This window comes from Falco biarmicus, chromosome 4, assembly GCF_023638135.1.
Source record: "Falco biarmicus isolate bFalBia1 chromosome 4, bFalBia1.pri, whole genome shotgun sequence".
NCBI lineage: Eukaryota > Metazoa > Chordata > Aves > Falconiformes > Falconidae > Falco > Falco biarmicus.
The window spans coordinates 15,797,866-15,869,270 of record NC_079291.1 but is presented as its reverse complement, the minus strand read 5'-3'; the positions used below and the strand labels follow the sequence as shown (position 1 = coordinate 15,869,270).

At 43.9% G+C, this 71,405-nt stretch overlaps 2 protein-coding genes across 2 annotated transcripts in view; both read left to right on the top strand.

Annotated features, from left to right (window-relative positions):
• The window catches only part of TMEM158 (transmembrane protein 158), a 3,043-nt gene extending 213 nt beyond the window's left edge, over positions 1-2,830 (top strand). Inside the window, exon 1 of the mRNA XM_056338726.1 lies at positions 1-2,830. This exon is cut by the window's left edge and continues 213 nt beyond it. Within this exon, the coding sequence (XP_056194701.1) occupies positions 101-997 (897 nt within the window). The 5' untranslated portion in view covers positions 1-100 and the 3' untranslated portion in view covers positions 998-2,830.
• A 40,351-nt stretch (positions 2,831-43,181) lies between these two features.
• CDCP1 (CUB domain containing protein 1) lies at positions 43,182-71,108 on the top strand. Its single transcript, XM_056338527.1, has 9 exons — positions 43,182-43,316; positions 56,346-56,549; positions 57,861-58,217; positions 59,549-59,917; positions 63,443-63,670; positions 64,349-64,729; positions 65,215-65,580; positions 66,894-66,975; positions 68,167-71,108. The coding sequence occupies exons 1-9, from the start codon at positions 43,241-43,243 to the stop codon at positions 68,603-68,605; spliced, it is 2,502 nt and encodes an 833-aa protein (XP_056194502.1). The 5' UTR covers positions 43,182-43,240; the 3' UTR covers positions 68,606-71,108.
• Positions 71,109-71,405: the final 297 nt, after the last annotated feature.

Here is a 71,405-nt window from a genome sequence, read left to right as displayed (position 1 = left end):
CTCGGCGAGAGCAGTGTGCCTCCCTTCCCAGATGGCAGCCGGCAGCGCCATGCAGCCTCCCGTTCCTCCTCCTCCTCCTCTCCGGCTCTAAGTTAATGCCATGCTGCCGCTGCTCCTCCCGGCACTGCTGGCCGCCTGCCTGCCGCCCTGCCAGGGCTGGAGCCCCTCGGCGGCTGCCGGCGGGCAGGACGAGCAGGAGCAAGAGCTCTTCTTGCCGCCTGTCAACTCCTCCTCCCGCTCCCTGGCCAGCCTCGAGATGGACCTCGACGGGGCAGCAAGCAAGGAGGACGGCAGCACCGCCAGCCCGGGCACGCCGGCTGCCCCTGGCCAGGAGCCTTTCCCTTCCGCTCCCACCTCCTCCGGGCAGCAGCAGCAGCAGCAGCAGCGTCCCCAGCCGCAGGGGCAGCCGCAGCCCGCCGAGGACCCGCACTGCAATATCAGCGTGCAGCGGCAGATGGTGAGCTCGCTGCTGGTGCGCTGGAGCCGCCCGCTGGGCATCCAGTGCGACCTCCTGCTCTTCTCCACCAACAGCCACGGGCGTGCCTTCTTCTCCGCCGCCTTCCACCGCGTGGGGCCGCCGCTGGTCATCGAGCACCTGGGGCTGGCGGCCGGCGGCGCCCAGCAGGACTTGCGCCTCTGCGTGGGCTGCAGCTGGGTGCGGGGCCGCCGGGTCGGGCGCCTGCGGGGCGCCGCGCCGCAGGCCGCCGCCTCCGCGCTCTCCTACCCGCCGCCGGCGGAGCCCGGCCAGTACTGGCTGCAGGGGGAGCCGCTCAATTTCTGCTGCCTGGATTTCAGCCTGGAGGAGCTGAAGGGCGAGCCGGGCTGGCGGATGAACCGCAAGCCCATCGAGTCCACCTTGGTGGCTTGTTTCATGACTCTGGTCATCATCGTGTGGAGCGTGGCCGCCCTCATCTGGCCGGTGCCCATCATCGCCGGCTTCCTGCCCAACGGCATGGAGCAGCGCCGCAGCACCGCCGCCGCCGCCGCCGCCAAGTAGCCTCTCCCGGTGGCACCCCCCGGTCCCTTCTCCTCGTCGTGCGGGGCGAGGGGCGCGGGCGGCCGCCCCCCGCCGGGCCGGGCTCTGTCGTGGTTCTTGTTCGTGTCACAGGGGCGCGGCGGGCGGGCGCGGGGGGCGCGCGGCCCCTCAGAGCCCGGCCCGCCCTGAGGGGAGCAGCTCCGCCGCGGGCCACCAGGCCTGCGTGCTCGTTTTGTACCTTTAATACCCGTTTTAAACGAACCTTTTAGTAAAAAAGAAAAAAAAAAAGGAAAAAAAGAGAAAGTCCTTCCCCCATCAACGCAGGAAATAGAAGACCTTCCCATTCAACCGCAGTTGTCGTAGTCGGAGTAGCTTTTTTTGTATATGAATACTGTTTGAGTGGGGTTTTTTCTTTATTTACAGAAAGGGAAGTGTCGTTTTGGCAGGATGGCAAACTGAAGCAGTATATATATTGTTATTGCTGAAGCTGAACTTTAACGAATCTTTTACACTGTATTTCCCAGTTGAGATAGTGTGTATTTATTATTGTAGCTCGGCGTTACTTGGCTTTTAATACAGAGGTTTTCCTTCTGGAGCCACCGTATCCTTTTGTCGGTCTGTTTCTGCCAGGGTGGAACGGAGGGCTTGGCAGGCCTCCCCGCCTGCAAACCCACCGCCAAGCTCCTCTTTCCCCGCGGGATGGTGTTACCAGGGCTCTTGGTAGAAAAAAGGGGAATACCAAACCCTTTCTGAATGGTGCTTGCCCTGTCCGTACAGCGATTTGGGTCTATGTACCTGCAGCACCAAGGTTGGGTGGGATGGGATGGGGAACGTGTCCGTGCCAGAGATCCTCCAAGCTGATTTACTCCGCACAGCTCCACAGACTGTGGCTTTCTCCTCTGAGGTTGGGTTGGTTTGGTCCTGGGAAGATGAGGCCTGCTCTTTGAGACATGTTAAAAGCAAGTCTGTTGACTTCCACTGAGTGCATTCCTCCAAAACAGCTCGGATGCAGTGTATTTGTTGGAGGCATGGTAATACCATACCTCTTGTTTCACTTACCAGTCCACAGGATTGCTCCCAGAAAGCCTGTGGGGTGGAGAGAAGGCAGGAGCTGCTGGTCCAGAACTAGATGACGGCTGCTGTTGTGCGAGCATGCAGAGAAGAAAGATTTGCAAGATTTCTTCTTTCTTGTTCGAGCAAACAGTTGCATAGCCTGAAGTATCGCTTGTTGTATACTTCCAGCTGTTTAACTTTGTAAGAAGTTGTTTCATTTGCCTTAGACATAGTTAGTCCAGCTGAAGTTTCTGAAACAAAAATGTCAGCTAAGTGGGAAAGATTTGCAATTGGAATTCTCATTCCTTTGTGAACATCAATGTATTTAATTTGTTAGGAACACATGAACTCACCCGGGGTGTAATTTGGTGTTATTTGTAATGTTGTTTTCTTCCCTATGGTTTGGTGGAAATGACTGGATGAAAAGTCTGGAAGGATTAAATTCTTAGGATTCCTATTTTTTTAAATGGAGAACAAAATAAAATAAATGCGTGCTCTGTGTGTGTGCTAACTGGGAAAAAAAATGCAGACGGGAAAAGATTGAAAAATGGCAGAAATAAATCAAGATTTTAAAATGTTCCATGTTACTGGGCTACCTCTACACCCACTGTTTCGTCTGTTGATCTTAATGGGCATGTCACTTGGGTAAACACTGCAGTAGTGTTAGTTTTCAGAGTAGGGGATCCAGTCACTGTGAGAAATGTTCATTTGACCTGTTGATCCAAAGGGCACCTTCCCCTGTACGCTTAGTTTACAAAGTCCAACTTTTCTTTCCTTGATGTGAAAAACATAGTGTCATGTCTGCTGTGTGCACAGACATGAGATATGCTGGAGAGCAGGTATTTGCCTACAATGCCCTGGGTGACAGAGAAGCCTCTTCAAACTGAAAGGCAAGGCTAGCAAGAGGACATGAAGCTAATGTTAACACCCTCCCAAAAGAGAAATGTTCTACCTACGGAATAAACCTCCAAAGAGTTGCCACTGTAGGAAAGAATTTCCTCTGTTAAATGAAGATGCCCTTAGAGAGTTTCTTCATTTGAATGAGATACATTTAGGCAGGGAGTTAACAACTTTTGTTGGAAGTTTTGCTGGGTTTGTAATGCACGATGCGTAGTACTCACTGTGATCCAGGGAGCCTGTGTTTACAAGGTTGGAAATCTCTTTTTTTGCTTCTCCTAGTTTCACCAGTGGCGTGCTGTTGTTTTTTTCTGAATTGCATCAACAGAACCAAGAAAACGGTGTTACTGGCTGAAACAGGCACCTTCAGTATATTAAAAGTTTATTGTTTGCAGTTCTTGCAGACACCTAGCAGGTGGTACACCAAAACTGGTGCAAAATGGTTTGTGTCATCTATCTTCTACCAATATCAGCTTGTATGCAAACCTTGTGAACAGGCAGTGCGACACTCAGAATACTTTGCTGCTTCACTTAAAAAAACATGATAGGGGAGAGGGATTTGCTTGTAGTTCTTCCATAAATATGCTTGCAAGTGGAGCTACTATTAAAAATCTACCAAAATGTAAAATGTTTAAAGCAACAAGGGATGACATCAAACAAACAAGCAAACAAACCCCAAAGGCAAGTCTTGTCCAGAATATAAAAACCCGTAACATTTTCAGGGAGTACTAATCTCAGGCACCCTGTGCAAAGAGCACTTCTGAGTTGGGGAAGGTGTTTCCTTAGACCACAGTAACCATCGGGGTAAACATTTTCCTTTTGCAGAGAGAGCACAGTCCATGTTTCTGTGCCTTAAAGAGGAACTTAAAGCACAGTGGAGGGCACAGAGATTACTTGATGTACAGGATTTAGCCTGGACCTAACTCCCTGAACCTTCAGGTTTCAGTGAGGTGGCAGCAGCTTTCTCCTGTATGGAACAGAGAATGGAAACACATTATGCAGACTGTGAGCTTTCTTCAGTCGCTATTACATCTCACATCAATAACGCTGCTCCCATAGCTGTGGCTGCTACTATGATTCTGTCATGGTTTAACCCCGGCCGGCAACCAAGCACCACGCAGCCACTTGCTCACTCCCCCCTCACCCAGAGGGATGGGGAAGAGAATCAGAAAGGAATGTAAAACTTGAGGGTTGAGATAAGAACAATTTAATAATCTAAATAAAATAAAAATATAAGAACAACAGTAATAACAATAATAATAATAATAATAACGATTAGGATGGAACGATGGGGTAAAATTCAAAGAAAGGGAGAAGGAAGGGGAAAAAAACCCAAGTGATGCACAATACAACTGCTCACCACTCGCTGACCGATGCCCAGCCGGTCCCCGAGCAACGATTCCCCCCCAGCCAACCCTCCAAGTTTCTATACCCAGCATGATGTCCCATGGTATGGAATACCTCTTTGGCTGGTTCAGGTCAGCTGACCTGGCTGTGTCCCTTCCCAGTCTCTTGTGCCCCCCCAGCATTCTGGCTGACAAGGCCCAAGAAACTAAAGTCCTTGACTTGGTATAAACATTACCCAGGAGCAACTAAAAACATCAGTGTGGTTATCAACATTGTTCTCACATCATAGCCAAAACAGCACTTTACTAGCTACTAAGAAGAAAATTAACTCCATCCCAGCTGAAACCAGGACAGACTCTTAAGTAACGGATAATTTTGAATGACAAAAGGTACACACAGCTTTTGCCCACATCCATGGGAATTTCGTCTAAATCAAACCCAGAAGAGTCAAGCCCAGGGCAATGTGCACGATACATCTACACACCAGCTACTTTTACATGCCAACTTTAGACACCAAAGTGTCTATTTATTTTCTTTGTCACTGGCAGTGGAGCTTTGTTGTCTTTTTACTGGGGATGATTCTAAGCCATTTTTATTCATTTGCATTTATTTTTAAAACCAGTTAGTAGCAGGGGCAGCATGAGAGCAGGTTAGTCACCATATATAATCCTTCACATACTCAGGGAGGGCATATATATGCATACACACACATACATCTATACATGAGGACTTACTGTGTAGAACAGAAACTCCAAACAAAAGAGAGAGAAAGGATGGTGAGAAACAAATAATATTGAACAAGTAATACAGTTTTCCTTCACTGTTTGTTGGATCATGTTTCCTGGTAAGTTATCCTGACTTTATTTAGGTACATGTGTTTGTTGGAAAGCAAGGGATACCTAGAAACAGGTAGTTTCTTGATTTGCTTTTCATGTAATTCAACTATATTACAGATATATGTATCTATATATACTTTCATTCCAGGAGGCAGAAACTCTCTCCAGAGAGATAGTCAGCGTTAGAAGGTACTAGACTTGTATGCTAGTGTTAGACTGGTACATTTTTTGCTGTATATTCAGACCTCAGAATTGAATCTCTCTCCCTCACATATTTTCTTAGTTATGTTCTTTAGATGTATTAAAGGCAGAAGTAGACAGATGAATATGCAGTTTTAGCATGGACACAGTTTTGCTGTTACTTGGTGCGATATTGATTCCCATAATAAAAATATAGAAATGTAGTCCAGTATAATAATAATTACATCTTATGTAGGCATACTGTGGTTCAATCAGTAATCAAGTGCATTTTTCTATGTCAGGAGGTACGTGGATATTTGGGGCAAAACAGCCATACTTGGATGAATGTGAGAGCTGATACTTATTTAGGGCTTAGTTTGCCAGTGCTTTTGATGATTAATATGACTGCAAGAGCAGTACTATTTGTGCAGTGAATATTACTCAATATGAGTAAGGGCTACTGAACCAGGCCCTAAAAAAAACTAATTAAAAGCCTTAGTTGACTGAGTAAGTATTATTCATCGTGACCTTCTCTTGCTGAATAAAAGTATCTCCAGCGCTGATGTTACGTGATCCCAGGTGCTGAACAAAGGCCCAATGAAATTGAATAGTTAATGGAAGCGTTGTATGACTGAAGATCAAAAATCTATTTTAAAGATATATATCTAGCTATAAGAGTAGGTATTACATTCTTGTTCCTCTCTGGTTTTTATACACGTGGTTTGTCAATCCAAAGACAGGATTTCTCAGTCCAATGTAGGGCCTTGCTAGTTTTGAAAGTAACTTATTTCTGAAGCTAGTGTGAAAATGCCAGTTATTTTCCAAGGAATTTTATGGAATAAAAGCATTTTCTTCAGCATATTTCAGGAAAAGCCCTTGATTTTTCAAAAAAACTTTTGTAATAGTTTTGTGACTATGTGTAAATATCAAATCCCAAACATATTCAGATTTCAAAACAAAAAATCTTTTTAATCAGTAACTGATTTTTAAAAACATATTTTTAAACAAAAACATTGGTTTCCATTTTTTCCCTCAAAAGTAGAACATTTCAATGAAATGTTCACTAGAAGCGCATTTAAGTGTCTTACCTTTGTGGGGGAAAAAAATCTCTTCAGTGATTTAGAATTGGTAACAGCTTGTGACAGATAAGGTTCTACACTTCTTGTCCCATCTTCATGATAGTTCTGGTTAAATAATTGTCCAAAACAACTATAAATAAAATTTAAAAAAATAATTAAAAAATAATAAAAAGAAAAAGTAGCTTAACCCATTTGTTTTGTTTCTATTCTATTATGCCAAGGGAGAAAGCAGCCTGGCATAAAATTTGGGATATCAAAGATCTTTACTGGAAGTGTCTGGATGGTGTTTAATTAGATTTGTGGCCAGACTAAGTCTTACCATCCAAACATCTTACAACTTTGTACAAAGTTTGGATTCATAACTGAGTGTAGCAGTTTGATCATTTATATGACAATCAGAATGTCTGTATCTGCAAGCTGGGAAAGCCAGGATCTAAAACCTTATCTTTCATTTTAGCTTTCCTACTATCTCAATAGGTTAAAAATGTCAGAGCAAAACTGGAAGATCCAAATATCCTATGAAACTCTGTGTGTTTCTGTGTGCTTGATCTGTTCTTAGCTTTTGTAGAAGAACATCTGATTAATGAGAGATGATTTTGAGATCAGTGCCATTCTAAGGAAGTGAATTCATGGGGAGTGTGAAGTTAAAGTATATTTTTGTTCCTTGTAAGGTGAGACTTGCTAGAAGCGGTGGGACCTTACCTTGCTGGTGTCATTCTGGGTGTTGCTAAGCAACATGGAGTGGTTAAAATGGAGATACAGAAGAAAAGCATAGAGGAATAAAGGAAACAAAAGACATTGAAAGAACATAAAAGGGAGTAAATGTGCCAGCACATTCTGCAAAGAAGTTGTGAAATATCAAGTGGGAAAAAGACAGAGATGGAGGTCATAGAGAAATAAGAAAGCTGACACAAGATGAATTAGGTACTTGATTCTGTACTTCATATACTATGAAATTTTGCCATGCTTTGTTTGAATAACTGATTGCAGGTTTGGCCCCAAATGGCAACAGATAATAACAGCCTCAAAAGAAATGAGAGGCTCAAGAAAAATTAGGAATGGGACCACCATACCATAAATAAAAAGGAAAATAAATCACTCTACATCTTGCCGGAAACCAAACAACAAAATGACAAGATACTCTCTTGCATATACTATCTACTCAAATTTTGCTTCAGATGTTTTCTGAGGTTGTAAGGAAAACATGCTAAAAGTTGTTTTTATGTAATGGATATGGTTCTTCCATCATATCTTGCTTTGATTCATGTCAAATAAATATTTCTCATTGTCCAGCACAAGAATGTTCATCATAGCTGTATTAAAAGCTTTTCACCCAAACTGAAGTAGTGCTGGTGTGACTGTATTTCCCAGGCTGGGCTGCTGCTGTTGACCAGACTACGTGCTGGTATGCTGTTTGTAGCTTTCTGATATTTATTGCCAATACTTTCTCACTCACATATTTTAAAGGCTACTTATGTAATCTTCCTTTTTTGTCCATATATTTCATTGTCTCCAAAGCTTCACCCCATTTGTCTTCTGTCATTGAAAATTAATTATTCCTAAGATTTGTTCTTTCTTACTATCCCCCTCTTCCCTCCTTGCTTTGCATAGCATGTTTTTATCTTGACAATTTCTTCCCTCAGATTTCTCACCTGTCTTTCCTACAAGTACGTCTTATCAAGCTATAAAAAACTACTCCAGGAAACTGTGCTATCAGTTTCTTCTGCTTTTTCACTCTGCTTCCCACCCATTCAGACCGTACCTCTCATGCCTTTGGTCTGTGACACCTGCAAGGCAAAAGATGAACAGGAACCCTTGTGTTGAGGGCAAAACCCATGTGCGAAGTTGTCTCTCCCACCAGTCCTGTGGTCACAGGACTTCTTGCACACTTCTGCTCCAGAAATTGAGCAGGGCCTTTAAGTTGCTGTGTCTTCTGCTAACCAAGATGTGGACCCATTTGAAGAGCTTGCTTCCTCCTTAATTCCTCAAAGTCCTGTCTCTGAATAACCCTCTACTTGTGCACCTGCCCGAAACCATATCTCAACAATTGTGGGAGCCCTCACATGCCACCTTTCCCACGTGTCCTGGATTGAAATGTCAGGATGCATCTCACCCTGCCTTCTGCTCTAACTGAAGGTAGATGTCTCACACCTTGAGGAAGCTCTGCACAGCCAGAGGAGCAGCGATCTCACTAACGGACGGACCAGGGTTTGAAGTTACAGCTCAGGTATGCAACTACAGGCTCAAAACCATTACTTTTCAATTAAATACTGGATTCTGCAGAAATTGAAGGCCCTTGCCTGGATGATGGCACATGGAAAAGATGTATGAGCAGAGGACCTGGCAGATTTTCCAAGTGCTGATCTAGTAGCATGCTGGTTTTACTGGTAAATGGCTGAGCGGCCAGGCCACCTCACTGCAGCCCTTTTATAACACGGTAAATGTGCACAGCTTACACTGGAGTTTGTGAGGCTCAGGCCTTCTGAAAACATGTCTGCCTGTGTCTGTCTAGCTGTGGAGGAAATATTTACTCTTCTCATACTGGTAGTGAAAGGATTAATGAGCTAAATCCCATATGGCACTTTGAGCATGTGAAGCGCAATAAAAATGTGAAACAGGAACATGATTTTATTCCTTCTTTGTTATTTTTTTGCACTTAAGGACATGGTTTGAGCCTTGTGTTGTTAAATTAAGGTATTCCACACAATTTTGTCCACAATTTAGCCAGGCAATAGCTGTACTCTGGAAATTCTTTTCCCAGTGAAAGGTGCTGCTGTGAGCTGATGTATTAAAAACAAATCATTACTAAGTGATGAATGTTACTAGAAGAGATTCTCATTAATCCAGAAGTATATGGAAGAATCCCCCAGGGTGTAAGAAACACTTTCTAGGAGGTGAATATATGAAAAAATTGGTGTGGAGGTAGCTGGTGCAGATTTAATCATGGGGCTATTTAATTTCTTTTCTTGCACTGTGTGTTTCATCACATTTTCTCTGGGGAATGTGAGCTCTGCCTAATTATGCCAGCAATGTAGTTTCTCCTAAATGGAAACTGGAAATTACTTTCTTCAGGCAATACTTACTATGAATTCTTGAGATTTTTTTCATTTCCTCCAGGACATGTAAAGCACCTAATGATGCAGGGTCGCAACATTTTCTTAATCCAGAGAAACCCACTTTTGGGGCATGATGTTTACATGCAACACCCCATCCCTTCCCCAAGATGGGGATTTCCCGTGGTACCCCAATCCCCACTATCTATTTGTAGGATCATTTAAGGGCTAGGAGCATGAAGACAGATGTCTTATGCCTCTGTGCTCTACCTTGACCACATATGACTTTCCCTCTGCCCTGAAAGCACAATTATGGTAGACATTACTGTGGATAAAAGTATACAGCAGGCCCACACAAGCAGCAGTTTCTCACAAAAGCTAATAGAGCTGTACTGGTAGCAGTTTCTGGAGAGGACCACTGCCAGCAGACCTCTCATTCCTCTTGCCCTCAGTTGACTGCAGTTCATGCCCATGGAGTGCTCCACAGCTCCACAGTTGTGTAGTTCTTATAGGTCTGTTGGGGACAGCTAAGGAAAACCACATTCACAATCTAGAAAATTAATGAGGCTTTAGCCTGAAAGCCATTTTGAGCAGGAAAGATCTTTAACTGAGCTATTCAGGAGTGTCTGTGCACTATATGAGCCGTGTACTGATGTCTTGAACGTATACTTCAGAGTTTTGTAGGGCTTTGTGGTTTACTTTATTCTTTTTTTTCACAGTTTGACCAGCAATTTTTGTAGATACTACCTGGGAATGCTCCTTTTCCCTGTAATGTAATTCCATAGGCTTTGCTCTAGCTACCGTGATGTGAGAGTGCATTGCCCATGACAAAACTCACCCTCCAAAATGTCACTTAGATATCTCCAGTTCTGAATTAGAGATTCATATCCTCTGCCTGTGAGACTGCAATCGTAACACTTACAGACACCAGTCCATTCTGGGTTAAGACAGAAGAAGGCAACTCTTATTTTCCTTCTACATCTGGAATGTTTCATGCCTGGGACAATTTTCAGTTCCCTGAGTTCAGCCAGTGAGATTGATAATGGTTCTGCCCAATGCAAACTGAAGTGTCGTGGGTGGAATGGGTCAGACAGATTTACTCTCCTCCCACACAGGAGGTACAGAAAGAAAACAACATTGGCTAATCTGTTTTCCTACATGTGCAGAGCACAGTGAAGCAGAAGTGAGTGGCTTTACCTGTGCAAGAAAATCAAACCCCCTGAAGCACAGACACTGAATGATGCAGTTCTCCAAAAACAAATCCAAGAACCATTTTCTGTTCATGTAATTGCTGCTGATTGCCATGAGAACAGCCCAGCATAACTGCGTGATTGGAAGGTCTTTTACCATAGTGATGGAATAGGATAACTTTTTGAAAATTTCCCAATTAATTTCATCAAATTATGTGTGATTCAGTGCACTATCTTTAGTATCTTCATGGCTATCAAGTTGTCTCTGTTGCTGTCTTTCTCCTGTTACATATAAAAAGATAGTGAGAAACCCGTGATCGTGAATAATGTTAATGACATTTCTGACCAAAGAACAGCTCTAAAATCCCAGTTAAATCCTTCTAACAATGATATTCAGAGAACTCATAAGCTGGAAAACAACAAAGAGTTAATACATTTCTGCGATGTATTTAAAATATCAGAATCCTCAGTGTTGAGGACTACAGGTTGACTGTAGCAACAGAAAGCATTCACAGCAAGTTCCCAAGGATGTGTTGTCTGCTATTGCTTGGCAAATTATTGTTACGCTTAGCTACTTCCTAATATCTTCCAATCCCACACTAACAGTAAAACCAATTACTCATGACAATGCGCATAAAATATTTTCAAACTACTACTCAATGATACAAGCATACTTCATCTAGCTTTAAGCCTGTCTTGAATATTAGCGTTTAAAAGGTCCAAAATGTTCTTTCCCTTTGACCATCTTAATTTTCTTGCCTTTATTTCCTACAGCTGCTGTACTGTCTGGTTTTGCTCAGCTTGTTTATAGTTGTGGTTATTTAGGAAGCAATGGAATATGCGAGCAATTCAGCAAGAACTTGCTATCAACAATACTAATCCTTCTAGGCTTGGAGTTAGTACAGGAACAGAGGGTGCCAGAGGTTTCCTTATGCTGCCTGCTCTAAAGTGTGGAGCGTGATTTCAGAAAAGAATGAAATCACTGTTGCTGCAATGATATTAAGAAACTGATCTTTATTCATCAGTTCAAAGCACTGAGCAGTCAGTCTGGACAAAGCGTAAGGGAAGGAGGATGTATCAGCTCCTATATTTTTAATTTAAGCCTTGGTAGTTGTTAGAATTTGATTAATTTAATAAATAAATATGTTGAGGGGTGTAAGCTTCTACATTCCTGTAGGATTTTGAGTTACTTCAGGGAACTGAAATGTAGGGGTTTGAGTTACTTCAGAGGAAGTATAGGAAATACATGCGTACCGAAAGAATAGATCACGTGAAGAGCATCGCTGATGGAAGGTACCACACAGCAGCGCAGCCTTCCTTAAATACCACTTACTGACTTACCCCACAGCGCTGCAGTATGTGCCAGTTAACCACACTAAGCCGAAACAGCTGAGCTTTGTCCCGGGTGGCCAGGAGGGTGAACCCTCTGAGAGGGCAGCCGTCACTACTGCCGCCACAAGGAGACTTCTGCCACTTGGCAGGCAGGATCCTGCAGCCATAGGCATGTATCCCCGAGCCATGGGCACGTGGCCATGCAGCAAGTAGTGGGGGCAAATCTGAGAAGCTGCTTTGCTCTTGTGGCTGCTTGGTGAGAGTTACCACGTTGTGCTGGCGTGGCTGTCGGTGTGAGTCCCACTTCAGAAAAAGCGGCAAAATCGCCATGTGTTTAGGCTGGTCTAAAGCTGTACTTGGAGCTGCTCCGACTGACTCCGGTTTCCATGTGCTCAGTCATGCTTTCTTGACTTTTGCTGATCTCCACTCTTGAAGGTAGCTGCCCAGGGAGTGCCTTGGGTGTTTAACAAATATTAATCACTAAAACAAAGTCCTCAGTTTGTTACCAACTCGTGGCAGCCAGAATTTTTAAAAAGCATTTTGACTGAGTAAGATTTTCTGCAGTTGTTTGCACCTCAAGGTGCTGTGCAAATGGAATACAAATTGCATGACTGAAGGGCATTTGCGTTGACATTACCTGTTCTAGTACTCTGGGCTTCTTGTGTTTTTAAGGTTTCACACTTCCTTCCCTAAGTTATTTTTCCCCACTAGCAGTTTGGCTTCTAGACCCCACCACAATTCTGACAGTTTCCTCTTCTCACTGACCCATGCATCAGATCACTGCATGCTCCATGGTTTTGCATAAGAGTATATTCTTGTCATGGATTTCATTGCATATCCTGAATTTTCTTTTCTCTGAGCTTCTGTTGGAAGATGAGGGCAAGACAGAGCAGCTACCACTGTTGTTCTCACAGAGGAATCCGTTCCTGGCTCTAACATGTTACTGGTTACGTGAGCATTGCTTGTGCCCAAAGTGAGTGATTAGCACTAACACGACTGGTATTTTAATTCAGCAGTGTGTTTGGTTATAGTCTCTGTGCACGGGTATTTATGCTTCATGTCCTTAATAACCAGAAATTGTGTCTAATAAGGTTATGATTATGTGTACATCATACAGAAAATAGCATTTTAAAAACAAGCTATGCCTTGTCTTAAAGGTCAAAGTTGTAATCATATTATTTTCTGCATATTAAGAAATGCAGAAAATTAATGTAAAAATGTATGAGATGGATAGTAAAAGCCTGTGTTTGAATAATAATTGGAGGCAGTATTACTGAAAACTGGGTCTCTGTGAGGAACTACACGATATCTGAATGGTAAGATGACTCACACAGAATTGGCCATGACTGTGAGAGGGTATAGGCAGCGTACGACTTTGCGACAGATTTTGAAAATACTAGCATGATTACCTCTTTGAACAAACATCAGCAAGCCCATTCTGACGTGCTGCAGGCACGAGTCAACACCTAAGGCCGTGGCCCAGCAGCATACCCAGCATGTAGCATCATCGTGCTCGCTCACAGGAACCCCGCTGAGTTTTCAGCTCTGTTGCACACGTCCAGCTTAGTGCAGTGCAACAGAAGAGGCGTGGTGCCATTGCTGCATTGCTCTGCTGGAGGTCTCTGACTGGCTTACCATTCCTCTTGCTCCAAAGACTTTTGATCAGCCAGAATGTCAGGGGCTTTCTGAGCCCAGTCTGTGGGTCCTAAGCAGTCGAGTTGCAGTTGGTCATCAGCCCCTTGACTGTCTCTGGAGGGCTGCTGAGATGCCTTGACTTTGCTTGGCCCAACTCTGGGCTGCCATTATGCTTGAGATTCTTGCTCCTGGTTGTTGGTTCAGTCCCCTACTTTTTGGCTTTGTGTGCTGCTTCTGCCTCTGAACTCCTTCACTTCGAGCTACGTCTCTGCTCCTGATGACTTGACCTGATCTTTCTTGATCTCTGACTGCATCCTTCTCTACTGGCTTCCTGGCCATACCATGCCCCTGACCTGACTCTTTGGACTCAAGTTTTTCAGAAGGAAGGCTTGGAAGATAGAAAGGTTTGTTCCTTTAGTGCAGATAGTTTTTCTCTTCTCCACCTCATCATGACTCATGGTTCATTTTGAATGTAAGTAATTCATAAAGTTAAAAGAAGCGAACAAAAAGTTTAAGTAGCCACTGCAACTGAAATGAGTGATTTCTCTAAAGTGCATCAGAGAAGAATGGGACCAAATATAACCTGCACTCTCAGGGAAGACAGAGACTCACAGACATACTGGTATTCACAGGGCACATCTATGTTCTGCAGAGTTGGGAATTTGCTTTAACAGCAATGTGATTTATGATGTAATCACAGTGTCTAATGATGCTATCGAATACTGGCCTGTGCAATGAGCGAAAGTGACTCACTACCAAGTTAAATAGTGGAAAGGGAATGAAAACACATATTCACCATCCGTCCCATTAATGCACAGTAGCATAAAGCACCATTAATGTCTCAGTACATATAGGCTAAACAGACTTACCCAAATCAGTGTTATTATCTCAGTATGTGTGTGCTTTAGCCTGCAAACCACGTGCCAGTTCTGGCTCTTCCCCCACTGGGAGCAAAGCTGGGTTCTGCCATACTCTGCCGACTGCTTCCCTCTCTGCACAGCTGGGCTGCACCCCATGTGCAGCTGTGCTGGGTGCCACCCACATTGCAGCCCTTGCATACCTATCCATGGTCACCAGTGACATCTCGTTTCCAAGACAGCAAGAACAGCTATGCCAATAAACTGGTGTCCAGAAAGTATCACCTATTTGTCTTTAGAGACCCGCTTTGAACTGCTTTTAGCAAATTAGGAAATGATGGGTGTTGTAAGTGTGCTACAGTGCTATTAGTCCACAAGGGAAAACGGTAAAAGTGCCAATAAATCATTTGTTATGCAGTCCCTTAGCATCTAGAACAACCCACACCAAACATTTATTTCTTTAATGAAATGTCCTTTCGTCTCTGGTTGACTTTTTGTAACACAGCAAGAATCAGATTCTCTGTGTGATCAATAAATAATAAGGAATCGATTTCCTTGTAGCTGCCCTGGCCCTAATGCTGCAACCCCAGTGGTTTCAGCATCATTTCTCCTGATTTACACTAGGGAAGATGAGGTCAGGACCTTCTTTTCTCTGGCAAATAAGAGAAAGCTCTTTCAAAGGTAGAACAAAGTGCCCCCAGCTGTCCCTAGCAATTGCTAAGAAGCTGGGGGACAAACTGGCCTGGCGGACTGGATTTGCACAGCCCCGGGCTGACCATGAAATCCAAAGGAGAGGAGGCTGGCGGGGCTCCTGCTGCGAGCTATCCATTATCCTCCCACTGCAGGAGCTTGGCCAACAATGAAATCTCCATCCACAGGCTGAAGAAGGACTAGTGACAGTATGAAATTGCTCCAGGGTGCAGACAAACCAAGTGACACCCCACGGCTGAGCTATAAATTAGTTTCTGCAGCCTGCCAGCATAACTTGCCTGCTCATAGCTTCTGTGTAAGTCAGCTGTAGAGCAGGGTTAATATTTACCTACATGTCTCAGACGGGTGACATTCTGAAGATGGAAAGTGTTACAGAAGCGCTAGACCAAGTCATCATTAAGCCTTTGCGCTGGCGTATTTACTCACCTCTAATAGCTTACAGAGGTGCAGAAATACAATTAAACTAGCAGATATCTATAGCTGCTTGCCTCCTGGTAACACCTCATCTTCTCACGTATTGATTTAATACCCATGCTGGTGGTGTAACATATGTTTACCATGTTTTACAAGTACCAGTATGCTGACCTGATTTCTGTTTACTGACCCAGCTTGTTTCTTTGTTCCTTTGGTTGGTATTTATTTATTGTATCTGATAAAATATACAGAAGCTTGCCAGAGTCTCAAAGGCATGGTGGTTTATCCATGGCTCAAATTCAGAGTATTTCTGTAAGTAAAATGCGCTGTGGGATTGGAATTTCTGGGCAGTAAAGGTACCCTTCATTACACTTCATCAAGAGATTATTAAAACCAACTTTTAGCCCTTTTGAGTTCTGTGGTTTAGAACAGAGATGGGTAAAGCACAGTCATTTCCATTTGCTCTGGCTGGAGAGATTTTTTTCTTTCCTCATGATATAGCTGTTGCAATTTGCTTTTTTCTTTAAAGGCAATAATAATGTACTAATGTGCACTCTTATTACTGTTTGCCATTAGCCCTTACGAGCATCCCTGTGTGTTTTTTTACAGGTGCTATCAAAGGAAAAGTAACAAGGAGCAGATGTGTGTGTGTATCAGCTGACTGCAAGGAAGACAGTTTTGCTGCTGGCCTTTCACAGGGGTAATACTGGAATAAAGAATTATATAAAAAGGAAAAGGAGCGTGTCTGGCACAAAACTCAATATAGTGAAGGGAAGGTATTATTTTGAGCGATGCGGTCATTTAATTTATTACCTTCTGACAACCTAAGCTATAATTTCTCTTTGATTATATAAAACCTGGTCATCACACACTAATTCTCCAAATCTCCAAAACCATGATGCTGCACAGACTTCTGTGCCATGCCATCAGCTTGGAATGCAAGAGAAAACCTGTCCTTCACCAAAGTGATGTTCCTTCTTCCTTTCTTCCCCTTGTCCTCCTGAAAGGATTCATAGGAAGCATGACCCGGAACCAATTCCCAGCACATGACAGCAGGAAACAGAGACATTTATATTCTGCAGAAACATGCAGTCTTTCTAACATGGCCATTAGCATTCAGAGTGAAGTGCTACCACTGCTAAGTACGGCCTTGCGGTCACAGCGCTAATTGGATGTAGCAGTTCAGCCTGCTCCTAGGTCTGCTCTTTATCTTAGCAGACTAGGATAAGCAGGATTACCAGCCCCTGGCACCCAGTCCTGCATACTCAGTGCATTCGCAGACTTCAGCGTCTGGGACTGTGAGAGCAGGAACCAGTTTGGAAGCACGGGGTGCAAGAAACAGGTTCGCACTGCTGTGGATGAAAAGCAGGAGGTGTTGTGAAAGCACTATTTTAGATGTCTATTTTAGGCTTAAATGCTCTGTGCGCTGTAAGTGACTATTTCTTTCCACTGTTAGGGATGAAGTCTAGATGGGGTATTCGCACAGTAGATAAATCCCACCCCTAAAGCCAAATCTAAATTTCACCATGTGTAGTTTAAACCCATTATTCCTTGTCCTTCTCACCACACCACACCCCTCGACCAAATAGTCCCTTCCTGCTTATAGCTACCCTTGAAGTCTTCAAAGACCCTTCCTACATCACTCCTCCATGCTCTGTTTGGCTAAACAACCGCACATCCTTCCATTTCTCTTTGCAGGTCTTATTTTCTAGACTTTCAGATTTGTGTCATTGGGTATCTTTCCAGCAGACTGGCCTTCCCAAGGCGGTCCCACCTTGGGCATAACATACATACACAATCTGCATTTAGCAGACGTCTGCCTTTGTAGGCTTCATGCAGGGCTGCGCTCACCTTGGTACAGCAGATGATCTTGCCACTGTTCCTGCCTTGTAGCCACTGCTGGCTTTGGAGTACTTGAGCAAATCTCTCTGATCTTGACAGCCAAAGGTCTCCTGTCTCCCTCTTCATGCTATTTCATATAATTCTATGAAGAATAGAATAGGAATAGACTATAACAGGAATTATATTCTGTGAGGAATAAATTGCCTGCTATAAACTCCATATGGAATTCAGAAGCACGCTCCATGAAAATATGTCTCACTCCATGAAAATATGTCTTTTGACATTGAGAGTAGGTTCATCATCAAATCCCTAAAGATGCAGAGTGTTCTGTTTTCTCAACATCTAACAAAAGAGGTGAACTCCAACTTGAAAATCCAAATCATATCTTTTCCATTCTAAAGTATCCTGCAGCAAAGCAATAGAATATAATTGATTTGGTGGGTCCATTTTCATGCTATAGTCAATTCTAGTTTTTCCTGAAGAGTCTTCAACTAATAGTATCTTAAATTTATACCCATTATTTAAGAAGGAAAGAGCTGGGAATGGTGGATATCCTATCTGACTGAAGTCAGGCAACGATCTAATTACTGAACTGTGGATTTTCAGATAGCTGTTGTTTGACCCATGAAGACATTGAAAAGTTATCCCCATCCCATCCTCTAACAAACTTCACCGGTGGAGGCAGGAGCCTTGTCTGAACCTTGCAAATAGCACATATAACACCTTTGTTAAACTAGTTTCCATGGTAACAATTTCATGTCATTGAACATCATTAAAGACTGTAAGAAATACGAACTATTCAGTTAGCTTGTCTTTAGGGTTTTATTGACCTCCCTTTCTGACTAACTGTTCTCCTGGGAGATAAAACTCATGGCGAAACAAGGGATGCAGGAGGTGTACTGCTTTGCTGGTGTGTTATTAGCAGTCCTTCCCTTTGATTTTTCAGCTCGGGATTTCAGAACAAACTCTGTAAATATGAGTAGGCATGGAAACGTGGCACAGTTATTTTTGTCTCTAACACAAAACTAAGGCAACTAAAGATGACTGCAGTTAAGTGGCTTGTCCAGAGGGGAAAAAAGGGATGCATGCGGAAGCTGAGTGAGAAATTACATGCCGTGATGATTTGACTCCCCCATTTAACATCCTTGCCAGAATGGTATTGTTCCACTTCATGTTAAAGCTGGATAAAACCACTGCCAGGCTCCTTTGCCACCTGCCCCTCTGGCACAGCAGAGGAAATGAAAACCCTGGCAAATCTTAACATATGCGAGCAGCTTAAGTCTTCTTGCAAGAAGTTCTAGCAGTAAAATGGAATGAGATGCAGTACCAGGAAAAAGCAGCAGTGGCCTGTCATTTTCTCAGTGCACTGAGGGGTTCTTTTAGCTGACATAATTAACATTTGTTTTCTCACCCAATGATTTTTTGTGCAGTACGGTCTCCTCTCATGGGCAGCGTTTGTTACTTCTCTTACTAGGGCAGGATTGCAGCCCCCCAGAAATGGGAGCAAGCCATGTCTTGACCCTGGCTCTGAAATCACACTGGCCTCAACGTAAGGCTTTTCCAGCAGCCTGAAGGTCTTCTATGGCATGTTACCTGGAGGGACTTCCACAGCATTGAGGAAGGACCCTTGAAAAGTACTGCTGAGGAAGGAAGCCAGTAAGAATACCCAGTGGCAACGCTGCTGTGGTTTTCCAGGCACTGGGCCTGGTTGAAAGAATTCGTGAATGCCTTCTCCTCTACAAGACAGCCACATCAGGCTGGGAGGGGTCCTTCAGAGAGAAGGAGGACTGGAGAAAAAATATCTGTGCTTTTTTTGGGTCTGAACCAAGCCCACAGATTCAAATATTTTGCATTTGAATATGCAGATTTGATATTTGCAGATATGACTGCAGGCAGCCCCTGTTACTCCCCTGTGTGAGGCTGGGCTGTCAACTATATCCAGAAGATGCAGACCACAGTTTAAAAGACAAATGGTTCACCAGTTGAGATACGTGTTTGGGATGCTGCCATCCTACAACAAGTAGCTATTGCTAGCAAGATGCCTGCACTGTAATTGAGGAAGGGTAAGGGTTTCATTTTTTCCTGGTGGAAAGCCATTTAAGGGGGAATGAAATGATGCACTGTATTGCTATAGGATATGCCTTTTGGACTGATCCCAAAACCAAGCATTGCTTTTCTCACCAAAAGAAAAGGCTGAGAAACTGTGTTCAGGTTAAATGAAAAAAAAATTATAAAGCATTTCACAGGGGCCTTCAGCAGCTTCTGCTGCAGCCTGAGCAGGAGGAGGTGGAACACAACTGGGAGGGAGCAAGAGGAAAGGTGACGTTCTTGTTTCTTTAAAAAGTTTCAAAATTATTTATATCAAGGTACAGCATCACACTGTTTGTTCTGGATACTGAAGACTGACATGGTCATGATATTTCTTCCCCTTCCCACAGAAGCCCAGCATTTGGGGGATACATCCTAGATATGGGACAACACAGTTGGACATCCTCATATCTGAGGTGAATGCTGTAGCTCCAAAATACATTTATTTAAATATAAAATACTTGAAATTACACTGAGCCAGCAACTCCGTAACCTGGTAGTGACAGGCTCAGCGGGCGAAGGCCAGGTGGGTTCTAGTTTCCAATTCACTGAGCAGTAAGATGGGGATTTTTCCACCCCACTGCCCAGTTTAATGAAGGAATTGACACCACCAAGCATTTTCCTCTGTTTTCTTTAGCTTTACAATGCTGCAGCAGAATGAAACACCAAAAACGCAGAGTAAAAAATCTGACATTTTCTACGTACTTGTTTCTGCCCAAATAGTTCAATTTCAACATGAAACTCGAATAAGCATAGTGGCTTCTAAACTGTCTCTCACTGACAAAAATATTATTTGCTACAAAAATTAATTTAAGTACCCACTAGGATTGAATGAGGCATGAAAAGTTTGTTACATTAACATTCTGGATCTGGAATTTCTAAAAGAAAAGATAATTAAAAAATAATGTAGCATTACATGTTATTTTTTTTTAAAGTGAAATTCTGCCTGCTGGGCTGAAAGGAAATCCAGGGGCTTTGAAATTAGGGAAAAATCAACTGCAATCCTACTTCTAGCTTTTTTAGCTGAACGCTGGGTATTTCCCCAGCCCCAGGGCAAGCAGCTCCCCAGGTTATTGAACTGTTTTGGCTGGTCCAAGGCTCCTTCCTTGGCTGTGTCTGCTTGATGGAGCTGTGTGGAGCTGTGTGCAGCAGGGGAACAGGGGGTCCTGGTTCTGAGATGGGCTCCTTTACAAGCTGCCGTGATGCTTGCCCAGAAGCTGCTTGGCTGAGCTGACAGAAACCCAGGATGAAATAATATGCACAACACCTTGGATTTCAATTATCAAAACATTTTCATCTGACTTTTTTCCAATGACCTTTTTAAATGAATTCAGCCTTCTCAGAACATTCATTATCAGTGAGAAAACCTCCTTACCTTTAAGCCTACCTATGATCTTTTCTTTCCCATTTTTGCTTTCCCTGCTTCACTTTTTCAAACCTTAGCAAGCCTCCTCTCTTTCTCCTTCTCTTGCAGTAAATCCCAAATCTGAACAGAAAAGTGCCTCATTCCATTGGTACAACTAGGGACCGTATCACTTATGTGGGCATGAACTATGGTGTCATTCAACACTGACACTCATTTCAGATGCACAAGTGATGCAAAGGAGGAGGGGGTGGGCAGACTTTTCTGTGTTGCTATATCAAATGATGTACATTACGATGGAAGCATTTTCTTTCTTTTAAAAATTCAGTGTCCTTGCTTAGTCCTAAAAATTATTGTCCAAACCCCTCCTTTCTACTTAAAGGAAATTAAAAGCTCTGACTAAGGCTCGACTCTACCAACTTCTCCAATCATTCTTCAGTGAAGAGAACAAGAATCTTGTCTGTTTTCACGCAGGCTTCAGTTCAATGCAGCTTGCTTGAGGATAGCATTTAATTGACCTCAGTGATGGAGCACTTGCAGGATACCTCTTGCCTAGCAACAACCGCTAGGTAAGGAAGCTTTAATAACTGCTGGGATTTAGAAACAGAAGAATGCTATTGTGCAGTAGTGGTGGCTTCTGAGCAGCCCGAAAGTGAGCCATCAGTGCAGGCTGGCTCCTCTAATACAACCTTAGACCAGGGAGGCTGGCTCATACATCATGAGCCCTTGCATTTTGCTAGCTACCCAAGCACAGCTGTGCCCCCAGGCCCTGGCATCAGAGTGGTCCCCGTACAGGGGTGCATTGCTGACTGTGTGAAGGAAGATTGCTGCAAACATCAAGAGGTTGCCCCTGGACCTAATGGCATGCTCAGCCCTGCTCTGTCCTGCAAGCTGCAAGGATGCACACAAGGATAAGGTAGTTACCCTCTACCTGTGAGCCACTGCTGGGGCTCCTTGGCTCTCTGAGGGATGTGGTACAAGTGTTGTGGCTTTCCGCTTTGCACAGACAGCTTGTAGGTCAGACTGGCTACTTTACCCAAATGGCTTGCAGAGAAGTACACGTAAGCTTGAAATTTCAGGTGGTAACCAGAACAGTGCCTCTTTGATATATAAGGAACTGTTACCTGGACAGGGTTCATTTTATGCTATAATGTATGTTAAGTGGCAGACCAAGCAAAGGAAAAAACAAATTAAAAGAGAACCGGCACTTAAATTAAATGTATCCAGACCGTATTGACAAAAACCTTTTCTCTGCATCTTCAGTTCCCAACAAAAGAGAGAATTTCCAAAGCCAGCTAACAGACAGTCTTCATCCTCTTAAGCCAATGTTGGGGTTGAGTCCTTTGTTTTTTTTAATATAGGGCACTTTGTGAAATGAGGCTGACAAAGAGAATATAAGAGAACAGTCAATATTTCCAGGTACAGGTTTATTTTTAGGATTTGTGAAGAACTGTGCTGCAAAGGGTCTGTGTGTGCTAAAAACTAAGCATTTCCTGTATTTGCCTCTGCTTTCAGAAACACCCTTCTGCAAATTTTCAGTAGTCTTTTATTACTCTTTTTTGACTGCTTAGGATTTTTTTTATTATATATACTGCATGTGTTTGTGTCTGTATGTGTATATAGCTCATACACCTTCTGATGGGCTTTGCACTCTTATCTCCCTTCTATACTTTCTTCCCCCAAATCCATTGCTTTTCTTGGTTCATATCCTCAAACCAGCTGTGCAGCCTAACACCATAAGTACAGGCAAAAGCAAATCTGATAGCTACTGTTGTACTCCTAGTTCTCCTCTCTCCTTTTCTCCTGAGCATCAGCATCCACAGCCACACAACGGGATGCCACATGACAGGTGAGCAGAGCCAAGACTCGCTAGCTGCTGCTGCTGCTCAAGAGGAGGGGATGCAGCTCCACAGCCACAAGGGCTGAAATGAGCTTTCGGGAGGGTTAAACAGGGGAAAAGGGGTTTATTTGGATGGGGAGTGGTAAAACCAGAGTTGCCCACAAGTGCTGAAGTACCTCACTTGGACTCTGTTAGCATCCCTTGCTCTTTTCCGGCTTGTACCTTGCTGCCAAATCTGTTTAGGCCCATTTGCCCATTTCTTCCTTGCCACTATCAAAGTCTTGGACTATAAATGTCTCAGGGCCAAGACTTACTTCATGCTGTTAGTCAAGCACCATTCATGCCTGCAGCGTTATACCAGCAAAACAACCACACTGGGTAGGTACCTGCCTTCACATTGAAGCTGCCAGCCTCAAGAACAGGGAGGCGTGCCACAAACTGGCCTTGTCTGTTGGGGAGTCCTTTCCCATGGCTCACTGAACCTGTCTGGTCTTGGTCAGCAGGGCCTCACTGAACCCCAGCACGGTTTGTCTCATGGTGTCTCGGATCAGGGTAATCCCATGGGGAAAAATTAAACCCCGAGTCTCTGCTCTCTTGCACTGTGGCTTAGCCCGATCCATGCGAAGCTAGCAGAAGGTATCAGCCTTCTGGTCTGCACTCATGTGGTCAATGCCCTCCACTCATGGTGGAGCCATGCTTTGGTATTGGTAACAACCTGAAAGGGCTAAGGCAGAGACGGCTGTGCACGTCTTACTCTCTGGGGTGCAGGAAAAGTTTCCCAGCTTCTGCTTTTCTTTCCTGTGCTTTTGTCCAGCAGTGTGTCTCCGTGGGCTTTTGCATCCTCAAGCGACTGAGCTCAGCCCATGCTCTGAGAGTCAGGGCTGAGGTGGAAGATGGAGAGCTGCACTCTGCGTGGAGCTGAGTCCAGTGGAGAAGCACCATCCTACCAGGGGCTGTAGGTAGTGCAGGTCCAGCACTGCCCTAACCTGGTGGTATTATTTCTGCCAGCTTGGAGCACTACCAAGGTAACATGCAAAAAAGCATGTAATCTTATCGCTGGTTTGTTTGTCCAAGTCTTTTATAGAAACATGGTTTTCAGACATGTCTAACTCAAATCTGGAGTAGCTGGCCATGAGATTCCAGGGGAAATTACATGTTCTCAGAAGCGTTCTCCTTTGGGCTTCACTCTGAGGCAGAAACAGACGAACGGATTTTGTTCTCTGCTACCTCAGAGGGAGTTTGCAGTGACATTATGGACAGCAGTTGGGTTACTCTCCATTTATAGCAGCTAAGAGTTGAATCTGGCCTGCAGTCAAGCCAGTAGGTCTTGTGGGATCTTATCTACACTGTTTTTAAAACTTATTTCTTAAGGAAAACAAAGGCAGTTCCCTTAATCTGAAGTTCATAATGTTTGCAGTAATCCAGCTACCCAAAAACAACTTCCCCACCCCCCACCCCCCCAGTGTAAAACTCCATTAGAAAGGCAGCAAACGAGTCTTTTCCTGGTGCCTTGCTCTTCTATGAGAAGGACCAGCCCTATTTTCTTCTGGAGAGAGCACAGAGGTTACAGTGCCTGTGTACCTCGCCAAGAAGTGATGGCTGGAAGGAAGGCTGGGTTTGGACTGGGGGGATTCTGTCCCCGCTCTTGCACAGGCTGCCTGGTTGAACTCGAGCATCACTTTGCTTCTATTCCTCATCTGTCAGATGGGATTATCGCTCTGCTTGGGCACTACAGGTATGGGGGCTGGGCAAGAGCCTGTAGCAAGATGAAGGCTTTTTGATCTTGCAGCTCCTGACATCTATGCCTACGCTGGTAACGAAAAGGCCACTGGTGTAGGTGGCTTTTTGATATGGAAACTGCAACGAGACCTGAGACCTGAAATGAACTGAGACCACCTCCTTCTTTGTCTTAACAAAAGCAACTAAACAGAGAGTAGAGCCTTTTTGTTTCAAACAGATTTGACCTGTGAACAGGAGTCTTGGTTCTTTGGGGGATTAGGATAATCACTTCCCATTAATGTTCATGCTGCTCCCGATAGTCGCTTCCCTTGTCTCTTGCTTGTCTCCTCTCCTCCCCTTCCCCCTCAATTCCCTACTCTCTTCCACTGCTCCTGCTTTTCTTTTCTCCTATCCTTCAGTTCTCAGAGTTTTTTCAAAGCAAGGCTAACAATTAAAATAACAGCCTTTTTTCCCAAAGTGTGACTCCTGCTCAGTGCTCACATTTTAACCCAAATGTATTTTTCCCATCCCACCTCTAGGCAGCTGAAGTAAGCAGAATGCCTGAGCACACTGAGGAGTGTGTTTCTAATGGGTAAGGAATATCAGTAGGCCTGAGAGTCCCAGGGGTACTAGGAGAGGGTACCACTCCTTTCCCCCAGCATTGCAGGTACCAAACTGCCTGTTCGCTAATCTGGTGACTGGGTTTACACTGTGGTGGTGGCTATATTCACACTGTAATCAGCATCCACCTCCTGGCCATATTTTAAATTGGATTAGGGTGTGAGTTTCCTTCTCACTTTACAATCAACATGAGCAAATGCTTTGTTTATCAAAGCAATCTGAGCGATGCATAATGGAAAGCACTGGATCTATCTGGAACAATTAGAACCATGGAATAGGTGCGTTACAATAACAGGAAATCTATTCTGCTAAAAGCTTCCTTCAGGATCATTATCTAGAGACCTGCTAACCCTGTCATTGTTCCCTCAGCACAAGCACCCTCTTCAGAAAAAAATTAAGACCATAGCAGTCTGCTTCTGAGTACAAACAGCCCAGCTTGCTGGTGCTCTGGTGCATGCAGCTCCCCATGTGAATGCAACGCTTCCCTCCCCCAGATAAGAAAATGTAGACTGAATACTTTGCATGGTTTATTTTCCTTACCAGTGCAAATTCTTCTTGTTTAAAAACATTGGGGGAAAGAGTACTTCTGCGTCCAATAGTCTCCTTGATTTCTTTTTAACTGAACAGTAGAATTTTATCTAAGTCAATCCCAAAAGTACATTTCCAAAGCGTGACAGACTGACATCTGTGTATAAATCAATGGTATCCATTTGTACAAAGCAGAATATTTACTGTGATGGTTTCATAAAATTGTTAAAAACAAGTTGCTTGATTTCTTCTCAAGGTTTTTTACTCTTCTTATACATGGACAAGAAATATCTCTGGTATTTTGAATGAATTTTTCCTGAGCTCATCAAATGATTCCCCTATAATGACTTTTATAATGTTTGTAATTTTTCTCTTCATCTGACTAATCTTGATATTTAGCAAATAATTCAGTCAACACACATTATCCTCAAACTTCTCCACAAACTTGTTGCTATAGCTGTTGTCACGTGCATGGTAAAAAAGACTCATTCTGCCCAGGAGAGGACTTGGCTTGGTATGAGCAGGGGGGGGACTGAGCCCCAGCTTTGTCTCCAGCTGGTTGCAGACTCTGCCTCGGGCTCAGCCCACCTAGGTTACCATGGAGGTCACTCCTGCTCTGCCTTGGCTGCCAAGTGGACCATTAAAACAATAAATACCTGAATATTATCACAGCAACCTCCTTTAGTTTATCTACTTAAACAAGCATTAAGTTCAGCAGAGCTTTGGCACTCGCAACAACAAATGCAAAAATAATAATGAGCCAAAATGCAAGAAAATGGACAAATAGCAGCAGGACAGTCAGACTTGCAAAGGAGATGATGCCTTGGAAGACTGTCCTGCTTATTGCCCATCATTAATCCCAGGAGGCCCCTTGGTTAGAGTGGATACCCTGGAAAAGGTAGCGTGTAGTAACAATTGGAGGAGGTGGAATCAGGGGGGAAATTCTTTATCAAGCAGATATTTGAGTGTGTTAGCAATAAAAGAGAAAACAAAGGCTGGGCAGGTGAGTAATACCTGTTGCAAAGTAAAAATCTGCAGAGAATGAAAGATAGGGACGAAGCCAGGAGAGAGCTCTGCGCTGGTGTGGAAGGAGAAGCCAAAGGCAGGGTGAGAGCTCAGCACCCTGTGGCCCTTGCTTAAAATCCTGGATCGAACACAAAGTGCCTGCATGCCACTGAGCTGGTCGTTTTGGGCAGTAGCTTGCACTAACCATACCAACCCATGAATCGAAGATAAAATTATCACTTCTTACATGTTTGCCTACAGGCACCATAGCACCTCCTGCTGTATTGATCCTCTGTTAGAACCTGTTCCAGCTGTCCTCAAGCCTACCCCTGTAAATCAATGAAATTAAACCAATTTTGTAGCTGTTCTGGCTCTTCCACAGCAGCAAAGCCTCCCACCGCATCAGTAGTACCTGTTGTTCACCACAGGGCATTGTTGGGAGTATGCGGTGTTGCTATGGGCATGCTTTTGCAAAGATACTCCTCCAGCAAAGAGGTATTCAGTGTGCAGAGGGAGGGCTTCCCCCACCCACAGGACCTGTAGATTTCACACCAAAATAGTTTTTTCATGGTATACTTCTTGGGCTATATCATACGATATCGGTTGTATCATTATTAGAGCAACAGAGCTGGTGAAGGGTCTGGAGCACGAGTCTTACGAGAAGCAGCTGAGGGAACTGGGGTTGTTTAGCCTGGAGAGGCTCAGGGGACCTTATTCCTCTCTACAGCTACCTGGAAGGAGCCTGTAGGCAGCTGGGGTCGGTCTCTTCTCCCAGATAACCAGGAACAGGATGAGAGGAAATGGCCTGAAGTTGTGCCAGGGGAGGTTTAGGTTGGATATTAGGAAAAATTTATTCACTGGAAGAGTGGTCAAGCACTGGAACAGGCTGCCCAGGGAGGTGGTGAAATCACCATCCCTGAAGGCATTTGAAAAACATGTAGATGTGGTGCTTAGGGACATGGTTTAGTGGTGGGCTTGGCAGTCCTGGGTTAACAGTTGGACTCGACGATCTTAAAGATCTTTTCCAATCTAAATGATTCTATGATTATTGTATTATTGTATTACATTGGGGTTTATAAATTTTTTTTTAGTAACATCAAGCATTTAACTGATTCAAAATCACGCTTGAAATTCTCACAAAGAACAAGGGTTGATGGTAATAATTATGCTTCAGCTTTAAGGAAACCTTAACCCTTAGGTTTCAAGGCACTGTTGCTGCTGTGACATTCCCAGGAGCTTTGGGACAGGATGAGAATGGGTTTATTGAGGACTGATACAACACTAAAAAGCTACTGTCTCTTAAAGACAGCAGAGACTTTGGGAAATTAGGTACGATTTGCCCTCGGATAAAGGCTGCACGCTGCTGCTAAAGAAATGCCAGTTTTCCAAGAAAAGTTACCATCTGCTAAAAGGAGCCAGGATCCATCTGCCACTGAAGTTAGAAGGAAAGTGCACATTAAAGCAGGTCACTGTGGTCTGGCCACACAGTATCAGGAAAATAATCCTTATTTCTCATTGCTGGTGTGGACTGGCTAGAGAAGCTCTTAAGTGCCTATCAGTAGTACAAAAGGATGCTGTTTATTGGCTGTCAACGTGTTAGAGAAAGGAAGATGCCAGAATTTAGAGGGAATAATGTCTTTTATCTAGCAGGCTGGTGCAGAGACCTGCGTGCATCAGGTGCACTTGAAGGACTGGAGAAAGGTGTACAAATAATCAAACCACAAGGCAATATCCATTTGTATTTTAAATACATTCACTTTAGATGTGCTGTCACACCTTTTGTGTTCATTTGTTTGCAGATATGGGGGAAATCACCTTTTCCAAGTTCAAATAAACACGGAAGAAAATTTTCAAAGTTCATATGCCTGACTCTTCAGAAAATTAAGTATTGCGTTCATGTTTATGAATGTTTGTACTGGAAATGACTCCAGATTTATTCAGCCAGGGAATAAAAATGACATCACTTGATTTATTTGACCAGCCACTAGAAAACAATGTGCATATTAACAAATGTGAATAATTACTTAAAATTCACATTCCATCAACAGAGCAGTAGGATCGTTAAGATTTATCAAATAAACTTAACTAAGGAATAAATTCAAAAGAAATTTGTGATCCTCTGGCAGTTATTATATAAATGGGAGAAAAGACTGCATTAATTGTATAAATTATTCATTTTTAATTATTTGCTCAGCTGTGGTAAGTATTGATAATAACTTTCTGTCTCAGGGAGGGAAGAATGATGACAAAGAAATCATGCTTATTCTCCTTACAATGGCAAAGTAAACAAAACTGGGGAACAAACTTAAAAGTCTGGGAGCATTTCTAAGTGCGTTGTAGAGGTTTTCTTCGTTGTTTTTTCTTTACCCTGCCCTTCTACATGGCACTAGTGAGCCTTTCTCACAGATGAGTTTTTGAAAACTTGACTGATTAAAATGTTGCTTGGAAGAAGACTTACACAAAATAAAGCAAACTTTAATCCATGGAAAGATTAGATGATAAACAGCAAATATAGTCTCTACAGAAGGTACGTGTATGCGTGGCTGCAAGTAAAACTTGCAGCAGCCTGGCGAGCCATTTTGATCCTCAGCAATGTGCAAGTAGAAACATTGTGTGCTTTGGGGATCCACAAGCATGCAGTAAAAATTAATCAAGATTCTTCTGTTCCTCAACATGTAACCTGCAGCTTTTGATAGCTGCCAATACCCAGTGGTGATCCCCGAGTTCCTGAGACTTCTCTTCTGGAGCAGCTGTCGAACGCAGAGGGCAGCAGGGATGATGCTCGTGTAAGTGCCAGCAGATCATCCTCCTGCTTTCTCCCCACTGGGACGGGCAAAGCTGCACGCCTTCCCCGCTGGGCAGTATTTTGAAGACAGAGCTGCAGACGTCCTCCTGGGATTTTCTCTGGTATTTGCTTTGAGATCTTGGTTGGAGGGAATTTTCAGGTAAGACAAACTTTTATCCAAAATATTGGTTCTGGTGCTTTAGCCTGAAAGACCATTTAGGAAAGTCTTACCTTGACTTACAATAGCACTGCCCTGTCTCCTCCTTATTCCCTTTCTCATGTCACCTCTAGAGCTTGTTGCCATAACCTTGTTGGCTCAGCAAACTGGGACACCTGAAAAATACATGGCATCAGCAACAGAAGCCAAGGAACTTTCAGACTGCTGGAAATCTTGGAAAACCCTGGACAGACATCCTATTTCTAGTTCTTGCTCCAAAGCATGTGAACAGCAAAGGTCTTTGGGAAAAAAAGTGCTGACCATATTTTTTACAGGTAATAAAATGATGAGTTTCTTGACTCAGTTAAATCAATTTGGTTAGAATGTACTCAAATAATTCAAATTGAAGTAAGTAGTTGGTATGAAAAATGTTAGCACAAAGAGTACGATAAGCTTACAAACAATCAAAAACAATTTTAGAGAGGGAAGCATCAGACAATCTTAACCAGAGGTGCTATTCCCAATCTGTGATGAGTGATTATCATATATCCCATTAAATACCATGTATGATATTATGGGTACCTCCTATGGTACAGAGCTGTTTCCTTGAATGATGATGATGACGATTTCCTTGTACATTTATATTTTCAGATATTCAGATTTCCTTGTTGTGCAGTTATATTTGCAGGTATTCAGCAGGGACTTTTATTAAAGAAGCGCTGTTCCTCTGTGCAAGAAGTATGCCCTTGGTGGATCCAGCAGCAGTTTATACTACCTGCAGAAGGCTTTTGGCTTCTGCAAAGGAACATATGTCCCAGTGAAATGTTGGGCACTAATGATTTTTTCTACTTGCAACAGTTGTCTAGTGAGAAATGAGAAACTGGCTTTCCATTTAGCATAGTCTCTCTCCAAAATGAACTAGCCATCACTTCACGTAAGTTATCACTCTGCTGAAATGACCTGAGGGGCACTCAGCCTCCACAGTGTATGTGGCATTTGGCAGAGCAATCAGTTTGAATCACCCTGACAGTCTCCCTTCCCTTCCAGGAAACCTGCTGTCCTCACCAATTTCCTGGGGACAGCGTGTAAAGAATCACTGTATGATCAGCAGGTACTGCTGATGTATAAGGATGCTGTAAATGGCAACATCTTGTGTGGCTCGTAAAAAATGCCATCTGAAAGCCCAAAGATATTCAAGAATATTTCAGGAGGCAATTAGCATCTCTGTACCCAATACTCCCAAGTGACAAAACTTTAGGAACACTCACTAGGATTTTCAGCTGAGTTTGCACCGCAGATCTAAACCCATGGAGTTTTTATAGATTTGCTGCATACTGCCAGGAGGGAAGGGACCACAAAGGTGTGCAGTGGGTTTGTGTGGCAAGGTTTTGGTAGCAGGGGGGGCTACAGGGGGGGCTTCTGTGAGAAGCTGCCAGAAGCTTCCCCTATGTCTGATAGAGCCGACACCAGCCGCTCCAAGGCAGACCCACAGCTGGCCAAGGCGCTGAGCCCATCAGTGATGGTGGCAGCGCCTCTGGGATAATGTTTTTAAGAAGGTGGGGGAAACTGCACAACTGCAGCCAGAGAGAGGAGTGAGACTGCGTGAAAGCAACAGCCCTGCAGACCCCCAGGTCAGTGCAGGGGGAGGCAGGAGGGGCTCCAGGTGCCAGAGCAGAGGTTCCCCTGCAGCCCGTGGTGAATCAGCCCATGGTGAGGCAGGCTGTGCCCTGCAGCCCATGGAGGTCCACGGTGGAGCAGGTATCCACCTGCAGCCCATGGAGGACCCCGCGCCGGAGCAGGGGGATGCCCAAGGGGGCTGTGACTGTGTGGGCAGCCTGCGCTGGAGCAGCAGAGGAGCCCAGGCTGGAGCAGGGTTGCTGGCCGGGCTTGTGACCCTGTGGGGGACCCACACTGGAGCAGTGTGTGAAGGACTGCAGCCTGTGGGAAGGACTCGTGATGGAGAAGTTCATGGAGGGCTGTCTCCCATAGGAGAGTCCCTACCTTGGAGCAGGGGAGGAGTGCAAGGAGGAAGGAGAGGCAGAGACAACAACGTGTGATGAACTGACCGTAACCCCCATTCCCCGTCCCCCTGCACCACTCGGGGGGAGGAGGTAGAGAAATCAGGATTTAAATTAAGTCCAGGAATAAGGGAGGGGTGGGGGAAGGTGGTTTTAAGTTTTGATCGTTATTTCTCATTGTTCTACTCTGATTTGATTTGTCATAAATTAAACTAATTCCCCTGAGCTGAGTCTGTTTTGCCCATGACAGTAACTGGTGAGTGACCTCCCTGTCCTTACTTTGACCCATGAACCTTTAATTATATTTCTCTCCCCTGTCCAGCTGATGAGGGGGAAATGATAGAGCAGCTTTGGTGGGCACCTGGCATCCAGCCAAGGTCAACCCACCACAGCTGTCTCACATCCCTTGTTTGTCCCCAGAAACCTACACTGAAGGCATCTCCTGAACTGATGTGGATGTACCTGGCTACCCCGCTGTTCTCTCTGGGGACTCAAAGATGCGACACCTCCTCGTGCTGCTCTTAGTACAGAACCTGGTGACTCTTAGCCATGTTAGCTCCGCAGGTCATCGTAACCTCTATTTTGAGTATGTTGCAAAGTCAAATGCGCAGAATTTAAAGTCAAGAAAATTTAAGCACCTTATCAGGGGATAGGTATAAATATCCTGCCAGGATCTGCACCTACTCTCTTCCATGAAAGTGAAATTCCCTGATGTAAAAAGCTGACAGAAGGCTTGAGGTTCCAGCAAGGGATAGATTTGTGCATGATCTCTCTGCAGCGGTGACATTTGCGTTCAGCTGACTCTACCTGTGTAGAACAGCAGAAATATTTGACAGTACAAATGAAAAGATGAATGAAATCAAGTAAGGAGAAGAATATTATTTAAAGCGTACACCAAGGGCTTATGCTATGTCCTGTTACAAATTAAATGGTGACATTCTGCACCTATTTCTCTCAAAGTATTCCTCTGAGATCAAAGATGTGAATTCATGTTTTGCTAAATATCAAGTGAGAGCCAACTGATTTTTACAATTTATTTGTGGTACAGATGCAGTTTCCTAGAGGATATAATCTCTCTCCTTCTGTTTTATGTACAGCTTTGCTAGGAGGAAGGTAGCAGGCTCAGTCTGTAAGGACTCATTTGAGAGGGCTCAGTGCTGTCTGCTGAGTTTGAAGGCACAGGCAGTGATCAGGAACGAAAAAGATGTTGACTATTTTCAGGCAAAAGGATCTTACATTTGCCTGCCATCACCAGCGCTTTCTCCTTGTCCAATAAATCGGGCATTTGTAAAATAATTTTTCACCTAGACTATGATTCTATTTTTAGTATAAAGTAGAAGATTTCTGAAGTCCAGCTCTAAAATCCTAGGGCAGAAGTTCTCTTTTATGGAAACATTATTTGCTCTTGGTAAAGCTGGCATCTGTGCCAGGTAAATGCATCGTGATTTGCAGATCCTGCGGTATTTTTACAATCACTGTAGGCAATGTGTGGCAATTATCTTCTGAAAATGCTGATTTTCTACTAATGACCACTACTGTGCCTCTCACCTGAGTTTTGGTCTTTGATGTACAAGCTTAGGGATTTTGTGAATGCATTGCCTCTGTGGCTGAAGTACAGCAGCATGTATTACGTAGTGCCCAAAAGAGCAGCTGATGATCTGTGGACACAAAAAATAAAGCTAGAGCTCACCCCAGGACTGTATGTTCTTCGTATTAAACAGGTTCTGCAGAAGTTTTGTGCTGATCCATGCCCTTTCAGCATCCAGGCTATCTGCCTTTTGGTGGTGGTGGGGGAGATTCAGATCTTCCAAAACCCAACTCCTCTCCCCAGAGGGCAAAGGAGCCTCTTCTCCAGCTGCTTTTGAAAATGAGATTTGTTGAAGTCTGTAACTTCAACCAACAGTAAAATTTCTCACACTTAAACAACCTCCGTTGCCACAACATCAGAAAACACCCCACCACCCCCAGTTTTGAATGTATTTAATCACTGATGAAAAAGATGTTGCCATTTTTTTCTTGTTAAGCATTTGGCAACTGAGGCACAGAAAGGCTAAGGCTACCTCTGCACAATGCAACGCAGCTTTCAACCAGCAGGATCTAAAGAGGGGGACACAAACACCAGTACAGCCCAGTTAAGTTCTTCGCCTAGTTCCTGCTGGGAAGCCTGGTGGAGCAGGGCTATAGAGGTGCACAGCAAGGGTGGGTGGGAAATGATGGGCAGGCATTTAATTACTGCCAAGTGTAAAGGCTGACTGCTGGGCTCCCATTCCAAGGCAGGCTTTTAAATATCACACTTTGTTCCTACAAACCTGAGTTAGGATGCTAGACCTACATGCTACAGATTCCTAGAAAGCTGAATTCAAATATAGATGAAAGCTTCCCAGCCTAGTGCTCTGTAGCCTGCAGAAATTGTTACATCAGCAAGGGGAGCTGCTTGAACAATCAAAGTGTAAATGCAACATCGTTGGAACATGATGTCCAGCTCTCCAAGGCTTTGGTGACAACTGGATCTAACTGCAAACTTTTCAGTTAAAACAAAACTTTAACGCTTCACATTATCCTGTTGAGCAGAATCTCACTTTTTGGATACAGTCTGTATAACTTAAAATAGCTTTAGCATATGCTCACTTCTTCCTCATTAAACATTTCCAGGAAAGACTCAGCAGTTTTACATGTGGAATAAGAACTTGAGCTTCAGTTTCCTGGACAACCTGCTGCAATTGCACCTAGAACATCACCACAAAATCTCACTAAAGTCCACAGTTGTCTTTAATCACTGGCCTAGTCCTTTTTTTCCTTGTCCACCTGAAATGGCAAATATTTTGCCGGAATGGGACCGGGTATGAATGACAACAGAAAATCCTGGGGTGCCACCCCCATGCTTGGGAGCTTTATAAATCCGTGATGGAAAAACTGTCAGTGCCAGGTACAATTGGTGTCTGTGTGAATTGGATCATTTCAGTACCTAACACAACCCATTTAAAGGCAGAATATTATGCAGTGGGCACCTGATTCACTTTCCTAACGAAGCCATAGACATTTACAAAGTCACGGGAATGCTACACCATGTGTGCAACTCAAGGAGGAAACATCAGTGTTTCAAGCTCTTTCTGACTTTACCAAGTGTTTATCAGAACAGCGAATAGTGCAGGCACATCACTAATAGCTCCTAAATATAAAGGGCATACGTGCCAGCGTGAGAGCCATGGGGAATGGCTGCTCTCCCCATGGAGTCCCTTATGCGACTCACACTGTCTCTGCTAAGTATACAGATAGACATATGTCTTGTTTGGTAGTGGTATCCTATTCTACAAGTTGTTTGCCACACGTATTATTTATAACTTTGGTTATCAGAGCTTGTACATCTGTACCAGAGATGTCTGTATAAAGTGACAAAGAGATACCTACAGTATGCAATAAATAGCCAGTCCTTATGTGTTAAGGAATGTTTCTGCTATTAAGCTGGTTTGTTATGATTTCACTTAGTGACAGATAAAGATGATGGAATATGACTTCCCCCTGACAAAAAATTGGGTTTCTTCCCAGAGGCTCAGAAATGCCTGAGCCTCAAGACTCTCTGCTGTCTCCTTTGCCTGTCCGTGTGATATATGATGGGCGCTCCCTTCCTACGCAAGCAGGTTACTCCTTTCAGTCCAGTGTCCCATGTGGTGAGGCCACCCCTGAACACCATTTGGGAGCAGATGGATACAAACCAGCCAAATAGCCACTCTGGCTTGCCGATACATTTTTTTCTTCCCCTGCATTTTGCATAGCAGAAAGCAAAAGGCGGGAGGCAGCCCCCTGTGAAGTCCTGCTTCTATTTCTTTCCCTGGGTAAACTCCCTTTAAAATGTGAGCAAGAAGAAAACTATAACTTTTATGAAAGACAAATGAAACGTACCTGGGGCAGCAATTTGTCTCCCAGGCTGATGTAACAGCACCACATTCTTCACACCCAGTTTCACAGGAAAATTGCAAGCTGTGTATTGAAGCATACTTGGGGATAAATCTTTACATGAATGAGTAACCCTTATCTGAATGAGCAGTTCAAGCAGGGACAGAATTACCACGTAGTTTGTGACCCACCTCCTCCTTTGCTCAGGGCACACCTTCCCTCACCCCCCTCCGACTTGCTGCTCCATCCAGCCCTGCCTGTGAAGTCTCCAGCAAACGGCAAAAGATCGCAGGATAAGACCTTTAAGGAAACCTGATTGTCTAATCATTTTTCTCATTACTGCTGTGATGAGAAAAAAGCCCCATGCTAACTAATTGACTGAAGGGTAACCAGTCAGCTCAGGGGCTGTTTGTTTTGTGGCATAAAATCATTGAACAAGCTGTAGCAAATGCTTCTGCACTCGCTGTGCAGTGTACCTGGTAAGTCAAATCAGAGATATCAACAAGAATGTTTTAAATGTTTTGGCAGGAGAAAACTTTCTTTAAGCTATTGGGATGCTTTGTGGGTGTATTTTCAGGTAACAAGCCTTGGCTCGAAGCCCCGCATTCAAGCATCACTGAATCTCACTCATATTCAAAACCTAAACAGAATCTGCATTCCAGTGCTGTAAGCAGTCCCTACGCTTCCTACAATTCATCTAACCACCATGCATAACTTGAAAATAATTAAACTTTTGACCAAAATTATGTGCTGCATGACTTCAGTCTATGGATGACTGATTTGTTGACTCCAAAATATTCTGTGGATCATTATTTATAGCTGGGTCTAATTCTTTCCTCTTTTTTTTTATGATCAATAATGAATATTTTATGACAGATCATGCAAAGCTGTACTGCTTATTTAGTATCAAACGTATCCTTGTTAAACACTATAGTAGAGTAGCTCCCAAATACAGCAAACAAGTGTTTCACAGTGCAGATATGCTTCAACTCAGGAAACTTTTATTTTGAGAACATCCTTAAGCAAGTGCCTAACTTGAAAGCAATAGAATTTAAGTACATGCAAATACATCTATTTTATTGTGGGAAATTCTGTTCTATACTGCAGAGATAGACTTAATCCTGTGTCCAGAGGGTTGAGTAGACTAGAGCCAGTGTTGGTATGATATTGATCATGCTGATTACAAAATCATCTAAGTACATACCTATATTTATCAGAAGGGCCCTGACTTTAATGTACCTTGGCATCTATGTTTGCTCCCTTCCCTTGCTCCTTCTGATTCACCTGCTACCCCTGAGAAGTGACTCACCAGACCTGGTCAGAGGCAGGCTTACCCTGTGGAATCACTGTAGTAGAATAATTTCTTCAGTAGAATTGCTTTCATAAGTTATCAAAGGAATGGAAATGTGCTCATATGGCTCGCATTTTCACAAATATGCAGAAGATCGCGTAGGGCTGTATGCCCGGCAGGCAATGAAAATCCCATCTCCTTCCGTATTTATTGAGGTAGTCATGAGGCTCCAACTCCTCCTTCTCCACGCAGCTGCTACAAACAGCAGAGAGGTGTCACATCCCATGAATGCCATGACAGATGTGCCATATCCTTGTAGCTGGATATTCCTGCTAGGACTGAAGCAGAGGTAACAGTGACTTCGGTTCTCTTGAACAGAGACAAGGGAACATAGTTCTTTGGTCTTTCCTCAGTATTAACTTGCTCTGTCTTAATTAGTCTGCTAAGGTGATGCAACTACTGTAAAAGGGAAATAGATTACTTTCATAAAGCACGGTAAGCAAAATCAGCTTAAAAAGTAAATATGCAATTACACATTTCCATGCCTACCTCAGAAGGTAGCACATTCACAATATTCTGGTAATAAGCTTCAGAGAGTGAAAAAAATATGCCTGGAATTTGCTAGGTCTGAAAAACACAGTATTTCCTGTGCTCTTGCAAAACATATTGTACTTCTTACCATTCTCCTACCATCCTGAGCTGAGCTTCCAGCACGGGGAAACAGATGCTGTGCATCATTGCTGTTCTCAGCTGCAGCAGAACCAGAGAGCCAGTGCAGAGCAATTACCCCGGTGCCTCAGATCCCAGGAAAGTGGAGCTGAACTCACCCTTGTCCAGCGCATGCAGACACCAACAGCCCCCGGTTCTGCTCCCTGTAACATGTCCACTTCTCTGTTACCATCTTCTGCCACCTTCCGCTTACATATTGCAAGCTCTGTGGAGCAAGGCTCGTTCTCAGCGTTGGCACGGTGCCCAGGGTGAAGCTGTCCGTGTTAGGTATGGTCTTTAGGAATAACCGCAGCATATAGTTATAAAGCAGGTGCTCAATCTGATAGTTTTAAGAACAGAGGAGATTAAATACTTGGAAATTCAGCTGGAATACCCAGTGAGCGCCCTACCTCTCACCAGTGCACAGTACTCATCTGGTGCTCTTTGGGCAGCTGGATGAGTGTCACGCAGCTGGCTGAAAGCTGCGTTGGTTTACAGCGAAAGCAAATGCTATCTTGTACAGCAGCTGTGTTTCAAGCATGATGAATTGCATCTTGATTACTCTCTTTGAGGCTGCATCAGCTTCTACCACCTGCCTCATGGGCATCTGCACTACATACCCTGCCGTTTCAGGATCTGCTGAGCTTGTTCTGCTGTTGGAAGTCAGAGCATGGTAGAAACCTCCAACCTAAAGATACCCAAGTGAACTTCCCTTAGGACAAAGAGCACATTTACCTGTGTCTCTCTCAGTGTGAGGTTGCTGGGTATTTTTTGAACAGAATTTTCCCCGAGCTGACCGTGGGGGTCTGTGCCCATGTGCCTGTATGTTTATTACTTTAATGGTTTCATTCTAGGTGGAAAAAAGTGGGGAGCGGAATCTCTCATTGACAACTGTTGATAGAAACAACATTCAGTGTGCAATTCACTGTTACACACGCTGAATGTGGGGGTAAGGAAGCTGAAGGGCGAGATTTATTCCACAAAAATAGTATAGTTTGGAATTCTTGGGCTTCCATTTATAGCTTTTCAGTGTTTTCTTGTAACTTGCTCTGTGTAATTTATAGGGCATTTCCAGGCAAAGGGATATGATTCCCATAGACAAAGGAGGGTGGTTTTTGACTAACCAGCACACAGATGTTTTTCTTGTTTTACCCCATTTTTATCTCTTGCCTGAACTCCCTTGCTAAATCACATTTCCAAGATGATTAATTGCAGCTCTTCCTCAGAAGTGTATCGGCATTACTGTGGTCAGCCAGTCAGTAAAGCTCACCACTGAACGACAATGCATGGCCCATGTGAACGGTGGCTGCAAAGCACTTCAAGTCTTGCAGAAGAATACTATAAAAATGACAAATAATGTTAATGAGGATGAAACCCTCTGATTTTCTACACCATTTCCAGCTGGACCAGGCACTGTGCATTAATCTAATGAGAGGTGAAAGCCAAATTATCTGGTTTTGATGGAGCTTTCATTGAGTGTGGGCACACTGACTGCAGACACAATTATTTCTCAATCCGCGGCAGCTTCAATCCATAGGCTTGCATACCACATGAAGCTGGTTCAGTAAGGCTGGCCTGCAATTCTGACCTTTTTGGAGGAAATGACTGTAGAGCAGGGAGGAGGAATGTAAAATGGTATGGGTTTTGCTCCTTTTGCTCTCCACCACCCTGAGGATGGTAGCTCTGCTTACAAACTCTTTCAAATTGAACTCACTTGAGGACCAAATCAGGATGCTTCCTGTCACTGTCAATATATATGCATAACCAAAAAGAGAAGAAAACCAGAAATGTCTTAAGCACAAAAAGAATTGAAGATGGAACAATAAAAAAAATAATTCTTTGCCTTCAGTAAAAAGACTGACAGGGAATTGTTCATCAGCTGCATCAGCCAAACTAGACTTGTGGACAAATCGACAGTATCACAAGAGACAATATCACACATACCTTCTCAAGAAAATACACCAAAGTGAAAGTCAATAGCTATTTCAAAGGAAATTTTGGTTAAAAGACATGTGAAAGGAGGAGGGTATCTTCCTCCAGTTTTCCTTCTTTCTTTTTTTAAAAAACAAAGTTGAAGCAATTAAAGTCATAGCAAAGCAGACTAAGATACTTTTATGCTTAGCAGATCACTCTTGTCACTAGAGTGACAATTCTTCACCTCTGCAGACAGGAGAAAAGTCTAACCTTAGCAGGGTACCTATTTAACAGCATTCACCTTCAGAGCATGCTTTACCTCCCAGATGCTGGAGCATCATCATGGAGAGTGGTACACCTCCATTTACGGTGTACTCTGAGGGTCAGGCTGTTTTGGAGTAGACACGTACTGGGTTTGTGTGGCAAGGTTTTGGTAGCAGGGGGGGCTTCTGTGAGAAGCTGCCAGAAGCTTCCCCTATGTCTGACAGAGCAAACGCCAGCCGCTCCAAGGCAGACCCACAGCTGGCCAAGGCACTGAGCCCATCAGTGATGGTGGCAGCGCCTCTGGGATAATGTTTTTAAGAAGGTGGGGGGAAACTGCACAACTGCAGCCAGAGAGAGGAGTGAGACTGCGTGAGAGCAACAGCCCTGCAGACCCCCAGGTCAGTGCAGGGGGAGGCAGGAGGGGCTCCAGGTGCCAGAGCAGAGGTTCCCCTGCAGCCCGTGGTGAATCAGCCCATGGTGAGGCAGGCTGTGCCCTGCAGCCCATGGAGGTCCACGGTGGAGCAGGTATCCACCTGCAGCCTATGGAGGACCCCACGCCGGAGCAGGGGGATGCCCAAGGGGGCTGTGACTGTGTGGGCAGCCTGCGCTGGAGCAGCAGAGGAGCCCAGGCTGGAGCAGGGTTGCTGGCCGGGCTTGTGACCCTGTGGGGGACCCACACTGGAGCAGTGTGTGAAGGACTGCAGCCTGTGGGAAGGACTCGTGATGGAGAAGTTCATGGAGGGCTGTCTCCCATAGGAGAGTCCCTACGTTGGAGAAGGGGAAGAGTGTGAGGAGCCTCCCCCTGAGGAGGAAAGAGCGGCAGAGACAACATGTGATGAACTGACCACAACCCTCATTCCCTGTCCTACACCACTCGGGGAGGAGGTAGAGAAAATCAGGAGTAAAGTTAAGTCTGGGAAGAAGGGAGGGGTGGGGGGAAGGTGTTTTTAAGATTTGGGTTTATTTCTCATTATCCTACTCTGATTTGATTTGTAATAAATTAAATTAATTTCCCCCAAGTTGAGTCTGTTTTGCCTGTGATGGTAACTGGTGAGTGACCTCCCTGTCCTTACTTTGACCCATGAACCTTTAATTATATTTCTCTCCCCTGTCCAGCTGATGAGGGGGAAATGATAGAGCAGCTTTGGTGGGCACCTGGCATCCAGCCAGCATCAACCCACCACACATGTGGAACAACTCTTAAACTCTGCCAAGCCCCAGGGCTCTGCTATAGCACCCTGGTATGTCTAGATCAAAGGGGTTGATGGTGGTTGACTCCTTCACTGTAGCTGATACTAGAGCAACCATGATTGCTGCCACTGTAGGGAAGTGCATTAGCTGTGCAAGCCTTAACGAAGCCAATGGAAAATGCCTTCACTTCATGTTGGTATTTTTTCCCCATAGAGTTATGTGTACAGACAATGTTTTTTGACCTGAAGTGGTCAGCTCTGCATGCTTTCCCATGCCAAATATTTTAAGCATCTTAATCCAGCTATCTACACTGTTTATGCAACAGCAGATGTCCAAATGCACCAAGTAACTCTCATAACTAGCCAGTCCATCAGTACAGAGCCTTCTCAACCCTTTGGAGGAGCACTCACTCTCCTGTCACACTGGGAAAGTCATACGGACTGTCTGTCCCTCCGTCCACCACCTCCAAATCAGAGGGAACTGAACTTAGCTGTCTCGCAGAGGTGATGTTTGCCTGGCTAGCCAATGTTTATAGAGCTTACCAAAGGAATTAGATGATAATGTGATCGCTTGGAAATGTTGGCAACCAGAGGGGTGACCGAGGAGAACATAAGAGCAGCCAGACCGTGGGTGATTTCTGGTTCTGTGTTCCTACATCAGAATTACAAACGACATAATAGTATTAAGAATTATAATGGATATAACTGCACATCCATTTTAGGAAGTCTACCACACTTTTTCCATGTTTTGATCTGGAAAAGAGAAAAAAGGAACTGTAAGGTAATATAAAACTGACATAAGAGTTACCTTCAGTGGGAAAGTACTGAACTTTATGCAGATGTGAAACTTGATAAGATACAACTAACATAAATGAAAAGCTGTGAGTTGTCCAAAAGCCTTCCTATTTCTCCAGTAGGAGAAAATAAAAGCCGTAGCCCTTCCTTGAGTAAATAAAAGTCATAGCCCTTCCTTGCTTCCTTACGTTAACGAAGTGGCCTCAGAACTGATTTGAGCCCCTAAGAAATCATACTGTTCCTCTTCATATGGCTATAAAACTCCTAGCTGTTAATTTCTCTGCAGTCATATAACCAGTTGATTACTTTCTTATTAACAGTGTCCATTTCTAAAGACTGACATTTTTTTGTCATACGTATTTTCTTTTAATGGCATATTCTTCATTAAGATAAGTAAAAAGCCATACTATGTAGAAGACCACTGAACAACATATTTATAAAAGAAGTTTAAAGATCTCCCAGAAGAGCTGAGTATCCTCGTTGCCAGCTAAAATCAGCAAGAGCAAAGGGTCTTCAGTCTCCTCTAAGGCTTGGTCTTAAAGCTGTAAAAGGGTCTTGGACTTGTGATGTCATTTTGACTTTTCTCCTTCTTTGAACATGAATATTCTTGTGTACGTTTCTGTAATAGTGCTGTTGTGGGCAAGTATAAATGTACTGGGTTTTTTGCAACAATATCGCCAAAGAAACAGACGCTCCAAAGCAACAGCAGGGCATTGCTAGAAGATGAGCTGTCTGATGTTAGTAAGGTATTTACTCACTGGGAAAACATCTACTCCTGACTATGTCATGATGGTTTCTGCCCAGAGTTTTCCATTGCAAAGTCCCCAAACATTTAACAAGCTGGGTACAAACCACTGCTCACGGGGAGGAACCTACTTCTGTGTGAAATGTGGCGCTTCCAGGTGTAAAAATCACAGAATAGTTTGGGTTGGAAGGGACCTTTAAAGGTCGTCTAGTCCCACCGCCTGCAACAAGCGGGAGCACCGGTATCTGTCTAGGGACAGCCAGACCGGGCTGCTCAGAGCCCCGTCCACCCCGACCTGGGGTGTCTCCAGGGATGGGGCATCTACCTCCTCCCTGGGCAGCCTATTCTAGTGCTTCACTGCTCTCGTTGTAAAAAATTTCTTCCTGGTATCTAGCCTGCATCTACCCTCCTTTAGTTTAAAACCACTACCTGTTGCTACCGGCCCTACCAAAAGCCTGTCCCCATCTTTCCTACCCCCCCGCCGGTGCCGAGGGGCAGCGGCAGGGTCCCCTCGCCGCCCGCACGGCAGGCCGAGGCGCCTCGCTCGGCAAGGAGCGCCGGGCCCGGCGGCAGCGGGGCACCCAGCAGCGAGCGAGGGCTCCTGGCGCTCCTGTCGGGGTTAATGCTGCCCGGCTCGGGCAGGGACAGCGCGACACCGAGGTGTAACAGCACAAATAACGCCCTGCAGCAGCGGCGGCGGCACCTCTGACCGACCCGCGCCTGCGGGACGGGGCGGAGGCAGCGCCCGGGGCCGCCCCCGGCCCGGCCCGGCCCAGGCTGTCCCCGCCGCCCGGGAGGAAGAGGAGGGACCTCACCTGCCCGGCCCGCCCCGCCAGGTGCCAGGTGGAGCAGGAAGCGGCGGCGGCGCCGGAGGGGACCCGCGCCCGCCTCGGCGCCGGGCCCATGCAGGGAGATGGCGGCGGGCCGGGCGCTGGCCGCGCTGCTGGCCGCGCTGCTGGCCGCCTCGGCGCAGCTCCTGCGGCGGGAAGGTAGGGCCGGGCCGGGCCGGCGCCCCTCAGCGCGGCGGGGCTGCCCGGGCAGGGGCCCGCCCGGCGGGAGGCGGGTGGCTCCGCGCTCGTCTCCGTGCGCTGCGGCTGCCGGGGCGGCATCGGGTGCTGAGAGTGTGTGTGTGGGAGCGGGCTAGGACCGCGCCTGTAGCGTTCGGCGGTGCCGGTGCGTCGCGGCAGCCGCAGCCCCCCGCGGGGAGCGTGAGCGGCCGCCTTTCTCCAGTGCCGGCGGGGGGGGCGAGCCCGGGCATTGCGGGTGCGGGGGTCCGCGTCGGCCCGGGGCGAGGGCTCAGGGCGTCGGTGGCGGGGCCCTCGGGGCGGGGGGCGGCCTTGCCGGGCCGCGCTGCTCGGGCCCCGCGGGCAGAGGGCGTGGGGGCACCGCGTCTCAGCACCTCTCGTTGGAACATCCCTCTTTCTTCGTGAAATAAGTGCTAGCAGGGCAAATGATTTGACCTTTACGTTCTGGCTTACTGGAGAACTGGTTGTGCAGGTAACTTGGGAGCCGGAGCAGGTGGGAGCTCTGTGTCTTGAAATTCCTGGACGCTTGATGCAATCCCATGTGTATAACCCGTGAATAATTTCCTTAAATCCTGTCTGTGACCCCAAGAGAATGCCAGTTATGAACACAGAGACAGTCTGTGGGATTTTCCTCAATTTCCAAAGCTGCTTGATTGCAAAAAATGCTCATCCTCAAATCTAAACAGTCCATTGTATAGCTATTGGTCCTGTTAAAGACTCTTAAAGTATGTCTTCTTCTATAGAAAGTAACTGCTGAGTTATTTGCAGTGACTGTGAATAACCTAAAGACTCTGATATGAAATTAATGCCTTTTTAACGTAGCTCTGTTACCTTTAACTGTACTGGTTGTGCAGATCTGTGGCTTAGGGCTATTATTATAAACAATGAAACCTAAATGTTGACTGTGAAATTGGATAGCACTGAGATTTAAGTTTCACGCTGCGTAGTCTTTTACATAAAATATTTGTATTTCATGTATTGCCTCTGAGTGAATGAATAACAGCTATTTGCCTCTATAAGGCTCCTCAAAGGAAAGAAATAATGTTATACTGTGGTTAATTGTGTGGTGTTTTCAAAAAACTCAAACTTTTAAAAGCTTAGATGGATCAGTGCTAGGAGAGGAGCTAGACTTTCCAAAAGTCTTGTATTGTTGAAGTAGCGAATTAAAAAAATCTTCAGTTGCATCTTTTTGCATACATAGGTCTAGACCTTCGTGGAGAGATGCAGCAGCCTATTCACACATTAGTCCTCACCCTCTGGTCAAACTGTGTTATCAAAATCCCCTTTCACCCTCCAATCTTCTTGATGCCTTATGTTAAATTTCTTGGGCTTCTTTTAAGGCACAGTAGAGTTCTTTTTGAGCCACTGTCTTTGTTTTTTTTTCCTATTGTCATCATCTGCTCCTGCATCTTCTTTAAAAATATCTCTTGCTTCTTGCTTAAAACATCCAAACAAACTGTGCATTCACATTGGCATTTAAAAAATACTTTATACCCTCTTTATGCAAAGTTGGGCCCACACCAGTAGTTGGTTGGGTGTAGCAGTGAGCAGGACAGCAGCTGTGTGGTGGCTGTGGGTGCAGGTGGTGACCCTGGAGAGCTGAGCAAGTCTCCTTTGCGTGTGATTGTAACAACTCCTGTCGGGAAGATGACAAAACCAAATCAGATGGGAAGGAGCAGGAAGTGGAAGGATGATGGTGAGTCTGATGAGGAATGTCTCACTTGTCCTGTGCAAACCTTCCCTGCAAACAAGATGTCTGCATGGTCTGGGGCTTGCTTAGCTTAATCTAGAGGAACTGGGGGGAGCAAGCTTTGTGGTTACTCTGTAAAACAAGGTTAGTAATGGTGAAGTTGCCCAAAATACCACTGGTAGACCCAGTTGTTTGGTGCCACTGATGGTAGTCCCTCTTCCTACCTCTTCCAGTCCCTTCTTTTCCAACTGCATGCTTCTGTCTGCTTGTCCTGCACAAGCACCACTGCTCCTGGGTCCAGGTCCTCAGTCATCCTGTCAAACTCACTAACTCAGTGCCTTCTGCTTCTTTGTGGGCCCCCAGCTCTGTCCCCCCCTCAAGAGGTGGCTCAGTCTCAGCTGCGTTAGTGGCACTGGTTGGCAGGCTGAAGGTTGTGATGGCGTAAGTGGGACAGGAGGAGGGAATGGTGCCTTCCCAAGTTTGCTGGCAGATCTTGTATACCTGGTATGTCCTTCATCCCAGTGGGAGCTGCTTTTGTTATTGCACAACTGAAACTGTAATGTTTCCCTGAGCAAAAGTTTGTCCTGAAAGCTCAGAATAGTTCAGGTTGATTTCTTTCCCCAGCACCCCAATGCAGTCGGTTATTTTTTGGGAGTTCCCTTGCCCTGGTGCTGACGTTGCTGCTCGCACTGCTGCTGCTGCATTTTGGCTGCAAGTTGCAGCTGTCTCCCCCTCAGCGAGGCCAGGTTCAGGCTGGGCATGCAGAACCACGCGCAAGGTGGGTATGAGGCACGTGTGCCTCTTCTCAGGGACTGGTGATGCTCTGGTGGGAAGGCTACAAACCTTGGTGTGCCTGTCTCTAAATCTGTTTCTTGTCATCCTTGATGAAGTGCTTCCTTCTCTTGCTCTCTCTCCCCACCCTTTCCCAGCAGGTACACTGTTATGGTGGTGTTCTTACTGTCTTGTAGGAATGTGTAGATCAGGCGTGGCTGGTCACATTGTCTTCAGAGGAGCTTGTGTTTTTTTTCAGATGCAACTTTATACGTAGCGTAAATTATCAAGTGTCACAATGGTTAACTTAAAGGTGGAAAACGACAGAAAAGTATTTGGTTCGATAGTTTTTGCATAGGTGTGGGAGCATGAACATAGTACTGCGTATCTGACCTTTGAAAATGTCTTTTCCAACTAAAACATGTTTCTTTGAAGCACTAATAATGCAGCTAATCAGACTTTTATGATGTCTATGAAATGTAAACAAATATTTCAGATTTAAAGTACCCTTATGTGATAAAATCTGCATATGTATTTTGGGCTTTGTCTTTAAAATGTCGTTACAAGAAGTGAATTTGCAGATAATGCCATGTTGTTTCTTGCTCTACCCTCCAGTTAACTTTTTCTTGGCAACTGACTGATTTGAATCATGCATCAGTCTTGACATGTAAAGCTGCTTCTCTTAATAAAGTAAAAAAACCCCAAGCTGTTAGCAAGGTCTTTCTGCTGTTCTGACTATATAAATAACTGGCCTGTTTGTGCTGCTCTGGAAGTCAGTGGAAGCTGGATTATTTCCATTCTGAATTGCTCTTTGCTCGCTCCATCGAGACCTCTCCTTTTAAGACCACAACTATTGTGCCTGAATAGTTGGTTGTACTTTTTTCTTTTTTCTTTTTTTTTTTTTTTTTTTTTTCCTTGCATTGTGCCATTATCAGTCCGGAGTACTTAATTTTTACTTAGAAGTGGCCCAGGAGAGAAGAAACGTGGTACAATGGACCAGCTCCTGAGCCTGGCTCCTTAGGGAGCTGGCAAGAGTCTTTTGTGCCTGGGGTTGTTGTTTGATGAGCTGTGGTGGCTTATCAGCAAAAAAAATAATTAAGGGAGAGCAGGCTGAAAGGGATTATTTTTTAGCATTGGCTTAAGGCGTGGGCTGAAAGGACTGGTGAGGGGAGAAATAGGGTGGAAGGGTTGGGGGCTGCTGAAGCTTGTGTTCAGAGTACTACCCATGGACCTATGGCACAGAGGAAATTACTCGTTAGCTAGAAAATTGCCCTACTCTCATTTTTATTCTGACTTGTGTGCATTGTCTTGCTACACTGTAACAGGATTCTCTAGACAGAAATCAGGGCTTGCTTTATGAAGTAAGGGAAGAACCTTTCACCTACCTGATATCAGGTATCCTTTGGGTCAGTTGTGTTCAGGCTTGTTAATTACTTAAAAGAATTAATCTTATGTATAGATGATGTTGAAATAGAAAAGAGCTTTGAGAAACAGAAATAGAAAAAATAGAAATAGAAAGGAGCTTTGAAAAAAACCTACTGAAAATAAGTTTTGACTTCTTGAAATACATAGCAGCATTATTTTCACAAGTATTGCTGGGGCTTGGTTTATTAGTATAGCCCTTATCATCCAGCTTAATTGATACTTATACATGTGTATGTGTTTAATAAACTTTGGAATCCCCATCTGCCAAAACCTTAGTCTTAGGTAGAGGCTGAACAACTTTGCACTTAGTTCATTCCAGAAATACTTCACGTTAGAAACAGCATGCTGGGAGCAAAGTCAAGATGCTTTTGGCTTTACCTGTGTTGACTGCTACAGCTACGGGTGACAGGGACAGGGTGTGCTTGCAAATTAGTGTACAATAATAGCTGATTAACTCTTTTCCATCTTCAGCAGTTTCTCTGTATTGATTAGATTTTAATTTGCTTTTTGTAATTGCTGATGGCAAAACATGATCTTCTTTGGGTCCTGGGCAGTGACAGACGAATGCAACCTGAGAGCAGTGGATGTTCCCCGGGGTGGTACCTCTTTGTGTTGTGGTTGGTGCGGGGCTGCTGGGTTGTTGCTGGGGCTGTGCAGTAGGGAAGCTGGGTGTTGCTCACTGCTGTTCCACTGTTTCTTACTGCAGCGAGGTTCTCCTGCTGTCTTCTGGGTGCTCCTTTGAGCTTTCCCTGTGGTTGCTTTCTGGCCTTGGTTTCCATGTGAGAGCTCCTAAAAAGGCTCAGCTGCAGCAAAGCATGTGTTAGGCTGGAGGATATGGGGAAAATGGGCCTTGAACACCAGTTTTGATCTAACAGGGCTCTTTTTGGGTAAACCTCTATCCTCTTCCTTTGATTTTCTTAAGTGTCTTTTAAAATCTTTTTACAATTCTACATCTTTTAATAACTTCTATAATTTATAAACCTTTGCCCAGGTGGTGGAAAGACTAAATATGTTACCTTAACAAAGCACTCCCAGAGTTTCTGGGACATTAGCTGTCTTGCTGATGCTGCTCAGGTACCCATGTCAAACCTCAGCTGTGGGGTGGACAACACACCCACTGCAGCACGGGTTGATTTGTTGGAGCCAAACCATGAACCAGTTCCTGTAGAGCACCTGATGACTTTTGGTGCTCTCTTGATAGGATTCAGCTAATAAAGCCTGGTCACCATCCCTCAACTCAAAAACTCTGATCTGATGGAGGTGTGACAGATTTGCCTTGTTCAACATCTGCTTGTGCCACCAGGGCATGAAGGAAAGGATGTGGCGTGGGTTGTGCTGTGCTTAGTAAAACTGTTGACTGCTGGCTGTTATGTCAGAGCAAAATCTTTGTTTCTGTTTTAGCTGGTGACAGAGGCGAGGGTTTGCTGCCTGTAGCTGAACCTGCCTAGCCTAGGTAGCCTAGTGTAGGTAGTATTGATGGGACCTCCTGGAAGACTTCAGGAAGAGCCAGCTGAAGAATCATGCCATAATGTCTAATGGATGTGCATTCTGTGTGTGTTAGTAAGGTCTAGTCTGCTTCTAAGTGCCCAGGCTGCCAGCACTGGGGGAAAACTGGGACTTTTTTTTTTTTGGTGGGTTTTTCAACCTATCCCCTGTAATGGGGGGAAAAGTCTCACCCTTGCCTGTTCCATTGAACACTTTCGACAGCCATCCTCAGGGGTGCCATGGGACAGCCTGCTTCGAGCTGTGCCTTTTGATTTCTTGGGGAACAAAGTGAGCGTTTTTACTCACTGTCAGAGCAAACTCATTTGGAAAGGTGTGATCATGCCGGCATTTTGGAGTTGGCCCTGGCTTTGGTGGAGCTGAGAGATTAGTGTACAGAGACTGCAAACTGTGGAGGTGAAAAGGGATGATCTCAAGTTTCTTAGAAGTGAGAGACGAGTTGACAACAGAATGTTTGGCATGGGAGGGACCCTTGATTGTGAAATGCACTTTTTCCACCTTCATTCACCAGAGCCAAGACCAAAGAGCTGCTCAGACATGCTCCGAGATGCTGTCCTCTCACTGGCTTACATCAAGGTAGGGATAAACTGTGCAAGCAAACACCCCTTTGATCAAGGGAGGCTCCTCCAGCGACTTGTGTGGTGCCTTAGTGTTCCTTGTGGCAGTGCAACATTTTCTTGTCAACATGTGCAGACCCATGTGTTGTACATTCTGTATGTTGCATGCGAGCTGGTGGTCAGCTTGCAGACAGTGTTCTCTGAGCTCTGCATCTCACTTCTACAGAAGGAACAAAACTTAATTTCTGTAAAATAATAATAAAGAAAAGGCAGCTCAGAGTCAACATTCTCCTTTCTGTAATTAAAGCTAAGCTTGCCAAATCCCAAAGTGGTTTCCCCCCCCCACTTTTGGTGAAAAAAGCTTCTTTTCAAAATTTCTTTTATACATTGTCTTAATTGTTTTCCAAAAAGGTTCTAGAGAAAAAGATGGAAGTACTGAAATTTATTATTACTACTTTTTTTTTTTTTTAAGCTGAAGGTACTTCAGCTTAGTTATTCCTGTTAGGAATTACAAATTAATGAATTAACAAGCCTTGAGTGAGCAACCTTGTTGGCATGGGGTACTGACAGACCTTCTCTGGTGAGTTGTGCTTGGGATGGCTTGTAACATCACTACCCCAGAAGCATCCACCCTTCCTGATGATGTGGATGAGGAGAATGGGATGTGCAACATCTTGCCTGCTTTGCGTCCCCATCTTAGATACTAGTTTAAACAATCAGTGAAGATTAGGGAGTTGTACTGTGGTGGCTGAGGAATGGATACTCTTCCACAGGTGCCCTCCCCTGAGCTGTGGATGGTTACCCTGGCATAATAGTCATTGGCAGCATCTATCTGTAAGTGTTTACAAGCTTTGCAGGTTTTAAGCTTTAATTTTCTGGGTGATACTCTGAATGCAATCCTTTCACAAAATATGAACATCATATCCCAAGCAAGCATGGCATTGAAAGACTAGTTGAAACATAAGGGGATCATGGAGCAATGTGGAGAGTAGTTAGTTTATATTTTAAATGTAAACAGAAAACCTGTTTGCTTTATGAAAAGGATTTCGGCAGCTTGCAGCAAGCAGCGTTGTAATTTGTGATTGTGCTCATGATTTCTGCTGCTCACAGTGCCATTTAGTAGGTGAGAAGAGTAGAAGTGGTGTATGGGTCCCTGACTAAGCTTGCTGAGGGCTTGAAGAATGTGAAGGCAATTACCTGGATGGGCACTGAGGGTGGAACTGGAGGAGTGGATGATGCTTGGGCAATTGAGTGCTGTAGTTACTGTGGAGTGGAACTTAAGTTGACAAAAATTCAATAAGGCAGGTACAAAACATTGTAATTGGCAAAGAGGGAGACTTTTAAATGTTTTTTGACCTGTTGTTGCCAAACTTGATGCAACTGTGCAGTGAATTGTGTTGGAGGTGATGTGGCAATGGATGATCAGGTGCAGCTGTTGGCGCATCTCTTAGTTGAGCCATTGAGGTGTTAGCTCAGGATGTGTGAGCTGGAACCTATGATCCCCATCACGCAGGAGACAGCCTTGAGGTCCACTTGCTAGATGAAGGAGGCTTTGGATGGATTCCTGTGAACGTGTCCTGCCAATGCTACTGTCTTCTGCACCAAGGCTGTCTGTTAGATCAGGGTGATGAGTTGGTATGGCTTGAAACTGAAATCATTCAGCTTATGGCCAGGTTACTGTGTTATTGAGTCGTACCCCTTGCTCCCACCGCCTTGCTGTAACCCTTGCAGTAGACTGTCGTGGAAAAACCTCAGCAGGCTACGAGCATGCCTGTGGGCCAGCATCCCTGCAGGGGCTCAGAAGAAGCAGTGAGCTTTCCAGGAGAGCCTACTGAGCCGTAGAGACAAACAGTCCAGCAGTGCTATCCCTGTCCCAAGGCAGTGGCACAAACTGCTGCGGTGGACAAGCCTGTTCTTTGGAGAGGTGTGTTGGTTGTGTGGGTTCATATCCCCCTCAGGCAGAACAGGGGTTTGGATCCAGGTATTTCATATCCGGAGTGAGCATTGCTGCTACTCGCCTTCTGCAGCCTCTCATCGCCTCCAGCTGCCACCGGCTCGTGAATAGTGTCTGAGTCAGCACCATCCAACTGGTTTTTGTTAAAATTGGCTGTGTGGAATGAGCCCATGATTTAACTGCAGTGAGCAAACCGACAGCTATTGTATATTATTTTGGGATAAATTAACATCTGAGATTTTTTGTTGGTGGTGGTGGTGGCTTTCGTGGGCTTTGGTTTCTTGTTTTTCTGGAGGTTTTTTGATTGTTTTAATCCATCCAGCAAAGTCACATACAACAATCCATAGACCCTTATGGATAAATTGCTGCAATAAAATGCAGTCCTCTAGCCAAAGCTATCTGGACTCTGGTCTAACTCCCGCTTTGTTTAGCAAGGCACTGTACGTAGCCATAAAAATTTCTGTCCTGCCAAGTCTTTTCCTTCCATGTATGTACATATGCTCTTGGTGAATGTCACTGGCTCTACTACTCTCTAGCTGTCTTCTACATCGCACCCCCCTCTTGTACAGGAAAAATATCCTTTTGACATTTATATAGACATACTAAAAATTCTAGATTAGTGTCAGATGCAACCACAGTGGATAAATTTAGGCTAAATTCTATGGAGTAATCTGACACTATGCAGTTTGTTTCTAACTCAAGTTGGAGACCTCTGAGCAATGAAATTTATGAAAAGTTTGGAAAAGTCATACTGTTGAGAAAAAGCTAGCCAAGGTGTGTTCGCATAGAGAGAAGCTTTACTCTAGTGGTAAAGGGATGCTGTGATGAGACAACTGTTCTGAAGGCACAGCCTTAGATGAGAATGAGCAGTAGTGAAATCCAGTTGCAGCAGGGAAGATGCAGATTGAGATTAGGACAGTTGAAGAAATAGCCAAGGGAGGCTGCAAAACTGTGATTGCTTAGAGGAAAAAAAATTGAGGTCAGATCAGATGTCTGCGTCAGCCTGTGAACCAGCTCAGGACTTCAGGCTTTATCTCTGACAACTTCTAGTCCAGCGATTTCATTTTTGTGTAGACAGAGACCAAATCCAGCTTGGCAATGCTTCCTCTCGTTGGTTTGGATATCCTGTGTGTCATTCCTGTGCAGAGTTAACGAGGCGTGGAAAATCATTCTTTACAAGAAACATGTACAGTTACTGGTAATCCTAATAAAAAGGTATGCAGTGGGAATCATAGACAAAGACATCTAGTGTGAGTCATGAAGAGATTCATGTTTATAAAAGCTCTGCAATAAAGGTGCTTTTAAAGTAGTCTGTATTGCGCTGCATGTGTGGGGCTATAGTTTAGGGGGTTTAGGCATTTAGGGTTGGTTTTTTTTTAGTGGTTTGGGGATCACTGGGTATACTTTCTGCACCATTCTTTTTTTCTATTTTTCCTATGAAAATGAGGTTTGGTAGTCTAATGTAGCTTAGCACATCCCTACCAGCTGGCTGCTGTTGACATTACAGGATTATGTTCTTATTTCTGGCCAAAATTATTATCTGTGGAGTATCATCTTAGCAAGCTGTTTGGTTATGCATTAATTTAGCTTGGTGTGTCTGTATTTGTGTGGGTTTCTAGCAGACAGTTTTGCTGGGCCTAGCCGAGTAAAGATCTGCGTCCTTGTTGCCTGCTAGGACGTTGTTGATAGTTGGTATGTTGATCATTACAGCACTTCTGCGATTTTGGGCAGGTCGTGTTTTGGAAAGCTGAGGCATGGGCCATGTCCATGCTGGAAAGTGATACTGAACTAACAAGGATTTGATCTTGCAGGGAGATCTGATGAATGGCTACGTGGTCATGAAGTCTGGAAGAAGGGTGTATGTGTGCAAAAAAAACCTGTGCAGAAGTCAGGTCTTTTCAAGGGCTGGGGAAGATGATGCTTTGTTTTGACCCTTGTAGGAAATCTTTGCTTACTTCAAAACACCATTCAAATTGTAGAAATATTTTATTCCTTGGTTTCAGCTCAGGGCATGTATCGGTTTTGTTTTAAAGCTAGTCATGTGCTTAAGGTTATGCTTAAACTTAATCATCGTGACTAAAAATGATCTTAGAGCTGTGTGTGACCATTTGGTGCAGAAGCGTTGGCTGTTTGTGGCCCAGGTGCATTTCTCCATCCTGCCAGGCTGGTTGTATGGCTGTGCTGTCCTGAAAAGAAACAGTGATAACTGTTTGACCAGAAAGTGAGGAACAGACTTCTTAGTAAAACGTAAAAACTGTAGATGAGTATGACAATTACCATATGCAAGAAAGAAGTCTCTTTTGTCCATAGTTGTTATTTATTGGTATTATGCTGTTAACGCTTCGTATCTGGGTGGCATAAACATCAGAGAAGTGATGACTATCACGGTCAAAGGGTATTTTGTGTGCTAAGCATGATAACTAAAAACCTCCAAAGAACCCCAAAAGTGTCCAGTGCTATGGAAAACAAAACTCTGGGCTGGGCTGGAAGTGCTTGTTTCACTTTCTCGTCTGAAAACTGCTTCCTCCCAAAGAGGGAGGAGGAGCAATCCTGGTTGCTGACTTTGCTTTACTTTTCCCCACCCTGCGCACTTTGTCCCTGCAATTGTCCCCTGCATGCTTGGAAGGTCATGGCACAAGCCAGTTTCCTAGCCTGGATGGTTGTTTGTTTGTTGGGTTGTTTTGTTGTTTCTGTTTTCTTCATGGTGAAAACCCAGATTGAAAACCTTTGCAAAAGCGTTTCTAAGGCAGGAACGCAGACGTCAGGTAGTGCCAGCCATTGGAAGAGGCATGGGAATTCAGTGTATGTTCTCGGGTCAGAGGACTGTCCTGTCACTTAAAAGATGTAGGAAACTTACTCGGTGATCAGGTTCTCACTAATGGTGTCTGAGGGTTGATGACTTGTTGTTACAAGTATGTGCAGAAATTTGGCCAGCCTCATGGTGTGAGGTTTTCTTTTAAAGCTTTTGATCCTGGAGGCAAATAGATAAGGCAGTTTCAAGGGCTTGCTAAATCTTTTGACTCTCAAGATTGTGTAGAAAAGGCAGAAAGGCTGGAAAAAGGCAACAACAAAACTCAAATAAAATCATGATGGGGTATCTCTTTGAGTACTCTATGCCCTACTCCCCTTAGAAGTGAGATTTTTAGATGTCTAGTGTTGGCGAACCTGGAGTTGCAGCGTTCCCAGAGGCTGGGAAGGACAATAGCCAGTGCTGACTGCTCAGTGCCCAGGGCTTTTGCAAAACATTGCAATGAAAGTCAGGCCTTGCAAGACAATGAGATTGCTGTAAAAATCTGGAGATTTGAACAGGGGGGTTTAAAAATAGGACAGGGAAGTGGAGTCATTAATGCAATATGCTTCTCTCTGTAGCTGGGGTGGCTGAAGCTGTGAGTTGGGTGGGTAGGTGGTCTGAGGGTCTCTGGTGTACTCATCTGCCATGAGAGGGCTCTGCTGATGAAGGGTTCCCACGGTGTGCTCGGCCCTGCTCCCCACAACCCTTAGCAGATGAGCCCCTGGGTCTCTGGGCTTGGGCCAGTGTACTTACACCATTGCAGCAGTCACTGGCCCGGGCCAGGCTGGCTGTCCAGGTGCTCAAGGGATGCTGTGCGGTTGGGCTGAGCCTGGGGCGCCATGCAGATGTGCGTTTCTGAGCCAGATGTTTTCCTATGTCTTCCTGGTGTGCTGCCTGGCAATGGGAATGGCTGCACGGGCTCTCCTGGGGTGCTGCACTGTTGGGTTTGCTAGGGTAAACCTCTCTTTATTGGGTTAATGAGCAACCTGGTGTACGGGCAGAGCTTTGTCATGCAGCTCTGCATGATGTCCCAGTGAAGGAAGAGACCTTTTTGAACATATCTTGGGGTACCCTTATTTCTAGATCTCTTGCATTTTTTTATATACGTTTCCACCCACCCCCACCCCGGTAAACATTAAAAGCACAGGTGCCGTGGACACTGTGATTGTGTCTTCCATACACTGAAATAAGGAAGGCAGAGTAGTAAAAACAAATAGCAGAAAACCTACGAGCTGACCTCTTCTCAGATTTTCACCTGGGGCTGGCATATGGTTGACTTCAATGCAGACTTTACTCTCTTCAGTCAGAGCTGGGCTTAATCTTTGCTAAGCATCAAATTAATGCTAATAACTTTTCTAGTCATCTTGAATGTCCAGTCAGTGCTTCTTGGTGTCTTACATTTTTGTGTATCTTTTTAGAAGACAGTTGGGTTTGGTCCATTTGTTGATAAACTGCTGCCCATGAAGTAAGATTATTCAACAAGCAGTTTATTCTTGGCTCCAGCGTTTCTTCTGAGAGGTGCTCTTGTGTTCAGTAGTGCTTGAGGATGGGTTGAAATCTGTGAAGGTTGCTGAGCTTTTTATGTGTTCCCCAAAAGCCAATGATGGCCGTATCGGGGTGGAGAGGAGGTATCTGAGCACACAGGGTCTGTCCTAGGCCACAGGTGCCTTCTGTGCTGCTGAGAGGCATTGCATGGATGTCCTGTACCTTCAGAGGATGAGTTGTAAAACGTGGGGAGGGTGGGAAAAGTCCGTGACCACATGTACAAGTGTTGGTATGTGCTTTTGGTATCCCCAGAATGCCTCCTCTGGTCTCAGTAATTGTTGAGGCATACCCAGAGGGTCTTGTTACCATCGCCTGCAATTAAAGTTGAGGCTTACTTGATTGTGTGGCAGCTGCATAAACCTGAATTATCGTGACTTCATGGGTGCCTTCAGAAATGAAGCAAGCTGTATGGTGGGCATAACAGACTGCAAACCAAAATCAGGGCAACAAAAACTTGAATGGAATAGCTGAGCTACTTTAAAATTGTGAAATAAATAACAGTGGTGAAGGTAAACTGGAGCAGAACTGGTCCTACACAAATTCATGTATGCCTGCCTCTGGGCACATGCAGCAAGTGGATTTCTGTGTCGTCTGTGCTGTACTGGAAGAACCAAGAGACTTCTGAGAATGTGGATGCAAATATTTCTTCTGACAATGTGGCATCTGTGGGGATGTGTGGAATGCCTGGTGATACTTGTGTGTGCTAGTAACAAAACACCTCTTTTTTTGTTGTGTTTTTTTTTTTTTTCTCTCTTAGCTTCCTTTATGATCTCTCTTCATGCAGCGGACAATGTCACAGTTATGATTAAACTGAGACACAGTATTTCACCAAGCTGTCAAATTAATGTTAAAAATGTCACCAGATCTGAACTCTGGATAAAGCCTGGGGAGAGCACGACTTTTACCTTCACTTGTAGTACTCCAGAGAAGTATTTCATCATGGAAATTCAGAAAAATATTGGTAAGATAAAGCGTTTTAATTTTTCTCCCAGTGGTAATTTTCCTCTGATAAAACTATGTGCCGTCTTTTCCAGTTACTATACTAAGGTATCCCCTGTAACCTTGGGTAAGAGGAAACCTTGAATTACTGAAACTATGTAAGTTGAAGTGGTCTGTATTATGGCTGGCAGAATTAACGTTAACTAGGCTGTTTTGGAAACAGTTAAATAATTGTTGCATCATATTCCTTGCTGCCTTCCCTTTTCCTGCAGTTTATAAATGCATCAGAGAATCTTTTTTCCTTTCAAAAGTCTCTGAGCACTAATAATGCTGTATGACCCACATTATTCGTTGATCAGCTTGATTGTGTCTATAAGAGCAACAGAAGCATTGAAAGCATGCATGTGGTTCCTTATATTTAATGAACAGTACTGAAGTTCAGTAAATGCTGAAGTTCAGAAGAAAATTTGCAAGTGTAACTAAAGCTTCATTTGCTTTGAATGTTATCCCTGGTGTATGTTAATGTTAATGGTGTGAACATGTGCTACTTCTCAACAAGATCCCAAACTTAATAGGGTATTCAGTCTTTGGTAACGTCTTCATGGGGTGGTGTTCAAGGACAATTCTCTTTGCATTTTGGCATTTTATTAATTTGATTCATGCAATATTTCATTATGTATTTGTAAGATGCCCTTGTGATATTTCTTCTTTTAAGTTGAAGCCTAGATGTAGATTAAAGTGTGCTCATTTTTAATGTCCAGCTAGAAATACCAGTAGTTTAGATTTGTCAGAGAATCCTTTTCTAAGTTCTCCCCAGAGTTGTGCAGCAGCAGTTGTTGTCATTCATCACTTCTGCAAAATCTGGGGCCCAGATTGTTCGTCAAGGCACCAGGGAAATGAAGATACAGTTCATGGCAAGGAGTGGAAAATTTAAAGATTAATGACTTGCCAGGAGTTCTGCAAATGAGATGGGATGAAGTTGGCTCCCTAGATCCATGATATCCAGCTCCCCTAACATTGCATTTCTCACTTTTGCCCCTTCAGCGCTCTACCCTGTTCACTAAATACCTTCTGAATTCTTCAACAAACAAGGCGGGTAGAGACAATCAATTTTGTTAATCAGCCTGATGAAAGCAGGTTTATCCCGTCTATGGTTTAGGAGTCCTGTTTGCAGACAGCATGTGACCGTGTTATAGGAGTGTCTTTTAATGCTTGTAGAAGAGAAGTGCAACCTAAAAATGGTGAAAATAGCAATGAAGGGGAAAGTGTCAAATTCCTCGTTTACTTGAATGCTTGCCAGAATGTGTCATGGCTGTTCTGTCTCTGCATTTAGACTGTGTGTCAGGCCCATGTCCATTTGGAGATGTTCATCTGTACCCACTGGGGCTACCTCGTCTTAACAGGACTTTCACCTGGGATGTGAAGGCAAGTACAAAGGCTGGACTTGAACTGAAATTTTCTACCCCATGGCTAAGACAGATTGAACCAGGAGAGACGTGCCCAGATTTTGTTAGCTACAACATCAACAGCTGTATTGATACAGCCAAGGTCAACATTGGCACCTTCTGCAGGAATGGGTCAGTGTCTCGCGTCAAGCTGCTGGGAGGAGTTGTCCTGTCTTTGCACCTCCCGTGGAACTCACCTCTCACCACCTCAGGCTTCAACATAGCTAACAGGGCTTCCATAAAACGTAAGTATGGAGTAGTGTTTCCTCACCTGTAATCAGCTCGTGCAGATTGCAGCAGAATTATTTAAACCTTTCTTGTCAGGTAACCTCCTAGTTGTGGTGCTGCTATCCCTAACTCACTTCCACTTCATCTTTCCAAAAGCTATTGTTGCATGGTTTTTAGTTTGGTAGCTGGTGCTCTTCTGGGGTCAAAATATCTTAGTTTGTTTGGTTAATAATTATGAAAACTGCTGCATTGCTGGTTTTGGTGCACAATACTTATTTTCAATCTCTTTAAATTTCCTAAAACTTAAACATACCTGCTCTGTTGTTTTTGTGGTTTTGGCTAGGTGAGACTAGATAGCGTAATTAGAATGAGCCAAGAGAGTTATTTGCTGGTTGCAGTGTGTAGTTGGGTTTGTTTATTTTAAAATAAAGCTTCCTTAACTTCTGGAGCCTCAAATTAGTCCCTCTTTTTCATGAGAGGAAGATGGGAAAAGGTGAAGTAGTGCCTGAAAGGCTTAAATACTGCTTAAATACAGCTGTTTCAACCTGTAACATAAAATGTTGTGTAATCATCTTAAAATACCTGGAATATTATATAGCAATCAGTGGGTTACTTTGTGATATCATGACAAACCTTTTTTTGGGAGATGCTCTTGCTCTATACTTTAATTCTGCAGTTATTGCTGTCAGTTTTAAAAGGAACCTGCTCCAGGTTCAAGTTTCTAGAATACAAGTTTTTAACTCCTGGCACTCCTTGCAGTTGCATATCATCGCTGGAGTCCTAGAGCAGGACCATAATCTCTGTGTACCCAGCTTCATGCTGTCAAAGCGTCATCCAAACATAAAGTGTCTTACATGGCCTCCATGGTTTGCATTTGTGCTTTATCATGCATATTTGAGGCTCTTTGCTGGCATGCTTTTGTTAGATCTGGGGGGGGGGGGGGGGCAGAGCTCCTTGCTGGTATAAAAGCTCACATCTTTTGTTTCCCAAAACCCAGGGAAGCAGAAGTAGTTGTCAGGTGCATGTTTGCTCTTGCAAAACCAGGAGCAAGAACTAGGATCTTTCACTTCCAAACGATAAAGGCTTGTCTGTCCACATACTTGAAATGTGAACCCACTAAACTGAAAATGCTGCATTAATATGTCCCTTACCTTATCTGTAATTGAAGAAAAAATCATCAGCTTGAGTATATGTTTTAATCTGGAGAGTTTGTAATACCTCACCTGTAGCTGAAGTGGATGGCCTCACTGACAAAATGAAAATACTCAGCTGCTGGGGTGCTAGATATGCCAGTGTGCCTTCATTAATTGGAATGTCTTTTGTATTTTTTTTTCCACTCCTGTTTTAGGGTTGTGCATTATTGAATCCATTTTGAAGGGGGAGTCTTCAGTCACCCTGATGTCCCCAAACTACCCACTGGGCTTTCCAGAAGATGAGCTCATGACGTGGCAGTTTGTGATTCCTTCCAACATGAGAGCAAGCGTATTTTTCCACAACTACAGCCTCTCAAACTGTGAAAGGAAAGAAGAGAGGGTGGAGTACTACATCCCTGGCTCCCTCAGCAACCCAGAGGTGTTCAAACTGAGTGACAGCCAGCCCGCCAATATCGCTGGCAGCTTCAATCTGTCCCTGCAGGGCTGTGATCAGGATGCCCAGAACCCAGGCATCCTCCGCTTGCTCTTCCAAGTTGTCGTTCAGCACCCACAGGTTGATGAGAGTAAGTACCTGCCTTCCCCTTCCATTGCTTTTTCTTATGAACATCTGGGCTGAGCACCACAGGGAAAATACTGAGGGTTTTGTGATGTTCCTTGAACTTTAGTTTAAGGAGGTGGGTTGCCAGACAATGCTGCGGCCTGTTTTACTGCCCTGGGTACCACCAAGCCACCATTACGGCAAGGTGAGCAGTGATGCTGAAACTTAAAATTTGGGGTGGAGTTTAAAACTCCATTGCAGATTTTACACTGTAGCTTGTAAACGGTGATTCCTTTCCTTTTCCAGTACCTGCATCGTGTAATTGAAAAATTCCTTTAACAACTGCCATATCAGGTCTTGCACATTATATAAACAAAGCTAAGCACCAGCTTGCTTTTCCTTGTCACTGTGTTCCCTCTGGGGGCCCAGTCCAGCTATTGGACAAGGACCATAACTGCTTGATTGGAATTGTCACATGTTGCTGCCTGCTCTCCAGTACAGGAATTTAATCCAAGCTTATTGGGACACTATGATTATTAAAATGTGAGCCTAGGTTTCTGCTCTCTACATAAGCAGTCACATTTAGCAAGGTAAAACCAGCTGTCGTGGTAGGTGGCAAGATCCATGGCATGAACTGGTGAAATGAGATACGTAAAATTGTTTCCATACTACTAATGGCATCAATATGCATCTTTCCTTCCTTTCTTTCTTCCTCTGAGTTTTTTTTTTTTTGCTTCCTAGAGAAGTCTGAGCACAATCTAGTGTGAAGAAGTCACACTAGATAAGTAGTTGTCAGTAAGATACTCCACTAATAATATTCCCTACATGTTTGGATGTTCTTTAGGTTTCTTGCTGCTTGTTGCTACACTAAGGAAATTATTCTTTTACTGTTTCCTTGCCCAAAGTCCAGACTGGCTTAATACAATGACTTGTAATACTAGAGCATTTATCTAAAAACAAATAAAAGGCCTGGTTAGGTGATGAGCTATGAAGTTAGTGATTTATCCTCTGGCTTCTAAGCTGTGACCTCAGTTCATGGTGGAGATTAATAATCAAGGTGCCCTCACTGCAGAGGGAGCAGGTGGAGGAAAGTCCACACTCTGGACTACCACTGCATCAGGAGCTACAGAGGCTTTCTAAGTAATTTTAGAGAGAATAAAGTTTGAATGCCCTGTACCATGAAGTCACGTATCCAGGAACAGTCTGAAGCATCTCACCACTTTAATCCTCACTTCTTTGTCTGTCTAGCCTGTCTCCAATCAGGAACAGCAAATCCTCCTGAAATTGTTAACAAAATCATGTTTGCTTACATTTATTGTGTTGTATCTTGGAAGCCAGACAGAGTGATAACGTTGTATTCAACTCATCAGCTTCATCTCTCTTCTACTTTAGAAAGCAAAAAAGGATTTTAATGTATTCATGGCCAGTAAATGAGATGATAATCACAAAAAAAAAAAGTACAAAAAACAGGTTGTCATTTATTGAATGAAATGCAAGTAAAGAACCACTTGGATTTGAGAGACAACAGTGGTTTCTCTAGGGATTTTATTAGGATTTCATGAGTGATCTTATACATATAAGTTCATCAAAGATTCAAATTCAGCCCTCAGGATGGTATTGAAACTTTTATTTAAATTAAAAAAAAAAAAAAAGCCATCTGCAGTGTGCAAATTAAACATGGCTCTTACTAAAATTTTATTGGTATTTGCATATTCTCAAAGCTTCCCAAACATGTGGGTATTCCACAGCTGTCTGTGTTGCTTATCATTAAATAAGGGGGAAATACAGCTCTTCCCACTTGAAATAACTTCTTGATCTAACCCTCTCTATGTTTAGCTGCTCCAAGAAAAAACATTCTGAAGAATGGCTAACCTTGCAGTACGAATCCTAGGTTCTGTGCTTGATTGTGGCAATGATGGAGATTTCCATCTGACCTCTTGCCTTTTTATGTGTCTGATTTCCCACATTGGAGAAAGCTGTTTTATTCACCTTTTGTTTATGACTTTGAGGTCCACAGCTAAAACCAGAAAATGAAGAGTAATAACAGTGTATGTGTGTATGTATATTTTTTAAAAAATCTGTCCTTTATAGAATAGTAGAATCACAGAATGGTTTGGGTAGGAAGAGGCTTAAAGATCATCTAGTTCCAACCCCACTGCCATGGACAGGCACATTTTCTGCCAGATCAGTTTGCTTGCTTTGACATCAGAGACATGTGCCTTGTTAACAGCATTAGGATGCTGTGTTGATCCAAATCTATCTTTCCACATGATAGTTAATCTTTGAACTAGGCTGTAGTGCATAATTTTGGATTTTTTCCTCTTTCCTTATCCTTCCCCCTTGCAGCCGTTCCAAGTATTTGCACCTGCCATTAGCTTATGTGGGAGGTGTTTGTCATCCCTTCTTACCTCCATTGTTCCAGCGTGCTGTCACTGCCAAACAGTATGTGATGGAAGACAGGGCCTTGAAGCCAGTTCATCGGGGAAACCCGGCAATAAATCATAACTCTTTCTCCTTATGTATGTCTGGGTTTTACATATTGTGTAGGAGTTGCTTTTATGGAGCATGCCTGGAGACTCATGGAAGTAGGTCTCATAAGGGGTTGTGATTTTTCAGTTAGACTGGAGTAGATGTTTCTGTCGGTCATCTAGGCTATCAAACTCACAGAAATGGCTGTGGTTGGTAGGAACCACTGGAGATCATAAAGTCCAGCCACTTGCTCCAGCAGGGTCAGCTAGCACAGGTTGCCCAGGACCATGTCCACTGGGTTTTGAGTATCTCCAAAGGCCTCTGGGTAGTCTGTTCCATTGTTGACCAACCTTGCTTTGTTGTTGTTAATGTTTAAGAAAGATTTTCTGTATTTCCGTTTGTGCCTCTCGCCCTGTCACTGGGCATCATCAAGAAGAGTCTGGCACATATCATTTACACACACGTGCATACATCCCCCTATGCCACCCAGCTCACTTGTTCCTTTCTCCTATTAGAGATGCTCTCATCCCATTAGAAGTGTCTCTGTGGCTTCTTGCTGGCCTTACCCCAATACGTCGGGGTCTGTCTTGTACTGGGGAGCCCAAAACTTGACCCAGCATTTGCAGATGTCTCACCAGTGCTTTAGCAGAGGGCGAGATTTGCCTTGCTCAACCTGCTGTCGATGCTTTTTCTGATCAACTGTTGTGTGATCAGTAGAACTGACTTTAAAAGAAATACCAGAAACTTCTTGGAGAAAACAAATCTAACATAGTTGGCTGAGCTCCTTACATTGTAGCCTAACCTGTTTAAAAGGAGCTAGCATATGTGTTATCCTGTTACAGCTGGAAAATGGTAGGGAAATGGAGTTTGTGTATGGAAGGGCTCAACCCTGTAAATTAGGAGTGATGTGATATACTGCCTGAGTTCATATTACACTGATGGAAAGAAGTACATAATGTTTTACCTGACACAGAAACAGCTGATGTGGCTGCTCATCTAATGGGATGAGAGGAGACAGAGTAAGTTTTGCCTCACACCGTGCTGCTTGCTAGTAATTGTTCTGGGATGTTTTTTGTTGCAGATGTCACCCATCTGGTCGACCTGAGCAAGGAGTGGAATATGACTGTAACGATACACTTTGAAGGGTGGCCCACCCACATCCCGCTCATGTCTGAATCCATGTGCTTGATCTGTAAAGATCCTCGCACCTGTGACCGTGTCTTGACTTTAGTGTCTGGTGCTGTCTACAAGATCTCCTTTCTCTGCAAGGACTTGTCCCGTCTGAGGATCACAGCTGAAAAAGGCATAAGTATGACAAAAGTGGTTTAATGTTGTTTCCTAGGGAATGCTTTTGCATGCTTTTCCCCAGGAGTCAGCCAAACCTTCTTTCTCGCTTGGAGTTTAAATAGAGTGTGGGTGGAAACCAGGTGTTGGCCTGCTGAGAGATGGGTACAATGAATCTGGAGATGGCCTTGTTGAACCCCGTAGCTATTCCTATGAGGCACATAAGAATCTTCTCACTGAAAACTGCAAAATATGGAAATGGAGCAGGAGAGCCATAAATCTGCCCATGAAAATGCAGGACCAAGGTTGCCATCAGGAGTGCGTCATGTGCCACTTGCATATACACTTGGTGTAGGGTTTTCCCAAATGCTTTCAACTAACAGTAGAGAAACAGTTTTAAAATATGTATCTGGACCTTGACTAGCCTGCAACAGTGTCCCAGTCAGCAAGGGATATAGCAAAAGCAATATGCTGAGTGAAGGATTTTTAATATGTTTGTATCTGTTGGTTTCTTCGGTGTCCTGCACCCTTTTAAGGAAAGCTCTGTAAATACAAATGATATATGTTTGGTTACATGTGGTTACTAAGAGAGGATATTTTCTCAGGTAGATGCTTATCTGGGTCTGTAACACAAAACTGACAGTACTGTGTGTGCGTGTACTCCGGTACACAGGAAAATCCGGACTTGTTTCTGTGATTGCAGGCTGCTTCGATTTTCGGTGGTGTCAGAGGAAGATCTATTCCCTTTCGGTGCCCAAGGCTATTACCCAATTGCCAATTCGCCTGCATAAGTTTATTTGGAAGCTCTTGGCTCCTGATTTGATCAACACAGAAATTACGTCTCCGTCCTTGAAACTTCAGCAACACGTCCCAGAGCAGAGGTGCAACACGAGCTACAGTTACAGCATTGTTAGTGCCACCCCAGAGATGGAGTTGAATGTTGGTGTGTTCTGTCCTGGTGGATCCATTAAAAAGATTCAGATGAGAAATAATATTACCATAGCCTTAAAAACATTTGGTAAAGGATTCCTTAATGAGTCAAACCATCAGGATCTGAAAATGTCTTTTGTGCCACATATTAAAGGTAAAACATACTATATTGTTGTACGGTGTTGGATGTCTCAATACGCTTATTAGAGCGCTTGCGGATAAATAGAAATAAGAGTTCAATTTTTTAGAGTCTAGTCCCAGAGCCACTGCTGGGAGCAATCTTTGTCTGAATCAGGGTCATGGTTTATTCCTGGAAGAAGGAAGGAACTTTGTACTCCAGGTGGTGCATAGTTGGCTGTGGGAAATTCTGCAGATATATCTGTGCTAATTGTGATAATTATTGATGTGGGAGGGGACAACAGGCGAGTTGTATTGCTGATACTGAGATGCAATTGACTGTAGAAATTTGCTGGTCACAAGTATAGTAGATGCTTTTTTGTTATGGAGAAGAAAGACCAGATAATTTTTCATGCTGAAAGAGCAAGCTTGGCGGGGGGGAACCAACAAAAAAACCCCCACAACAAACCAGGAAGTATCAAAGCCAAGTTTTCATTCCTTTATTCTTTTCCTTTACTGCAGATGAGTGCACTTTCACTGTGAGTCCAGATCCAAAAGCTAAAGTTTACTTGCAGACTCCCAACTGGCCTTATGGTCTGCGTCCTTATGTCTCCATATCCTGGTATGTCATTGTGCCCAATAAGCAAGTTGCTCGCCTCGGGTTCTCCAGGGACCGCATGGGTGTCACCTGTGAGACAGGCCGTGCCTATGTCAACATAAAGGAGGAAACACTGGGGGCAGAGGAGACTGTGCGCCGTGAGGATGAGCTTCTGCCCCAGCCCCGAAATATGTATCACAACTTCTGGGTAAACGTCTCCAACTGTAAACCTGTGGATAAGACGCAACTGACCTTGCAGTTCTGGGTAGCCTTTGCTGACAAGCAGATAGGTGAGTCCTGTGAGGTTGTGGTGGTTTGCTTTCCCTTGGAGGAACAGTCATGGGTGCTGGCCCTCCTTGCGTGGGGGGGTTATGAGAGCCCTGCCTTTGGAAATACCTGTTCCTCAAAAACCTCTGAGAGTTACAGCTGGGTACCTCTAGAAGCTGGGGAGGAAGGAGGGGTTTTAATGTGGTGGTAGGGTTTTTGTGGGATTTTAGGGGGTTTTTTGGTTGGGGTTTTTTTTTTTCCTTTTTTTTTTTTGACACGGGATTGCAGTACTTGAGGGGAGGAAGACTAGATTTTATTTTTTTAAATTTAATTTAGCTTTTTTAATTGGAAAAAAATACAGCCAGCATGTAGAAGATCAAGTGATGTTTTTCCCTCCCAAGTTCACAAACCTGGTAAATGACTTGGGATTTGATTATGCAAACTTACTCATCCAGGTAGTAGTTCAGTTAGTCTCAGTGTTCACACAAACAAAAAAATAATTTCTGGGGCAGATCTGACCATTTAGTGGAGAGCGTTCTGACTATTGACGGCAAAATCTGCATTCTTGTTGTCCTTCACCTCCCTGAAACATAGTTTACAAGAAAAACAAAAACAAAAACAAAACCCAACAACAACAAAAACAGCGAGGGGGAAACATTTTGGGGTGGGCTTTGCTTATGTAAATTTGCTTCAAATTTGCACTGCCTCTTCACTTCTGGGAGACTTCTGTCTGTCAAGGTATTGGCTACACGAGCTAGAACTAAACCAGTACACATTTCTATTTTTTCCTCTTTTTTTTTCTTTTTTTGTAATGTATGCTTTTAAAACACGCAGCATTTTCCTTTGCTTATGCATGGACTTTCCTAATCAATTTTATGACTCCTAGAAACATGCAGGTCAACACAAATTGTTTATTTCAGAGGAAAGGATGGTATTGAGGAGAAGTTGGTGAAACGTCACCGCTTCCTCTGTTGAATCCCTCTCTGTCTCTTTCTACACTTTCTTCTCTTCCCTGCCTATTCAGCCAGAGGCATATGAGATGCTGCAGGTAAGTTCAGCCACACATGAGCTGTATTGAACCCTTGGAGGTGGGGTGGGTTGGTTGTGTTTCTTGGTTGCGCTCCACTGCTAGCAGCAGGAGTTTGTCATTGCTTGGCCTTCAATCTCTTGGAAATGGCTTGTGTTGCCTTGTGGTGAGTGTGGCTCGGAAACTCCTGCCATGCAGGCAGCCGATATGCTTAGAAGCTTTTAAAGAGGTTCAAACCCAGACAACTTTTAGCAGAAAGCTGGATGTTTTCTCTCTTGCTCAATGTCCTTGTGCCTTTTCTGTTTGCAGACCTAGGAGTGATACTTGCTGTGGTGGCTGGGGCTGGAGTTCTCACAGCTATTGGACTGACTGTGTGCTGTGTTAAGAAGAAGTAAGTTCATAATTTGGTGTGTGTAACTTAGCAGTTCAAGAAGGCATTTTGGGAAAGCTGCTGGGCCCTCTTGTTTCATGTGTTGGTATGGACGCCTTGAACAAGAGTCTGAAGCATGAGGTAGTCAATAGTGGAAGCGGTGTGACTCCAGGAATGCTGCTTTACTCTAAATTGACTGACTTTAAGAGTAGAGCAGCATTTCTGGAGTCACACTACTTCAACCTCTAGGGCATTGCCTGCCTTGGCCTTAGCGCAGGCTTCTGGCTGTACTGTTGGTTAGCTGTTGGTTGGACTTCACCAGCAATTCTTATGAAATGAAATAACAATGAATGTGGCTGCTGCACCTCTGACTCTAGACAAGACTTTGTTTAAACAAGCTGTAAACTCACCCAGATAGCCTAGGAGCTATCTTTCATCTGCACAACCTCCAGCAACTTCTGAAGTTTGCACATCAAGTGGGAGCATTTTTCTATGAGATAAGCCCTTGGGGAGAGAACTAGGTTGTGCTAAGCAAACATGCATAGTGTTACTCATGCAAGCAGAGTCTGAAGTCATCGATAGCTTGGGGTTTCTGATACATGTATGCTGGCAGGGTGATTGGGTTCTAAAACTGTAGGGTTTGAATAAAATTGTGCAATAGGAAGGCTAGAACAGTTATGAGCACACTACCACACAGGAAAGACTTTACAAATACAGGCTTAGAACTCTTCAGTTCAGCCTTTGGTCTTTCTATTTTGGGGACAGTTGCTGCAGAAGGTGCAACCAAGAAAAGTTCATTTGACTTTCATAGAGAACTCGCTATCTTACTTGTCTTCAGTAATGCTCAGTGTTGTTTTGTGAGGATCTAGTGGCCTCTAGGTCCTATTAATGTGCGTGGATGTTGGGTGTCTCGGTACACTGCACAGCCAGGACCCCCATGCTTGGGAGGCCATCGGAGTTAATCTTGCAAAATTCAGGGTCAGCAGAGCAGCAGTAGGTAACCAAATAGCATGAAGTTACTTTCTGCTCTGTTTAAAAAAACATGTCTAAACTCGAGTTATTTATCCTAAGATTGCAAGTAAAGCCTTCAGTCAGGGCAGACTGCCTGACACTGGGTGACTGGGATGGGTACACAGAAGCTGTCGTTACTGAGTTCAGATGCATCAGCCGTGTGTTCTTTCTGACCTGTTAACAATTTCAACTCTGTAACAGGAGGAAGAAAAGCCAGAATCCCATGGTGGGAGTGTATAATGCTAACGTGAATACTCAGGTGCCGGGAAAACAAGGCTTATTCACAAAAGGGAGGAAAAACAATGAGTCTCATGTCTATGCGGTTATTGATGATGCTATGGTCTATGGGCACTTGCTGAAGGAATCCAATGGCTCAGTCACTCCAGAAGTTGACGTGTACCGGCCTTTTGATGGACCCATTGGTAGCTTGCCACCTTCTCCACCTCCATTCTCCTTCCGAAAAGACATTAAATGCTCTTCTAACACCGAGGAATCTCCACCTCTGACGGACAGAGACCAGGACACTTACACGTTTGCTCATCAGAAATCAGAGGACAATGGAGATACAAGTGAAAAGAATAATGGAGATAGGAGTCAGTCCTTGCTGGAAAATAAGGAACAGGATGGTTTGGAGGAGTAATTTTATGCCAGGTATAGCAGTTTCCTGTGGAAATACAGGTGTAAGGACAGGGGTCTAGGAAAAAACCTGAAGAGTGTTATTTAAAAACATGTTTTGCTGTTGGTTTGTTTTGTGTGTGTGTTTTTAATTATTTTTTTTAAAACTTCAGCTGTTGATAGCTTTCAGTTTTAGATCGAACATCTAGCAAACTCAAAGCCGGTTGAGACACTCCAGGACTGCATGCGCTTCTGGTTCTGAAACAGGTGGCAAAGGTACACTCCTGCTTTTTATTATAATGACATCAGGAAAATTAATTCCTAACTGCCAGCTTAAAACTGTGGCAATTAGAGTGGGGAGAGCGTTTTGTGAGTGGAGGAAATACTGGACAGTAATTTGTTCCTGAGTGTTGGTTGGTGACTCTTGGAAGGCATAGGCTACGTCACCGTCTTGGGGCAGCTCCAGGTTGCACAGATGTCTAAGCAATCTGCTGATGTCTGAGCAAAGGAGGGGACACTGTAATTTCCACCACTTGCTGCTTGGAAATTCATTGTAATTGGCACGCTGGTGACTATGCAAGTGTAGTGAAAGACCAGTGTGAACGCTTGAGCTTGGGCTCTTCTAGTTCAGAAGTGAAGTATGGGTTTTCTCTCATTTCCAGCTGATTTTATCATACTTGGATAGCACTGTGTGAGCCTACACCAAAGATTGTGTTTTCTTTGCTTTTTTACAAAAACAGTTTCAGAAGTCTAAAACAATCTGGGCTTCTGTTCCAGATACCTGTAGCATTCACATTTTACGACACATCTTACGCTTTTGGCTCAAGTAAGAGTAAGAATTCAATAAAGAAATAATGATGTGGTCATACAGCTGTTTACTAATGCTTTTCACTTCACCTGTTAGTGATGCTCGGTTATTTAATCAGTGTTAAAAAGGGGTAAAGAAAACTGACTGTTTCCAGCAGGTGGTTTCTCTGCAATGCAAAGAATGAGAGTGAATCCATAAGGAAAGCCTAGATGTTTAAATATTTCTTTAATCAGCCTGAATACAACAACCATGTTGAAATGATGGTAGGGACAGCTCTTGATTTCTTGCTGGACTTGAACTTCAGTTGTCTGGCTGCCTTTGAAAGACACCTCTTGAAATCGGGTAAATAATAGGTCTCATTTTTAAGTGCTGTAGTTAGCATGCCCCTCGGTTTCTGTGCCTTTTAAAACTTGAGGGTCAGGTCTTTGTGCAGGGGACTACAGGTATATGAATAAAGCTGCCTTTTATATACAAACATCTGGTTTGTCCAGGTGTGCAGTTACTGAGGATGTTTGCAATTTTGTGTGCAGCATTAGGCTTGATGACTTGAGAAATTGTCTCCAAAGTCTTATCGTGACTGTTTCTTGCCTAGTGATACAGAGGTGCCATAAAACTTTTAAACAGTGTTGCATGCCATGATGTTAAAAATATAATAATGTCTAAAATTGAAATGTCTTTACTAAAAACTTTACTGTTTACATTAAAAATAATAATTGGATTTCTTCCTATGTTAACTATGCTGGCATTGTGAATTGACTATTTATTTGGTCAATTGTGTGTACTTAACAGTGTATACCATTATACTGCTTGGACCACTATAAGATTCAGTATAGTGACATATCTGACTCAGTCTTCTGTAGTATATGGCAAAACGTGCCAGCTAAAAGTGCCTTTTAATTTTTTCATGTATTTTCCTGCTTATGTTTATCAATTTTAATATAGAATTGTGCGTTCCTAGATCTCTGGCTAGGCACTGGAATCACATATTTCAATGTTTACTTGGGTCATTGTAATGTCATTTGAGAGCTTTAAAAGATTTTTTTTTTTTTGTTATTTTTTATGGTTTTTTTACAATACTGATAGCTGTTTCTCTCAGGTAACTGAATTGCCACAATACATTTTTATCAGATTAGTTTGGTTGTGGACTTGTCTGGTCAATGTTTCTTACTTATTGTTTATTGAAAAGGAATGAGAAATCTGTAACAGAAAGTCAAGGCTGTCTCATCCCTCTAGCTTGGTTTCTGCAATTGCTTAGATGAATTTTTTTAGCTCATGTTCCTGCTAAGTAACTAAAGAAAATGTAGTGGAAGTCAGGCTTTTGTGAACAACTTCTTGATCTTTGAAGGAAGATGATGATGCTTATTGACTGGTATTTTTATTTGTTAGAATAAATAACTTTTGGTATGGCAATATAAACCTTAGTTTACAGTTGTTTCCAGTCTAAGGTTGACTTTCACTGTGCTTATTTTGGTATGTTTAGACTAAGAGTTCAGGCACAAATTCCGGTTCACTTTTCATTAAGAGAAAGTTGTGACTTAATTTTTTTAAAAAGTAAATAAAATACAACAATGCTGGAGTAACTGGTGTATGTCTTCCTCATGTGTGTGTAAACTTAGCCTCGAGTATTTTGATGTCTTAGTGCTGGCAGCTACACCATCACCTTAGACAATAGAAATGGGTTTCTAGAGAATCTGGTTTGCTGGGACAATATACTGCCGACTGTGCGTGCCCTTTTCTCGCATAGTCAGTGATATGCTATTAATTTCTGTCTTTAAAGGCATGTGTTTATATTGCTGGGGAGAAGGGTTATAAAATATTTGAAGCTTTCATATAAAAGTGAATGGTTCACTGGCTTCTCAGTAGGGTCGTGGTGTTTGTAATTTATTCACGCCCAACTGATACATATAGTTGGATTCCAAATTAATTTCTTTTCAGGGATAATAGCATAAAAGTACATTCTATGACTAGTCCTTCAGCCTAGAAGAGACCCTTATGAAAATGTATGACGCCCTTTTTT

Excerpts from the sequence above, each read along its gene's own strand:
- CDCP1 (XM_056338527.1), top strand. The coding sequence starts at position 43,241 with ATGGCGGCGGGCCGGGCGCTGGCCGCGCTGCTGGCCGCGCTGCTGGCC. Across the intron at positions 59,918-63,442 it reads GCACCCACAGGTTGATGAGA|ATGTCACCCATCTGGTCGAC; the intron begins GTAAGTACCTGC and ends TTTTTGTTGCAG. Across the intron at positions 66,976-68,166 it reads GTGTGCTGTGTTAAGAAGAA|GAGGAAGAAAAGCCAGAATC; the intron begins GTAAGTTCATAA and ends ACTCTGTAACAG.